Here is a 72089-nt window from a genome sequence, read left to right on the forward strand (position 1 = left end):
ACTTGGGTTTCTTGTCATCTCATACTTGTAAAAAGCTTTAAGATATTCACCTTTCAGCTGATTAGCCTCATCATCATAAACTAATTTTGGCTTAGAACTGTGTTTAAATCTGATTCTTTTCTTTGGGCATGCATAATCTAAAGTTCTTGTCACAGCCGTTAAAAATTCGTTGTAAGCTTCTTCAGCATCGTTAGCCTTGAGTACACAACTCCAGTCCTCATTTACAAGCTCACTTTTGAAACAGTCAAGGTTTTCTGTATTAAATTTTCGGTTAAAAGAACTATGGTTTCTTCTGGTATTTTCTAGTGTAGTTGGAAGGCTGCATATTTGACCTGTGTGGTCCGATATTCCGGCTTCAACTATTGTATAGTCCATATTGCCGTGTTGAATGTCTGTACAAATGCAGTCAATAGAGGTCTTTGATGTTGCCGTTATTCGAGTAGCTGGGAGGGGAAGTCTTGTTATTCCATAAGAAAGTAATTCTTCTTCAAAGATCTTGTTGTCGGAGTTTAATTTTAATCTGTCGATATTGACATCTCCCATTATTACCAATGATTTGTTTTCTGCATGCGTTGTAGTGAGAATTTCTGATAGAATATCCATGGCTTGATTAACTGATCCGCTTGGTGGTCGATAGATTCCTATTATGTAGATTGATTGGTTTACTACATTTAGTTTGACCAATGCAGATTCGCATTCGCCTTCCAAGCAATGGTCAGATTTATCAATCTCTTCTGCAGTGATAGTTGAAGTGTCTGCCAAGTATATAGCTACCCCCCCTAGCTCATGATTGCCTCTACTGAAGTGTGCTAACAGTGAGTAACCTGCAATGTTTGTAAGTTTAAGGTTGTTAGAGTTGAGACCATGTTCCGTTAAAATTAGCATTGTAGGTTCAGCGGAGCTTAAGAAGTGATTTAGTCATTCCACCTTTTTTTTAGCCCTTAATAAACATTAACAATGCCCAGCACATTACAGTGTGGCGAAGGAGTGCCACTGTGATCAAGTCGGTCAGCATAAAGGATATCGTTGGCAAAGCTTTGGCCAAGGAACAAGACCATTTGCCGGTGGACTGATTGTTTGGAGTGCAGACAGTAAGTGAGTCAGTCAGTGGCAGGATGTGTATACTCTCAGAGTCTAGTGATAGAGCGGGTATTCCGTGAGTTGTAATTATTGTAAATTGCTACCTAGGGTTAGACGGATTACTGGGTAACTAGGAAGTATGTATGAGTGTTATGCATTGTTGTTTATCTTACAATATATATTATTAAGTAAGTTTTATTTCAGATGTTTATTTAGTTTATTAGTCAAAGCTTGCCTAGAGAGTGTACTGAAATAGATGTTGATTTGGGGGGAGGGAGATCATGATAGATCTCTTTTGTCGGAAGAATTTAATTTGAATTCACAATTGATGCTAAAACACCCAATTGCCTGAATTTTAATACACTCCTATGTAATTGTAATTTACTGATTTTCCTTTTTTAGTTTTATTTTTATTTGCCTAATCTAATCCCTCTTTTTTCGGTATAAATATTAAATATAACAAAATATGTTGCAAACCTATAAACGATTATGTATACAGCTATATTAGATGCTGTTACATTAAAAATTCAAAACAAGTTTTCTTTTTTTTTACTCTAAATTGATTTAACTTAATAAAACATGGTGGTCCGACAGGGCTGTCAATATATACACTTTTTTAAAGCAAAATGCAAGCCTAGAAATACTGTAACTGTAAACTGGCCAGAGCGCTTGTGCTAGATGGTTGAACTATATTTTTGCTTTGTTTGGACTAAAACTTATGTCAATAAAAATGTATAGATGTAAAGTTTTACATTATGACAAAACATAATATAGTTATATTTCCCATAAAAAGTTGGTGGACTTAGACACTTCCAATTATGATTTTTGTGTGTCATTTTCTAACACAAAGATTACAGTATACTTTTCATGTTGTACACAATTGTGATGTTGTTATTGAAAAAAGTGTATTTTTCTTTTGGAATCATTGCCTCACAAGCCAGAAAGCAAATACACAGTTAAACAATAGATGTTTTGTAAAACCTCAAAATGTTTAATGCTTCAAAATGAATACAATTTCCGTTAAGAGTATTTACTACCTACATATTTAGATACTGTTTTAATTAAGCAATACTGGCATTTTTCTATGCCTATCACCTGTTTCACCTAACTTTTTTGTTTAAAAAATAATGGAGGTAATTACAGTGTTGAACATTTTTGTAAACTCCAATATATTTACTTGACAAATAAATAATGCTTGTTTGAAAGATTTTCCTACAAAGTTTTGCCCTTTATTTTGCAGAATAGACTTTTGTATGAAAAACTAAAATTTTGTGTCTTAGGAAAAACATATTACATAAAACCATCTTTAGTTACCATATTATTATTCTAAATTTATTTAGCTTTTAGAAAAAATAAAAAATTAATTAAATGAAAATTAAACTGTAACGATTTCATTAAAAAAAACATGTGGAAATGCTTGTGGTTTTTTGTAGATGAATTATTAAAAATGACCAACAAATTTTTACTCAAAATTTTGTGATATTTTGTACAAATTTACATTACCTGGAAATGTGCTACACATCGGGGAAAACTTATTCTTTACTATTTTTTTAAGTTTAAATTAAAATTTTCAATATTTAAATTTTTGCACTTTTTGGCCGTCTTGATATAAGCTAAGAAAACGAGTTATTTTATTGTCTTTGTGAGGCAATTTTATTTTTTACACAATATCACAATCACGATTTCATGCTGAAACCCCCATGAATGCATGTATACTTTGAGCAAAAAACATATCTCAAAGTAGTTTGATAAAACCTTTGGAAATCATCCAAAATAGACCTGCCAGCATGAAAAAAATACATGATCAATTCTGCACAGTGATGAGAGACAGAAAATGATTCGACAGTCACCCTGAAGGTTGTGGCAGATCGTATTGTAATTGTTGTTGATTTTATGTTCATAAAATTCAACACAAATATTGCTGGAAGTTTGACTCTTTGTACAGCTGTGATTCTTGGTTGCAATAATTTCAACACCTATTTAAGTTTTAAAACCAGTGATGACACATGTCCCTTTAATTTTTTAATAATGTAATATCGTAGATTGAACCTTGTAGCATGTTACAACCTTCCATTAACCACCAGTTTTGCATTAGTACCTAACACCATATTTACAAATATACTTTTATATATTGTATCTGCTATTACCACATTGGAATACCCCAAAATTTTTAAACATTAATATAGTAGTTAATATAAAATTGTCCACTACATTTTAAATACATACATTATGCATTGTGAATTTAAAACTAAGAAGTTAACCATGAGTTTACATGTGGACTCTATTCAAAAATTAAAGAATTAATAGCATTAGATTTTTAACAGCTGTGACTCAATAGAAAGTATGTTTTAGTACACCTCTATTACTTCTGAGATGCAAAACAAATTATCAAGAGTTCTAGAGCATGTGAAAGAGAGTGAAAATGGCAGTGATTCAAGGTGAAAACCAGGGGAAATTATTTTGTTATACCTTTTTTAGTAACTTTATTGATAATAGAGGTAGTTTCAATGATTTTGGAGAAAAAATATTGACTTAAAAATTTTTATATATTGAGGTTTAATACATTAAATCTGTCTGGAAATTAAATTGTTGTGAACAATTTTGAAGAGTAGAAAAATTGTGGGATACATATGGAAATAAAAGAATATGAACACTATAAGGGTTTAAAAGCACACTTTATTTGTTACATTTCATTTGGTTAATAAATCACAAAATCCTCCCTAAACATTGTAATTTTTATGAATAAACTACATATTACATGTGTATACTTAACTATTAAACCGTTTTGTTCTGAATTGCACATTTGCCGACCTTTATAAGAATTCACTACCAAATAATTGAAATAGAAACTTAAATAAACGGACATTAAAACTTTAAAAATTTAAGGAATTTATTATATACAGTAATATTGTTTGATGCAAATTTGCTAACTTGAGGTCAATGACTATTGAGGTATGTGACATTGAATGCTATAAGAAAATTAATGAAAACAATAATTTTACTTAAGACCAGTTAAAAGAAAATCACAAAACTGTGTGTCAAACCATTTGCAACATAAATTTAATAATTACATTATATCCTCATAGTTGTGGGAAACAATGAGTATAATTATTTGTTCTAGTTATCATTATGAATAATCATATTTAAAATATTTTAACAATAATCCAAACTATTTAACGTTGGTTATTATATCTATAATTCAATTATTGATTAACTAAGCATGCTATATAAGGATTCAGTTGAATACAAATGTGTATTTTTACTATAGACAGAGTGTATTGTTTTATACATTTTGATGACATTTCAAATTTGTAGTTGTTATTTAGGTTATATTTTATTCTCTATTAATAAATAATAGGCAGTATAATTTCTATTTTGATTATCACAGTAAAGTTGCATCTAAAACATATTATCCAACAAACTTTACATTACAAAGTGTAAATCCATTAGTATTTTCGTAACAGATGCTTTTGATCTTTTTTCCTGAGAATAAGCAACAGAAATATAATTTCCAGGTTGACCGCATCAGATGTGATGTAATAACATCATAATATAACCTTTACATTGAAGGGCTGATTAATAAAAATTAAAAATGATTACATTTATCAATTTTAATTAATAAGAAAAAATTATGGTATAAGTCATCCAAAATCTCATGTATTACATGATTGACATGACAAAATTTAAGATGACTTTAAAACCAAAGCATAATTTTTTTAAATACATATGAACCTATTAATATACAAAATAGATACTAAAACCTTTTGAAACACCCCTTTTTTATATTATAGACACGTTTCAGCATCAAGCCATCTTCAATTTACAATTTAATAACCTTCTGTACTTCTTGCCAGATCCATTCTGATGATGGATCTAACAAAAAAAATAATGTGATGTCTTAATGTCCAAACATGTGTCTACTATATAAATAGTTTAAAAAGAGCTTTAGTTAACCATGGCCTTTTTGCTTTTAGATTTAAAATCACTATCATATGTCTTAATTTTACTTTCACTCTTTTTAAACTTTAAAACTCGATGTTTATTGAGGAATCTTAGAAAGTAACAAGTATAAAATGTTATACATATATTAAGCTACTAGAACCTGTTTTACTCCTATTTTTATTAAGCATCTGACCTAATTACAAAACTTAAAAACTAAAAAATAAATTACGGTAAAAACCTAACAGTGTATATACAGATAACACAGACTGATCACCCAACCCTCTTGCCCTCCAGCACAGATAAAAAACCTGTACCTCCAGCCTCAAGATTCAGCTTTTAAAATAATACAGTCCTAATTTTTGTAACACTTCATCCTTGAACAGCTGATCCATAGTTTGATTTGTACATTAAATAACCAAGAGGGGACTTTTACTGAGATCTGAGCCATACACAGAACTGAGGATGAATTATAGTTTTAATATTGTGACTTGATAAAGAAAACCGAGCTAATTTATTATACAATAAAACTGTAAATTCAACTGTTTTAGTAATTGGAAAATTAGAAGCAGAAATCACAGAAACCATCCACAAGGCTCTGTTTTTGGAGCAGTAATGTTCCTATTTTATGATATAATATGCTTTTATTTATGACATGTTTTGAATTCCAGTCTGGAAATAAAATATCAATTCCACTTATTGGACCCTACAAAGATATTGTACTTCAAAAATGATATGATTCTTAACTTATCCAGATTGCAAATCAAAGACCCAAAACTTTTTTTATAGTGAATTGTAAATTTAATATTGGCTATTTGTTAATATTGGTTTGCTGTGATACATTTAGATATATAAACATCAGATCTCAGAAAAATACCAGTACCTTAGTTAGTTTTGATGGCAGAACAAAAATACGATAGACACTCGGTGAGATGGTTTAGAAGAGGTCGCATTGTTAGAACCGTCTTACTTAGTTATGTTTTCATTATAGGCCCTACTTTCAACGAAGGGGTACAAAATATATAATGAAAATATCCTTTTTGTTTATCCCGATTATTAATTTATTGCTGCATGTTGTTTTTGATGTTGTAACGTATACCTAACTATGAAAATGTTCAATATATCTTTTCCTTACGGCTTGAAGAGAATTCCTTAGCTATTGAGGCGTAGTTATAGATCTTTGCAGAAATTGAGCCTTATGGACGATTTTATCGGTTATTGATACTTTTTGATTTACCAAGACAGAGTAGAGTATTCTCAACTGCACAGTCTTCCAGGTCGTCCAGTATCGTCGTTCTGCCACCATCCCAGTGTTTACTGTAGTATGGATCTCCCAGTGTATGTCATGGTCTCGGAACCGAACGAGTGCTTGCGAGAATGTTCACGCACCATCGCGTCTATCGACAGACTGTGACCTGCCGCGGCAAGCGCTGACTGAAGCCGAGACGCCAGGTAACACATGAGGAAGGCTGACACGAAGAGGAGACAACCGAGGGCGCCAGAGATCACCAGGAATGTGCTGCAAGAGTTCTCCATCGCCACTGTGTGGTGGTACAGATCTGGTACATCACAAACATGTCAGATCAAGTGTTACTCAATACATGTGATCCGAGGGCGCCAGAGATCACCAGGAATGTGCTGCAAGAGTTCTCCACAGATCTGGTACATCACAAACATGTCAGATCAAGTGTTACTGAATACATATGATCCGAGGGCGCTAGAGGTCACCAGGAATGTGCTGCAAGAGTTCTTCATCGCCTCCGTGTGGTGGTACAGATCTGGTACATTACAAACATGTCAGATCAAGTCTTACTGAATACATATGATCCCAGGGCGCCAGAGGTCACCAGGAATGTGCTGCAAGAGTTCTTCATCGCCTCCGTGTGGTGGTACAGATCTGGTACATTACAAACATGTCAGATCAAGTGTTACTCAATACATATGATCCGAGGGCGCCAGAGATCACCAGGAATGTGCTGCAAGAGTTCTTCATCGCCACCGTGTGGTGGTACAGATCTGGTACATTACAAACATGTCAGATCAAGTGTTACTCAATACATATGATCCAAGGGCGCCAGAGATCACCAGGAATGCGCTGCAGGAGTACTCCATCGCTACTGTGTGGTGGTACAGATCTGGTACATTACAAACATGTCTGATCACAGATCGTGTTATTCAATACACGTTCTAAAATATGATGCTTAATTTCAAACCTAACCTTGCCTATCGAATTTTTTGTATATCTATATACACCAAACAAAGTTTGGTTAATGACAGTATTTATAATTCAAGAACGGCTGTACCGATGATCTATAAATTGTTGGATTCGTCTCCGTCTTGAGTAGGCTTGATAGTAACAATTATAGTCTTGGGTAAGCTTGATAGTAACAATATTATAGTCTTGGGTAAGCTTGATAGTAACAACACTTCGTATTTCTACTTTTTCTGCAATCACTGTTGAGCACAACGTTAGACATCTACAATGCAAGCTCAACATTGGCGTTGGGAATGCAGTTCACTCGAACCAGAAGTGGTAATACAAGTGCGAAGCCTACGAAATTGTGTGCGTATTAACGAATTGAAATAAAACAAGTTTCAGCGTCACAGCGTTTCGTTTCCTTACTTGGTTTATCTAATCGAATCTTGAGACCCAAATAAGACATATTTTGAATTTTAAGTAACGGAGAGAATATACACTATGCGTAATTGCGTGTGACACACTTCGCTTCGTTAACTTCACAGTTTAGATCCAATTATTAATATTTCCAAAAGATGTGAAATAAAATGAGTGCGTGGGTACAGGACAAAATTCAATCTGCTGAGTAGTTGACCCACAGGCTCATTACGACCAAATTTTCAAGATAGGGCATTAAATGATTAATTTGGGAACAACTGTTGCAATAATTTACTTATAAACAATAAATTATAATGTAGCCTATATAGTCCAGTCGTATTACCTGATTGAAAAAATAAATGTTTTCTTACAGCAAACTAATGGCACAATTTAGTCAAATACATCATAAATAAATAAAAAAAAACCATTCCGAACCAAAATCGTCTATTAGGGGGTATAGGAGGAGTGGTTTTTAGGGGTTAAAATGGTTTTTTTGCAATTTGTGAGTAAACAATGCATCTTATTGAAAAAAGTTAAATGTAAAAGTTGTTGGAAATAAAAAAATCTACAACTTTTGTAGTAATCATTTTTGCCCTAACCTCAAAAATTTACCCAAAAAATTCAAAAAACAGTTTTTTTTGTTTTTAATTTTTTTCTTTTACAAAAATGGTTTGATTGAGCTGAAAGTTTGATGAAATATACTTTGTGCTATTCTAAAAATACTGTATTTTTTTCATTAAGAAATATTCAGCCGTTATAATAAAATTTCACTTTAAAAAAAATATTTTGATAATTTTCAATCACCATTTTGAAACATTTTTTTTAATCAAAAAAGGTTCTCTGACGGCTCATTATTTTAGTTTTTTTGTCTATTTTGAAGAAATAAAATAAAAAAATATGTAGTTTAATTGAAAAAAACTGCAGAAAAATTGAAAATAAACAAAATATTGACATTTTTCATTATACATTGTATTATTTACGTGGAAAAATTGTTATTATTTATTTAAATTATAATTTTTTTTAATGTTGAAGAATTCTCGAATATTTTGAAAAAGTATTTAGAAACATTGTTGAATGTGAAAGTTGGATTACAGGTATATAATAGTGTCCTTGAAGTAAAAGGGCGGGGTCAATCCTATTCTTCTATTATACGGGTCTCAGTATGTTTCTAAGCATTCAATAAACAGCTGCTTTGTCGTCAGTCAAGTTATATTGGAGTAGTGTCGTGAAATAAGCCTCGTGATTAGCAATTTGCAAGATTTTTGTCCATATAAAATACAAATCGTAAGTAAAACTTTTGCAAAACAAAATGTTATACAAATTATTCAATAAAAATTATTAAAAATAATACAGATCATAAATCTTTGTCTCTGTGCATACAATTTTACGCATGCTATTTATCTAGTAATTTTTACGTATTTTCAGTATACTAATTTTATCGTGCTTTCTGCATTTTATAGACTCATGTAAATGGTGGAAAAGGTACCTTCTTGTATCATTTGTAAAAGCCGCGATGGAGATTTGGTGAAAATAAAAAGTCGAGGGATAGATACTCTTATTTCGTCAAGTAAACAAAGCAAAGATCAGCGGTACAAAACATTTCAGAAATTGACTGAAGCACACATTCATGATGGTTGTCGACCAGCATACAATAGACCTCGATCAAAATCTATTGGGAAGAAGATTATGAAAGAAGCATGTGATTTTAATTTTGAGCATCATTGTGTTTTTTGTGAAGAACCTTGTAACCAAAATAGAGCATTTCGCGGCATGCAGAAGGCTGAGACTAATGAAAAATTTTATCGACTTTAAAGGGAAGAGATGTTTCAGAATCATTTAATAAAAGTCTGTTAGTTAGACTGAATTTTCTCAAAGAATCAGATGAAGTTCAAGCTTATTATCATAATAGGTGCATGTCATCTTTTTATGATGGGACAAGCTCAACATCTTGTAGACATACAGCGAGTGTAGATTCTAAAGATTTCATAAGTTACTGCGTGTATTACTTTAAAAAAATTCATCCGAGTGCCAATTTTCCCTTAACGAAATTAAAGAAGATTTTGATGGTGATATCCCAACATTAAATACATTAAAAAAAATTGAGTGATAGTTTTGATAACGATCTTGTGTTTCCTTCAATGAAAGAAGATACAATCATTACATTTAAAAAAAGCAGGGAAAAAATTGAGTAGAATATGGTATGAATCACGATCAGATGACGTAGAATATGAAAAAAATATATTTATATTTTTAAGTTCACTGAAAAAAAAACATAAATATTCAAAAAAAACTTTTGGAAAGAAATAATGGTTTCTTGATTAATTTCAATAAGAATTGTAAAAAATATTTTAAAGAAATAAAAAATATATGATGGAAAATACAAATTAAAAAAAAATTACTAAGACTCGAATCCTGTTTTTTGATTTATTTAAAAATTTCCACTTAGTTGTTAAATATGCATAATTTATTATTATTTTGCCTAATGCTTACAAATAGCACTGGTATAAAAAAAATTATAATTTAAATAAATAATAACAATTTTTCCACGTAAATAATACAATGTATAATGAAAAATGTCAATATTTTGTTTATTTTCAATTTTTCTGCAGTTTTTTCAATTAAACTACATATTTTTTATTTTATTTCTTCAAAATAGACAAAAAAACTAAAATAATGAGCCGTCAGAGAACCTGTTTTGATTAAAAAAAATGTTTCAAAATGGTGATTGAAAATTATCAAAATATTTTTTTTAAGTGAAATTTTATTATAACGGCTAAATATTTCTTAATGAAAAAAATACAGTATTTTTAGAATAGCACAAAGTATATTTCATCAAACTTTCAGCTCAATCGAACCATTTTTGTAAAAGAAAAAAATTAAAAACCAAAAAAAACGGTTTTTTTGAATTTTTTGGGGGAATTTTTGAGGTTAGGGCAAAAATGATTACTACAAAAGTTGTAGATTTTTTTATTTCCAACAACTTTTACATTTAACTTTTTTCAATAAGATGCATTGTTTACTCACAAATTGCAAAAAAAAAACCATTTTCACCCCTAAAAACCACCCCTCCTATACCCCCTAATAGACGATTTTGGTTCGGAATGGTTTTTTTTATTTATTTATGATGTATTTGACTAAATTGTGCCATTAGTTTGTTGTAAGAAAACATTTATTTATTTGACCATTTTTAACTGCTATTTCTCCTGGACTAATAACCTATAGTAGGCCTATGTGCGCCCTTACTTTTCGCTTGAGTTGTGGTACAGTAGAACCTCGGTTAACCGAGGTAATTGGGACCGAGGGTACCCTCGGATACGGCGAACCTCGGATAACACGGAACGTAACCTAAAAATCGTTACCGGGGCTAAAAATAGCTCAAGATATACTAAAACATGAACAAAAGTTATTAACTGAACTGTTGTTTAGTTTATTAGTACAAGAAATGTTATTAGTACGCAATAAAACGTGAGAGGAAACGGTAACACTCACAATACTAAACACTGTTTTAATATAACACTCAATTTATTGCACAACTGAATACGTATGATATAGGCTACACAATGTACAGAAGTTTAGTTACAGTACAGTATTCCTGTTTACAAAATTAAATCAAAGAAATGAAAATTAATTTACTGTACATTGTACAAAAATAAACAAAGTAAGCTAATCTTTTTTCCCAAAGAAATCAGTTATTGTTTTTTGACTTAGATTAGAGGATCTTAGGCTAGCCGCCCTGTTGCGCCAGCGTCGCAGCCAAACTAAATCGTTTGTTGTTGCGGTTTCTTGTTGTTCAATGTATGCCAGTGCTCCCTCGATCGTTCTTAGACCTTCTGTATGTGATATTTTCTCAGTCGCCCCATCAGGTTCATCGCTGTAAAAAAAACTTTTGTTTTACGTAACCGTAACGCAATCAAAAGGCAGCAGTTGGAATTGGTATGAAATTAGTTTTTGGATTGATGAATGGGCAACATTTAACTAAAGTGTAACAAATATACTGTAGTTGTGTTAAAAAATTGATGTTGGATTATGTTTTTATGTTAAAATTTTGCATAAATAAAAAATCAAAAACTTACTTGTCATCATCTTCTGGTTGGTTGAGGCATCTGGATAATCACGTCATCAGTTAGGGCCTGATCCTCATCTCCATTGATCCATTCACTGATGTCCTCTCTGCACTGATGGGCTCAGCCACTGGAAGGTGGTTACAAAGATTCACAAGCTCTTCATTTTCAGGAGGACATGCTCTTGGCTGGTTTTTCAGGAGCAGCTGTCTCTTGGCGGCTTGCCTTTTCAATTCCGAAAAGTTTTTGCGCCATGACCTTCTTATAGTGTCCTCCCTAACGTTATCCCAAGCTTCTGACACCCAGTAGACAACATCTTTCATTGTGATTAACTTGAGAGCATCAGTGACACCCAGCCCGTCCTCTAGCTTCTCCAGTAGATTTCTAAGCAGCCTCTTTTTGTAGTTTCGCTTAAAAGTTTCTAGAACTCCCTGGTCTAGAGGCTGGATGAGGGCAGTAACGTTTGGAGGCAAAAATAAGGCTCTAATGCCATCGCTGACTAGCTCATCAGCATCTGGATGGGACGAAGCGTTGTCAAGAATAAGAAGGGCCTTGCGAGGGAGTTTTTTGTTCTCCAAGAAAGCTTCAACGACTGGAACGAATTCCTCAAAAAACCATTGTTTTGAAAATCCGCGAGTCCATCCATGCGTTTTTCTGGTTTGTGTATGTGCTGGGAAATGTGTCCACATTAGTATTTTTAAAAGCACGTGGCTTTTTATACTTGCCTATTACAACTGGTTTGAGTTTCAAACTTCCTTGCAGCATTGGCACATCCTAAAACTGTAAACTCGATCTTTAGATTTCTTATACCAGGAGCTGATGTTTCCTGCTGACTGGCTAAAGTTTTTGAGGGCAACATTCTGAAGTTAAGGCCTGTCTCATCACAGTTGAATATTTGATCGGATGTAAGACCCTCACTCAAAATCAATTTTCTTTATTTTTTTCTTCAAAAACTGTCACATCAGTTTCATTACCTGAAAGTTTTTCCCCAGATATATTAAGTTGCCGCACTCCATAAACGGTTCTTCCATCGCATTAACCACCCGGAACTAGCGGTAAAAGGTTCATCGCCATCGCCAAAAGATTTATGGAAATCTAGCGCTTTTGCCTGCAAAATAGGCCCACTTATTGGACTTCCCCTTGCTCTCATTTCCGAAAACCATAAGAATAAAGCCTCGGAAGTTTTTTCATACTCACACTTTTTTAAACGTTTTTCTCTCTGAATTGCAATTGGAATTTAAGCTCTGAGCACCCCATTTTTCTAACTCAGCCCTCTTCCTCCTCCAATCTCCGACGGTAACCTCACCAACACCCAAGTCTTTAGCGACTGTTCTTATTGACTCACCATTGTCCAGACGACGAATCGCATTTAGTTTTAGTCTCTAAGGACACAACGACACACGTTTGCGTTTAGCACTCATTTACACCTACTGTAACTGCACTTAAACACACAATAAAAAAACAGTGATAGACACTTGACTTGTAAAAGTAAACAAAGGACTGCCACTGAGACGAAATGGCGTCTTCGGGCCAGACCGATGATGCACGAACACATCCGAGCTGAAGCTGTACACCAGGACAGCCCACTAGATGCGCAATAAGCTACGGAGTCGAATCGGGGTGGTGGGGAGAGCGAGTGGCTCAGTCCGCGTCTCGGCATTGAAACAGTTCGCATTGGTCCGGCGGCGAGCGGTGTCGGGTTACAACACCTGCAGCTGCTCTGGCGAGCGGTGTCGGGTGACAGTGCGTATGCATTCGGCAAAGATAAGCGCTAAGCTACGCAAATATTTGGCCGAGGAAACACAACAGTTGCCAACAATTTACTGTACAGTAGTTTTAACGCATTGCAGGCTAGCGTGCGTATTGCGATAAAAGGAGCACCCAAACGCTCATTACTGTACGTAGTTTGTGCGTGTTTCTTTTGCTTTTTAAATAAAAAAAAATCGTCCGAGGACGGCCTCGGTTAACCCGGGAGTCTCGGTTAAGCGAGGCTCGGTTAACCGAGGTTCTACTGTATAACGCAGCGGGCTTGCTACTCGTTAGGAACATGACTGCTCCAAAACAGAGCCTTATTGATGGTTTATGTGATTTCTGCTTCTAATTTTCCAATTAGCAAAACAACTGAATTTACAATTTTACTATATAATAATTTAGCCTTGCCATACATATTCGCATTTACAGCTACACTTTTTGCTCATAGTTATAAATCTCAAAAATATTTTAGTTCAAACAAGTAATGGTTCTGAAAAATAGTGTACTGTATTTGATAACATAGATTCTTTATTTTAATGTTATAAAAACATAATTCAAAATTATGGGGTTTACACGATTTTAACATATTGACTAGAAAATAAGCGATCCTAATAGTTTTATGTTAATAAAAATTGAGAACTGTCTTAAGAGCACAAAATTATAATTGAAGATTTTGAAAGAGATTCTTAAGACATGCGATTGAGAAATGGATCATTGAGCTGCAGTGTTGCCAATACCAACCTCACTCTAAATGACAGATGTCCAAAATGAAAAGTGGACGCACGCATTATAAAATGTACTAGAAGTTACTTGAGGCTTCGCGCGCAATTTCGTTGGGTTTGCACCTTTAGGAGCACTTCTAGTTCAAATGAATTGTACTTCCAACGCCAATGCTGAGTTTGCCTTCTTCCCACGATCAATAAAATATGTTTAAACGTGTATATTTATGGTTATTATAATTTAAGATGTTAGTATTTTTTGTTACATAGCTAATTTTGTGTCTCTCCTGATCAAAAAAGTACACATATGCAGCTCTGAGAAGCCTACTTTATATATATATATATCTTATATATATATAAAAATCTTGAGTCACGATGTATGTTGCCAATAAACTCCAAAACGACTGAACCAATTTCAATCAAATTTCACATGTATCCGTAATTTAGTCTAACTTAGAAGATAGGATAGTTATTATCTGAATTATTCGCTTATGTCGTGAATATAAACGAATAAAATGAAGAAAAGTTTTCAAAGCGCCTGCACATTATAACCTGCAATTACGAGATAGATACGTATATTAAACAGTGAAACACTATTTGAAGGCGCTAAGTTATGATGTATAATTGTCTAAACTAAATTTTTGGTTGAACTTAAAGGTTGAGTGGTAGACCACTTTGTAATAAAATACATTATGCATGTACAATACATTTTTGACATATTTTCTTGATCGTGACATCAAGGTAAAATCTACATCGGGGTTGGAAATATAATTTACTTCAACCAGAAATGCTCATACGCGGGCAAAACTTACGAAAAGCGTGCGAAGCCGCGGGAAACAGCTAGTATATATATATATATATATATATATATATATATATATATATATATATATATATATACTTGAGTCACGATGTATGTTGCCAATAAACTCCAAAACGACTGAACCAATTTCAATCAAATTTCACATGTATCCGTAATTTAGTCTAACTTAGAAGATAGGATAGTTATTATCTGAATTATTCGCTTATGTCGTGAATATAAACGAATAAAATGAAGAAAAGTTTTCAAAGCGCCTGCACATTATAACCTGCAATTACGAGATAGATACGTATATTAAACAGTGAAACACTATTTGAAGGCGCTAAGTTATGATGTATAATTGTCTAAACTAAATTTTTGGTTGAACTTAAAGGTTGAGTGGTAGACCACTTTGTAATAAAATACATTATGCATGTACAATACATTTTTGACATATTTTCTTGATCGTGACATCAAGGTAAAATCTACATCGGGGTTGGAAATATAATTTACTTCAACCAGAAATGCTCATACGCGGGCAAAACTTACGAAAAGCGTGCGAAGCCGCGGGAAACAGCTAGTATATATATATATATATATATATATATATATATATATATATATATATATATATATATATATATACACTTTGACTTAACATTTAAGGACTGTCATGAAACGTAAATTAGTTGTCTTTTGACAAACTCTGAGCTAGCTCTGAGAAGCCTACTTTTGTCAAAAGACAACTAATTTACGTTTCATGACAGTTGTTAAAAGTATATATATATATATATATACGTTTACTTAACATTTAACGACTGTCATGAAACGTAAATTAGTTGTCTTTTGACAAAAGTAGGCTTCTCAGAGCTGCGTATGTGTACTTTTATATATATATATATATATATATATATATATATATATATATATATATATGATTTATAACGTGTACAGTTAAAAGTACATTATCAATTAAACTACGTGTTTGTTTCTTTATAAACTGTAAAATATTGTTAATACCTTAGAACATTTAGAACTGGACTTGACATTGAAAGGTCAAAAGCACAGTCCAGCGAACTCATCTTTCATAATTTTTCCGACTGCTTCAAATTCGGTGTCAATTTCTGGCCATCTTATGTTTTAGGGCATTTTGTAAAGTAAATGAGTTCTTACCTAATCGCTGAAATCTAAATCGGCGATAAAAATATTCATTATTCTTTAGAAAATGTACTCACTATAAATGTAAACAAATGGAAAATAAACAATGTTTACATAAAACAGTTGATTATATTGACATGCTCTTATAATTAGTATTTCACAACTTTAGAGACCAAGATGTCATTTTTTGCTACTTTAAAGACCAGTGAAGCGTAGTCCGGAGGTATTTTCGAAATAAGAATAGGCCTCTATTCATCTCAGGGATAGTGAGAATGTCCATGTAAAATTTCAGTGCAATCGTTTGAATAGTTTGTGCGTGAAAGCAAAGCAAAGGCACTTTCGCATTCATAATATTATTGTATTGAGTTTGGTGGAATTATGCTTTTACGGAAATGTGTTAAAATTTGTAAAAACGAAATTCCTTAAAAGAAATATTATAAACATCAATTATACTTTGTATTAAAATGCGTGTGTAATATAAATATAATGTTGGTTTGAAAAATAGTACGATTTATTGCCTAAAATAATTTGTAAATTAATTCCATTCATAAGTTTATTAACCTAGACATACATATTGAAGGTTCCTTGGTTCTTGGTTGTATCGACCTTGTAGTACTGAATTTGAATTTGTTATAGTCATTCATTTTCTACAAATATAATTTCTCAAATATTTCCAAACTCATAGACAAAACCGACATAATGTTGTCAAACTAGTTTACTTAAATATAATCACACTAGATTACTTGATTATGGGCTACTACCAGCCTAGACCTACATCGCAATATGACATTACTAATTTATGTTAATTATATGTTAAATGATCGATACAATTTCTTAGGCGGTTTTTACTATTGTAGCTAACCGATTAAAATTAAAAATAAGGAGGTGTACGACAGTTATTTATTCTTTTTATGCATATCAGTTACATTTTCTTTTACTTTCACAAATTAAATTTCACACACACACACACACACACACACACACACACACACACACACACACACACACACACACACACACACACACACACACAAGGCGTCTGTACTGTGTGTGTGCACGCACGCGCGCGTTTTTTTTTATTGTTCACACATATTCTCCGATTCAAACAATATTCTACCATTTTAAATACAAAATGCTCAATACATTCCTATATATTAGTCTTTGTCCATCTGATTATAAAAATAAAGATAAGGTAACATCTTTGATGTGGTTGTCCAAATTTAGTTTTGTAATATACGAGGGGTTTCTGTTGCAGGTACTAATTAATTCCTCTGTAAATTCAATGACAAACTAGGTTGTACCTTTAACATACTTCACGAATCAGCTCTCGACCCCCAATGCAAGATTCTTAAATGAAGGGTCAAGTCCGATTTATGTTCTCATATTCTTCAAACTCTAAAGCTAAAGAAAATCCGAACGTAGACGTCACACTGACGTAAGTAACTAGAGCCAGTGAAGATAACTAGTTAGTGCTTCGCTAGGGCTCGTCAATAGGAATACCCGGGAATGTGGAATTTTCAGTGCAATGCATTATGCAGGGCAGTGCTAAGCACAGATTGCTTAATTTCAGTGAAACCTGTATATTTTTAATTTTCTGTGCAAACAATCTTGTGGGGGGGGGGTCTTACTATAAGAAAAAATAAAGTACGTGCTAAATTTGAATCATTCAACTCAAAACTATCTTAGAGGTGTCACAGAGAAAGACAGGCTGCGGTTACAATTTTTCCGTTCACCTTCGTTATGGCTTCGCTAACGCTCAGCAGATCAGTATAACAGTAAATTTCGTTAAAAAAACTAATGAATAGTGCTACATTCTCGAAAAATTTTTATCCAGAGCTCAACCAAAGACTAAAATTGTGTAATTTCAAACTACGTAAAAATAAGGATAGAAACATTTCAGGGTAGATTTCCTTTTTCTAAGGCCAAGAACGATTTAAAACAAAAGCACATATTATACCATCTTACCGCCAGGCATGAGTACTGTGTACTCGATATTCTCCTGGAACTTGGTGTACTGGGTGTTGTTCCGGAGATGGGAGGAAGGGATGCCGCTGGGCATGTTCACGTCCACAGCTCTCCTCTTGCGTCCTTGACCCGAAGGCTCGAACAAGTCGAGACAGTACTCCTGTAAAAAAGAGAAGATAAGCCGACTACAAGAAATAAACAAGAAGGAATAAACCAGATATAGAAAATTACTGGGAAACTATAAGAAAGTTGGGAGGGAGGTCAAGACGAAATTGGGGGCCTCCAATTTTGTAAACTTTGAAATTTAAGAAGCAAAATTTTGCTCAAAGTTTTCATGTCTTTAAATTGGTTTTATTAACGATTGATACTCATAATAATTGTGGAGGCACTGCTGTGCAGGATTAATAATTGAAATTGATTAGACTTATGTAGTAATATATTACAAAAAAGATGCTGTTGTTGTCTGCAAAACACATTACATAGTTTAAAAATGGACAGTGAGAAATGATAATATGTAAAAGATGTTTTATAAAATTAAAACTTTTCTTGACTTCTGGGCCATGATATCTAGTACTTGCTCTGGAGAATCTGATATTTTCCAGTAGTGAACAGAAAGTAAGGTAAGTGCAGTCAACCACTCATTTCCCATTTCCCCCTTAAAAAGCTCTTGACCCGTTTAAGTGTTGAGAACGATCTTTCACCAGTACATTTTGGCAGAGGGAGTGTTCCTAACACTTTCAACAAACGAAAATATGTGGGAAAAGCTGATTATCACACTTGTCTAGACACTCGGCAAATAGAGCTCGTAAAGACAGTCGTCTTAATAAACAAAAGTCAGACTTTAAGCGGCTGCATATTAAATTGAGTTGAAACTGATTTGGTAATAAATTTAAAGTAAGAGCGATTATAGTAATACTGAATGTAAAGTTAAAGTAAGAGTCATTATAGTAATACTGCATGATTTAAATAATAATAATAGTTTGCTAAAAGATTAATATTGAAAACAAATTCAAAATTTGTGGGGGGAAGAGGGTCCGGACCCCTTGGACCCAAACTTGGGATATGAACTAATACAATAAAAAGTGATGGAGTTGTGTCGGCTCTAAATCCAACTCAATGAATTGCCAGTTGTTTCAGAATGTTCATCCCGATTTAGTAGATGGAGATAAGCCTCACGTATTACTAAATCAATGTTGAGGAGGGCTTGCAATAGTACAAACTATCCTTTTGTTTGAAACTAAATACACGACATTACTTTCAAACTTTGAAAAGGTTTTAAGTGGAAATGTGGACCTAAGTCCCATTGTTTAAATATCAATGTTCTAAATTCATATAAATTTAAAAGACAAGTCTTTTCTTTACATGATATACGGAATAATGGATTTTGCCCCATCAATCTCAAATCCTGAATGTATCACTCAGGATAAGATACCACTTAAGGATACCACTCAGGATAAGATACCACTTAAGGATACCACTCAGGATAAGATACCACTTAAGGATACCACTCAGGATAAGATACCACTTAAGGATACCACTCAGGATAAGATACCACTTAAGGATACCACTCAGGATAAGATACCACTTAAGGATACCACTCAGGATAAGATACCACTATAAATAAATTCAGTGATAGTGTTACGTACCGGCTGACAATCCGAGGCGTCCATGCAGGCCTTTATCTGGGAGTGTATCCAGAGTGTGGATCGCTCCTTCATCGTGCTCAGTAGAAAGGCTTCGAAGTCTAGAAACACCTCGTTATGACGGTCCCTGTATCGAGCCGGCTGGTGAGGGATGATGGCTATGAAATCACGGTTTCTGCAACTGTCAAACGACGGTAACGATATAACGTAATAATCTGTATCATCTATCGAATTCCACGTAAACATACTCAACACTTCAAAGCATAATAGCAAAAATGTAACTTCGGATGATGGGGTGCAACACAATAGCTAATTACTAATAAAATGTAAAAAATATTGAACATATCAGAATTGAGATGTTAAGAAGGACCAATGATGAAAAAAAGAGGAAATAGTCAGAAGTATTATAGGAATATAAGGTAAAACACAAACAAAATGATACAAAAATATCTTGATTTGATAAAAAAAAATACGATTAAACCATTCGACAATAAAAAAGAAATAAAAGAGGGAATGAACAAAAAGAGGTAGAAACATTAAGAAGTCTGGGGATAAATGTGGAATGATTAGGGCAGTGGATAAAAATAAAGGAGGAACTCGGTTGATGAAATTAAATATTTTACGTGGAAAAATTTGTCAAGGAAGAAGTTGAACTTACCCTCCTTTGACAAGAGCGACACTACCCATGACATGGGGGTTGTCAGGGTCTGGAGATACCGTCACCTCCATTAGCTTTACGTGCTTCCAGGCTAAAACAATACACACACTTACAATAACTGCAAGATGTAAATCTGAAAATCATCTGAGAGATATATCACATCAATATTTTAACGATCCTTTATTTCAGTTATTAAACTACATATGTCTTGCTCTTCCAAATAAACACAATAGTACTCTGTTGTTTTAGTTTTGTAATGAAAAACGTCTCCTCATTTTGGAGATGGACGTCAAATGTAACAAATGCAAAGGATTTTATAAATTCGAGAGAAGTGTGGATGAATACGAGATGTATTCATAAAGTATACGGTTTGGTGTTTTTAAGTAAAGGGTTTGACCTACTATTCTGCAACTTACTATCCTTCAAAGTAATTTTCTCTTGAAGACACAAACTTCGCCCAGCGCCAATTCCAATCCTCGTAATAAGTTTTGAAGCCCCTTTTTGGAACTTCGAAAAAATTCTGCTTTCCATTTTGAACTATCTTTCCTACATCTTGATAACAATGTTATTTCAGTTGATATTTGATTTAGAGAAACAAAATAATTAATTAATTAATTAGCACTATTTCTTTTTCTAGATGAATGGAAATTCAGGAAAAACTTTGAAAAACTCTTTTCAAATCCAAAGCATCGTGCAAAATGTGTATTTTGGAACTAACACCGATTCATTAATTTGTACTGATTTATTATATAGTAAATCATTCATCTTCCGTCACCAATTCCTACACCTTTTCAATGCTGTCATCACTTTCACTCGTCGCGTCGTGGGCCTTCCAACAATACTGCTCTATTCAATGCTTCCAGACTGCTCGTCACTTTTGACACTTATGTGGCCTTCTTAACGTTTAAACCACTTAATGAAAGTACGTATGACTCATACAGTCGTCACTGAAGACACGTAATACTTTTTCGTAAGTATGTTTACACTATCTCCAAGCATTCGAGTGTTTGACAAGTCTGGATTCAAGTACTCTGATTGTGTTTCCCGAGATACCAGTATGCGATGAAGACCACGAAACGCATACACAGCTGTGGAAACGAACTGATATTGCCACTGAGACAATATCGCAGATTCATCAAGCTTTGTAAATACGTCAGTTAGAGTACAAAGTTCTTTTTTGCCAAGTTTCACTGTCCTGTAATGTTCATCAGCTGAGGTACCAATCCGAACACTTTTCGAATGGCTCTCGTTTGTTCATTTACTTCTGCAAGGATCAATAAAAATTACTTTGAAATTAATGTTATGTTACACAAAATTAGAGATATTTTTAGAAAGAGATGAGTAGTGTTTATTCTACACAAGCTCAACTATTCAAGTAATAAGCTATACTCCCTATTTAAGTTCTTTAACAAGTTCTGTAGAGTTAGAATGGTCTTGTAGTTTAATACGCGTATGTTCATTGCTGCTGGAGAAACCGAACCACAATCACGATTCTCATACTGTAAATACAGGGTAACCACAAAAGGGTGTCACAAACTACTGTGGCCAATACTGCCCTGCTAAGGAAGAAAAGGGTATCTGACATCTGGCCTATTTTGAGCTAGGCTGACTTTACTCTTTTGCTCATTGCCAAGCAGTAGATTTAAATATTAAGTTCTGGTTTTTTGAGGCAATTTGTAATATTGTATCCAGAATCTAAAAATATAGTTTATTAAGTAAAAAAATTCATTTATCATTTAAATACTTGTAGTTACATAAGTGTACCTTAAGCGATTCTAAGCCAAAAAGCGTATCTGCCACATACGGTTTTTTGGCTTCTTGTTCTATGCGATTTCAACAGCATGATTGTAGGGCTAAAACACAGTAACAAGTCACATAATATTTATCTAGTGTTAGTTTTAATGATAAAATGAGACTTCTAATTACTATGATGACAAAGTTACACACATTTTTTAGAAATTTACATGAATATGTCTATACAACTCAGTCAATGTCATGTTCTGTGATTAGATCAGGCTCCTCACTCACTGCTAGATCAACCCAAAAGCCATGTCTGTTGGGAGGCATCAAAGGCACAAGTTTTTTTATAATGTCTTGTTTCTTTTCTTTGTTCACACACCTCTGGGGCTGGTTCTTGTATTTGGTTTTGGAACTTCTCTCTTCTTCGTAAATCCTGCTTTTAAAAAGGACAATTGAAAGACTTCCCCACTGAATGATTTTCTGTTAGAACATGTCAAAAAGATCCTCTTTGGAAAAGAACATGTACCATTTCACTAAGATATGGACGAGGAACTTTATGCATAATTTTATACTGTGAAGAATTAGTTAAATTCTGTGAAAAAGTCCTGATGCTCCATGCTCTTTACAGTAACCTTTCCAGAGTTACTAGCTTTGACAGCATCTTTGAAGTCTTCAAAATCATACATTTTTTCCTTTTGACTTTTATCTGAAACAATACAAAAATTTAAAATTGAATAACTTAAGGAAAAAGAAACAAATAAAAAGCTGCGCCGAAAGTGGAAACGTAAAAGATTACTTAATTTTATAACATTTACATTATAAAAGTAGAGGTACTTGTAATATAATAGGTTTCTAAATTCAAATTTATCATTGGCTTACCTGTTTATTAACTTGGTGATGGAAATGGTCTGCAGACATAAATGTATGTCCTGTCTCTAGATAGTTTAAAACAATCTCATTAGCTTCAATATCATTTGAATTTACCAATCCTGTCAGGTAGGAAAACAAAGCCCAATTTTTGTTCTGGGCTGCACAATTGTCCATCCAAATGTGTATTTTTTTTGCATCTCTTTTGTGCATGATAAAAGAATTTAATGCACTCGCAATGTCCTCCTTTTTCCTACCGGAAATTCCCTCATGCCAGATGCATGCAAAAGGATCCATGGTTGGTTTTTTTCCAACAGGCACAAATGATTCATTGAAAAGGACAATTCTAACGAGTAAACACTGCTTCTTTGAACTGTTCAATGTGAGGCAACATTATTACTTTTCTGCAAGTCCATTGTTGTAGACAACTGTACAGAAGGCCTATAACTATCTAAATTGTCTTTATCAATTGATTTTTCATATGCTTCTCGGGCTTCAGTATATTTCTTTTTTATGATCTTTCCATTCATTGCATTCCGGACACAAAAGTTCATCGATTTTGGCCATGATCTTGTTTGTGTAGATTGTACTTTTCACATCTTTTCGCATTCTCGTGGCCCAATTTTGCAAAGGAAATGTTCATTTCTGATATTACATTTCGATACAAGTCGTCAATGAACAATGAAAGTTTTCTTCTGCTTCGTGATCTTTCATTAATTCTTCGTGCATTTTTGCTATTGACAGTTCACAGGGCAAATATTTCCTGTTAGGAGCATGTTCTCTCCTATAATGTGATATACATGGATTGTATTTTAAAATATGATCCTTGATAATACTCCTATCCACAAGGTTATGTGGGGGGTGTCTTCCCCGTTGATCGCGTTTCGGTTAAAACGCCATCAGTTGATTTGTTCAAAACATTAGTAATGAACATGTCATTGTTTTTTTTTTGTAGCCGAGTGTGGATAAGAAAAAATGTTTTACAAACCATCTTTCTTGCTCCGTCACTGTCTGTAAGGAAGTAAAAGAATGTTTTTCCCCTCCTTGATTCTTCCTCTGGGTGTGTTTTCCTTTTAACTTTGCTTTTATCAATGTGCCCTAAAATAAAAAACTTTTCTCTCATTTTCCTCCATAGCCCAAAAGTGTTCGTTGGATTTTCATTCTTCTGTGTTCTGTAAGTTTGGTCGTGCATTTTCTTTTACATGTATTATTACATGGGGGCTGAAGTGCATGTTTATCTTTATTTTTTTCACGTTTTGATTTAATGTCTTCTTTACACCTCGGCGCAGCTCTTTTTCCTCGGTTCCCATTTTTGGTGTGAACCCTTTAGGAGCTTCATCTGTTTCCTCGAGCAAAGCAGCTGTATTATTATGTTCTAAGTTCGACTCTGCTGTCTCCATCTGCTGGTGTTCCTCTGTTGGCGCTACTTCTATTGGGTTGACTTGTTCAACTACAATGGCAACATTTTCTACCAAATCTGGAGCTATGTCAAACAGCACGTCGACATTCTGTAGCTGTTGTTCTTCTGCCGCTTCAGGCAATAAATCAAAACAAATCTTCAATAAAATCACTGGCATTGTCTTCATTTGATTCATAGCTCTGCAAAAAGTGAAATAAATGAGTTTTTCATTAAGGCTATATTTTATATATTTTTTCATGTAGGCTATATTTTCATCCTATGCAATTTTACATATTTGGTAATTCAATGAGTTATGACAGTAGTAAGATATAAATCAAACATAAAAGTTGCCTTATAGACAACATTGCATTAACCCTACAAAAGCTAACAAAATATGAGGCGTTGGTAGGCCTACATTCAAACTAGTTCGCTTATTTATTTTATTTACTGAATTAAAATAAATATATATTACCGATATATTTTAGGCTATCAGTTTGATAGGGCATAGTAGATTAAGCAAATTACCTTTTTTATTATCTGTAGTTGTCGTAGACTCTTCATGTCTGATATCAAACTTCTGTTAAATTAGCATAAGGCCCTACTACGTGTTTTTCCTAATTGTTCAAGTGGACGACCATAAAAAGTGATCCGTTTTGAAGAACTGTAGGAGCGCTTGGCTGAAAAAAATAATAATTTTGTAAATAATTTTTGCAGGGACCAGCAAACAAAAAGCATTTAGGCTACAGTGGCTTAATCTAGACTAATTCTGCATATTGATAAATTAAGTTTGTTTTAAAAGCTCTATTTCTAGGCCTAGGATTAAAACTATATTATGGTAGGCCTAATCAATATTGTACGTACATCTGCATTACTAGAAGTAGATGGCAGAGACTGTTCTACTTGCTCAAAACGATGTTGATGTACTAGGCCTAGGCCTAACTGGCAAAACTTCCTTAGGGGCAGGATTGCATTTGCTGTCAGAGTTATGAACTAAAAATGCGCATCTAGAAAATGATTTCTTTACACACATTACATGTATAACCCATTTTAAACCATCTGAATCAAACACTTCTTCTCAAGGTTTCAAACTCACAGTCCAATCACAAATTCAGAGCTTATAAAGAAATTCACTTCAAACCTAAACAATTTGTTTTGAGGTTATATTACGGCTTAATCAGCTGAGGTATAATAGTTATTAGTTATTCATTTTGCGTTTTTTTGATGTCATTTTACACTGTAATGTTACACTATTAACAAAGTCAAGCTTAATTGCACACGTCTCAAAAGTTAATCCAAATGGGTAACTACATGTGACGTAATAGATATTCTAAGCAAGAAAACAGTATCTGCACGAGACTAAGCAAAACAACCGTATCTGCACCGCACATACGTTTATTTTGCTTAGACATAGTAGATTACGGTGTTTTGGCTTAGAAATTCAGAATTGAAGTGTAGTTACGGTATATTTCATATTGATTATCTCAAAAAACTGTTGTAGATACGGTCTTTTTAGCTTATTTTTTTGGATTCCTCGTTGTCAATAACATAATAAATTCACCTCTAACCTCAAATTCCTTAATTTTGTCAGTTACGGTCTTTTCGCTTAGCAGGGCAGAATAGTACCCTTCATTTAAAACAAAAAATATGACACATAAACATAGGTCGAGAAATGTCTCGTTTAGCCACTTGCCGCCATTTTGTCTTTTCATAGCCATCAGCTGTTTTATAAAGGTTATATTACTTTTAAAATTTACCAAATATTTTGCAATTTCGATAACGATTCCAACAGTACTTTTTTTAAATGAAATCTTCAATGCATAAGCGAGCACGACCATTTAAAAATACGCTTGTACAAGCCAGGAATAACAAACAACTGATCAATCTCAACTGTGACATGTTAGCACTCTCGGCCAACACACACACACTCATACTTGATGAAAGATTCCTTTCTTTAAAATTTAATACAGTCTTAATTCGTGATAAACTGACAACAAATAATAGCTTCCAGTATCAAGTCAAGTTTCAACTCCACGTTGACTTCTAACCTTGACATTTAACACATTCAAAGGCAATAATCACTTGGAAGATCTTATTATTATAACTCCATTATCTACACGAATTAACTTTTAATATTCTACAAGTTATGAAAGTAGATTCTTTTCGCTGCAAAACTTCTTATGATTTCAGACAAGGGAACTAAATTCAGACAATTTATTAAGGGTTAAAAGCCTTAAGTACTAACCTGACTGAGGGTTTATCCTTGCCCGGAGCTGAAGCTTGGTACCGATCGGCACTGCCTGGTCAACCGGCAGTTCACTGCTGGAGTTGGCTTTCCGTGCTGGAGCCTCTTTATAGAGCGCCACTTCATATTCCAGTCTGCCTGGAGTCTCTTCCACAACTCCAGATACTCTTGCTCCGTGTGGACTGAAACAAGATGGACCTTATCTGAACACTACAGGACTTTTGAGTGTTTCAATTTTACGTCACCCTTTGCAGTGCAGAAGCTAGATACTCTTGCTTCATGTGGACTGAAACTTATCTGAACACTTCAGGACTCTTGAGTGATCCAATTTTGTGTCACCGTTTGCAGTACAGAAACTAGATGTACATAAACTACTCTTGCTTCACGTGGGCTGAAACAAGAGGGATGTTATCTGAACACTTCAGGACTCTTGAGCGATTCAATTTTGTTTCACTCTTTGCACCTTTTCCTGGCACTTTGTTGCTTGAAAGGATTATCTAGCTGTTTGAAGAATTATCTTAAAAAATAAATTTTAGTTTATAAGTGGAAATTGTATGAATTGAACTTTAAAATTCCCAAATTTGAGATTTTATATTTTTGTTTTTTTTCACTTTGAAACTGTTAGATAAAAACTCAAATTTTAAGTTCCTCAGAGTATCATAATTTGAGGTTTAATAACTCTCACTCTCTTCCAAGTGTGTAGTCGTAGCGTGAGAGGAATCTTAAGCTCTATCCAAAGAAATATAATCTTGTTTCTAAAACGAGAAAAAGCTCAACACCGTCGAGAAGAAATGGTTCAATAACGCAAATAAAAGTAGCAATAGAATCACACTTGAGCTATATAATTGATCCAAGAGGTTGTTGCAAAACCTGCTCCAAAATTGGGTATTTGTAAATATTTGTTCTCTATGCTAACTCACAAGCTCCCGGCGAAGCCTGCCGCCTTATTCTCGATGATAGTGGGCTCCGGCGGCTTGCACATGATGATCAGCTCCTGGTCTGACATCATCACCACACCGGGGAATTGTGGGAACCAAACCCTCACATGGACAAATCCCTGGAACACAACACAAACTACAATGAACACCACACACGATAGACGCTTTTATTCCGGGAAATGATCATTTAAGCCTTAAAACATCTTGTCTTCCCACACGAAAAACCTTAATCAGGAAATATGAAAATTTGAGCAAATCATATAAAAAAACTTAGTTGGTTTGATCACATTTCTCTGAAATCTTATGGGCAGAAAACTAATCTTGGTTAAAGAGATTGATTAAGACTGATAAAATTTAGCCATATCATTAGTCATTACTATTTGTATGAATATTATATAACAATTATGATAAAAAACAATGTTGTCTCAGCATTTGAAGACAAAGTTTTATGTAGTGCCAAAATTTCACCTTTCTTGGTCTTCCAATCTCTTTTTGTTGGAATATGCATTGATATGATTGTGAGTATGTAGTCTAATAACTGGATTGCTGGTCAAGCTTGAATGGCACACTTCAAAGTATGTTTCTATTGTTAGGTTTATGTCGACCAAGGCCAACAGACAGTCATTTGGTAACGTCAAATACAATTATCTTGAATGTTATTAATAATTAAAATACGCTGAGAAACTATTATACTGAGCTGGCGATTGCTTTGAAGGGTTTTAACTGAGTTTTACCTCAGGTGGCAATGCATATTTAAAATTGTATAGTGAGAGAAGATCCGTTGTATGTGGAAGTTTAACTGTTAGAGATACGCTTGGGTGGCGGAGCCTGTCTTTGGCTAACGGAAGGTTATGCAGCGTCGACACACCAGGCTAGTCGCTTATTTATGGTTGTACGAAGTGTGTGGTTTAAACTTCCACACAAAGCAAGCAAATGACAGTTGTCACATTTATACGTGTTACTTGCTGTACAATGTTTGGAGAAACCGTTATCAAGATTTGGTGAAAAGTTTGAGAGATGTAGAACTACTGTTTCTAGTTTAAAGTTCTAGATTTCTAAATTTTTGTAACTTTACATTTAACTTTTTTCATGAAATCCAAGCTGAATCGTGTTTCATAATATGTAGCAAGGAGTATATCTTTGGAAACTTTTGAAATGGCTCAAAATCCTCTGGAAAAAACAATATTCAATAAAATAAAACTCACGTTCCTCTTTAGAACCCCACAGCGACCAAAGTTGGTCACCAGAAGAGTGTAGGCTAGCCCCGTCAAGTCCTCAGGGTCGGGCTTGATCTGGCACTCCGCATCCAGCAGTGGATCTATCCCGCGGTCGTCGGCAAACAGCGGAGACCCTTTGAACCCCTCAGGTTTCCGTAGCTTAGCAGTGATGGAGTCCCTAACCTGGAGCAGCTTGCCCTGGCGGCGAGCCTCCTCCCCACTGAAGGTGCACTGGATCTCCGAAACTGCAAAAGTAGAGAATATGTGACAAACAATGACCAAAAATAGTTACGTCTGTTGGGTTTGTTTAGTGGTTGGCGAATAGGTCAGAGGGTCGTTAATACTACGGTGTGACGCTGGACCAACACGCGTGTACTTCCGCTTGACTAATGGACCTCTCACTTGTTAATGTTGTTTGGACAGGTGAGATGAACTTGACAATGTAACTGATATTGAAACTATGAATACTCTTTGTTGAGACTGCAAAACATTTTAACGAAGCTCTTGTACATCCAGTATTCCTAACAATATTTGTAAATGCGACCAAAGCACCCCTCCTCCCTTCGCTGTCTAAGATAGTTGCTTAGTCTAGAAATGAAACAGATTGAGATGCAGAGTCCAGACGTTCCTATATTCAAGAATTATCGTTTATAATCGGGCTTCCTTCAATTTTAATATAATGTCCTTGTCTGGAAATCCGGAACATTTGTGATTCATTGCCAATAAAATGTCATATGCCACACATAAAATTACCTTTGTGCAGAAGCAAATAGTGAACCGAGCAATATTTTTTTGTAATAGTATTAAACGGGTCACCAAGCTGTTATATTTTCATTATTATTGGTTGTTTTTGTTGATGAATACATCAACCACAAATGGAAACATTTAAATGTTAACTATGAAAGTCGATTTACTGTAATAATAAACACATTTCTTAAGTCAACAAGCGCAAGAAAAGTATTGCTGAGGTTGCATTTCTATGTAATAACCTATAAAACGTTTTATTGCATACAAACACAGACATGCTATCGCAACCCTCAAAGTGAATTATGCAGAAAATATTTGCATTCATTCACTACATTTGAACCACACAATTTTTACATTCACCCCAATTCTCATTCATTCCGAATTTTCTCCCACTCTTGCTCCAATGTCAGTCAGCCAGTCACGTGGTCTTCCAAACGCGAGTTATAAACTTGTCTATGCTGTAGAATACTTTTGATATCAACTCTGTTTTGAGACGATTTTTTAAATACCTTGGGCATCGCAGCGTTTTTGATTGAATTGGGCAATAGGTTGACAAACTGAACTCCTGCCAGAGAAGGTAAGCAAGCATTCATAAACTACCGTTCTGTGTTTCCGAGTTCGATAGTTATTCCTGCCTCTAGTTTGATAAGAGTGTATTCCGCTACCTTTTATAGGATTGCACTTTCTCTTAAAAAAAAGAAATGTCTAAAATATATAGGCAGGGTAAAATGTCAACAGTTTCAGATTTTTTAACGCTGGTCTGCAAGACCAGGTATCTTTCAAACAACTTTCAATTTATATCTGAAATAAGTGAACGAAGTACAAGGAGGGGTACATCCTTATTATCTATCCGTCTACATTTAGTAAGTAGTTTACAGTTTCTGCCTGTCGATTGTGGAATGCTTTACCTGTAAACATCAGAGCCATCGATAAGCGCACTCGCTTCGGGGCGGAGGTCAGGGCCTTGATGCTGGCGGCTCAGGGGGTATAGCGATTGGCGGCTTTGGAGTGTGGTACTTGGGGCAATGAAATGTAAGTTCAATGGATGCGAGATTGTCTTGTAATAGTATTGTAAATATGTATAAAGTTACATTAATTATTGATGCTTGTTATTTAAGCTAATGTTAATTTAATATATAAATTAAATAAATTGATTTAGATTTATTTATAAATGGATATGTGTTAGTTTAATTTGCTATGAGGTTAAGTGGTAGAGAGGACTTTATAGTCCCAACTCCGCCTCTAATAAAGACATTTTTCATTTCATTTCACGACTCTCTACGTTACAGTTTTGCCATTATTCTGATGTTTTTTTTTTTAGAATAAAATTGTAGAAAAGTATATGTTTGTACAACCTCCCCACAAAGCTACGCCATAGATGTGAGTAGATTAGTCAATAATACGCACTCATCAGCACCTGAGTTGGGAAACATTGGGATAGTTGACTCAGTAATGGTTTAGATTAGAGGCAGCAAATGAATAGGAAAGGAATCAAATGAATTTGTAGCACGGTGTTGTGGGTAAAATCATTGGCGTATATTAGCTACGAAAGGACGGAGGTAGTTAGAAGATGAAACCGACAGGCTGCACGAGTATATCTCGAGTGTGACAGTTCCGCGTTGTAGACTACAGTCGGCTGCTGTGATGAGTCACCTGCAACTCTACACGGATCACTTCATTGAAGGATAATGCCCTTTCCGGGCCAGTATACTTTCTCATGATGCACATTTCCGGTTGTCTAGAGATGTTTAATGGCGTCCTTCCTCTATAATAGCGTAGATTTCAATGTGCACTTAATTTCGCCATGGAGTTGTAAGTACCTTTCGAACGGTTTCGGAATAGATAGTGCGCTAATTTCCATATCGCACCATCGTAGTAATACATAGCTTGGGTGGAGGGGATGAGTAAACTAGTATGATTCTTTAAGTGGTAGTAGACGTAAAAATACACAAACAAATGTAAATGGTAAAGAGCGATTATAAAATATAAGGGACAGGTGGTGAATTTGGATCAGAGGCATTGAAATAGGGTCTTGTAGGGTTATTTTTGTATCTCGGACCACCCTGCCTCAAACAGCTTACATAGTTTACCCCGTATGTAACATCCATTAAATAGTTTTAAATTAAGGAGAATTCGCCCCATAAAATATAATTTACTACTTAAAAAACAAAATGGTGGATGGCAATCCCTTCTAGACCTAATTTTGTCTTCTGATTCGTTTACTGGTGATGAGTTTTGGTGCTTTATTAGTTTAGGCATAACCAATTTGAAACTCAAAATTATTAAATTACATAATCGCACAAAAGCGCTATTTTAATTATGTATTCTAATACACTAATTCATTTTATTAAATTGAACACAAATGGGTTATTGTTGAATGCAACTCTTAAAAACACAATCTTCAAACTAAGTAATTCTGACATTGCATATGTAACAGAGGAATTTATAAACCCCAAAAACTATTTGTACACCAAACGTAACTGATCGACACCATGCTGAATACTGTTACCAATGTCTAGAATTTCTGTTCAATTTTTCAGAATGCTTTGTTAATGCTTTCTTTGCACAAGTTAATTCTTTTCTTTGAAAATTCTCAAAATTAGTATTAGTGTTATATGCACTATACGATACTAACTTAACCAGTACCTTGTTTCTCTAGTGAAACAAAAACGTGGTGTAAAAATGTAAGTAACCTGTTTCAACACTTCGTCATTACAGTCAATAAGTACATGTTTGGCACAACAAGTGAGCAAAAAGTATCTAATACCCGCCATGCCACTAATAATTATGAACCTCTAGTGCAGTTTGTTTGTTATATTGACAAAATAGCGTTTGAGTCTTTCTAAATTAATTAAAATGTCTATTACCAAATTACATGAATCAGGCATTCGTGTACATAACGTTACTTTTGGTGGTATCTCTACAAATATAACTGTAGTTAAAAACTTATAAACCATTTTATTTATTTGAAAGTAAAACGTTTAAATTTAAAAGTCTTTGTCATTCTCGCGCTTGTCACGTGCTTAAATTGAATCGTAAAAAGTGTACCATAAAGTCAGTAAATGGTATTGCTGTTTTAACGACTAAATACCATGCAGAGAAAACAAGGGTTGAAGCTTGCCAACAAACTTATCGACAATCACATTTTTCTATCACAATAACAAAATGAATGTGAAGCTGTGAATGTGATAAAAACCCTAGGCGCCGGTGCTGCTGGTGCTTTCCAGTTTATAATATCCACTCAGAACCAGACATTTATTGAGCATAACCGACTGTTGAATTTATTAGTCATATATAGGTTGTTTGACTTCTTCAATGGTAGAGATCTGTATGGACATACCTAAAACAACGTATAAGAAAAAGAATAACGAAATGTTAGAACAAGATTTAATGGGCTAAGGTTCTGCTACACCCCAGAAAAACCTTTGCGCTCGGTTTTATGACAAATGTATGCTTAATAAAGATCTGAAAAAAAGGTATTGATGATTTATACAGCTACAATATTTTAACGTATAAGATTTCTAATGACCATTTGAAACTGTTGTTTTAATGCATAAGATCTCGGGGAAGGCATAATAAAAACCCAAACGTAAAACAGTTTCAACGGGCCTTGAAAGATCTTATGTTCAAGAACAGTGTACATTCTTCGAAAAAGCAATTTCTTAACTTTGACTCTACGAAATGCAATTCTGGGTTTTTCTGAAATAGAAGAATGTACAATCCAAATGCATGGAAAAGATATGAGGGGAGAGTACTAGTTGTAAGCAACATGCACATGTACAAATATGGTGGTTCTTTACTACATATGTGGTTTCATTGTAAATAAAATCACTCCAACTTTGAAGTGATAATTATGTAGGATAATAGGATGTTGTAAAGCGGCAGGATAATGTTATTGCATGGGGCCGCCCGGGCTTGTTACTCGTACTGTGGTAGAGTGAAGCAGCATTGCGTCGAACCGCGGTGCTCTGATAGTGCTAGCAATTCATATTGTTTATAACAATGGGCCACACACATCGGCTGGCTTTCAAGAGATCATTGATATATCTTACAGCATGTTACACTGTCCACAGATTTCCCTAAGCAAATAATGGGTTTTCTTTAAAATTATAAGGTTTCCCCTCAACAATTTTTAGGAATAGACTAGAGCCTGTCTCTGCATTTAGTCCTGAAAGGACCTTTATACCTCCCCTACTTAAGTTTTGGATACTCAGAATCAGAGACTTTTACAGAAACCTATAACAATTGAGGGTTCCTGTTCTCTGATGTCCTTTTGTCTCAGGAGATAAGCTCTTAAGGATTTTGTTCTGGTTTTGCAAGTGGCGGGACTGTTTAGCTATATGTGTTCCACTGATTCTTCTGCCCCCTCTTCCTTCATTACTTGTTTCCTTAGAGGGCCATGCCCTGTCAGCATCCCAAGTACTAGTCGTATATCCTCCTTGCTTCGATCTAGGCGTCTTAACCATCCTTTTGCAGTTGGAGATAAACATTTTTGTTTGTGAAAACGTATTACATTGGCTTTCATTTCATAGATTTATTTTACAGTCATCTTGACTGATGATCTTTACAGTCATCTTGGTACATATAGTACCAATATAACGCGTGAAAGCCAAAAATGTTTCACATCATCGATACTAAATTTACAAATTGTAGAAAAGAAAGTTTCCAAAATGCAATAGAGAGAGCATAAATGAATTAAAGCTTCGATTGTATTTGTTACATCGGAGATAAATCATCCATAAGGACGAGAGGTCTTATGGTCCGGGGGATTAGTTCAACTAGTTCTGAGAGACCTCGACCACCATGCGCATGACCAGTCTCCTTCCATGATATTATCAAGCTTTCAAGAAAAACGACCATCTCTTGTTTTATATACAAGATTTATAATGCTTATTTTGGAGAGAGAACAAAACAATATGAATTCCTATCTGAAGTATGTCGTAAAATTTTAATTAAACTAATAAAGTAAAGAAACAGAGGAAAATGTCGGACTTCAAATGTAAATATCAATAAAACAATTAAATCAAACAAAAATCAAACTATGTTACTTGTATTTCAAATAAGAAAAGGATGCTTTTGCAAGCACAAGCACAGCAGGAAATCCATGAGCTGTTTGTGCTTGTGCCTACAACGGTAACCTCCATGCTCTCTTGTTTACCTCTATTCTTCTCGCTCTTGCCCTGTCTTCAGAGCCAATGTCATCTGTAGCCAGACTCCCAGTTGGCGGCACTGTTTCCTGCCATGGCCCGTTACCGCTTTGTCCAGGCACCATTAGTTAGCATGCTCCAAGTAATTGTCTTCTTTGTGCAGGGTCGGCTCGCTCCGGCGATTCTCCAAGAGTAAATATATTTGTGCGATTTCGTTGACCACTTAATATATTGAATGATTCATCTACCGAATAAATTAACTCTGAATCCTTTAGCAATACAAAATTATAAAAATATTCCAGTTTTTACAAGAAAATATAATACTTCACGTATCTGAGTAAAACCGGATAAATCGACAGGAAACAAAGTGTGCGCAAACAAAACCTCTACATATGCACCATTCATTAAATAAGAAATGGTTTATTTAGGGTTTGTATACATTTAATCCCCATCCAGCTGAATATGTCGTAATATAATTAATATAGAATGATCCGCTCTATACGTTCGTTAGGCTAGGATGATGATCAGCTGAAGCCATCAACCGCTACAGCGTTATAATAGTGAGTATACGAGTACTTTAGTCTATTTTAATACTTCCCCTACTTTCTTAATTTCTTGATTTAAGTTCTTTATATCATATTGGTGGACTGGACTCGTGTTAGTGATACTGATTTCTCCTTGTTATATTTATTTATTTATTTTTAATAAAGGAGAAACCGATCCCCTTTTAAGCTTTATTCTAACCGTCCTCATGGACCACTGGCCTGTGCGAGGATCTTATCAAACATAATAAGGGGGAGAGTCGATACAGTACAAGGTGGATGGTACCGATAAAAAGTGCAAGGGTCACAGGCAGGATTCGAACCTGAACTATCCCTAAAGCAGATTCTAAAGTCCAACGTCTTAAACCGTTCGGCCATCGGCACTCCCAGATATGTTATACTCATATCGATTCAGGAGGAGTAAATTTCTAGATTTTCTCGTCACTATGAAGTTTTTGGTGTAATACGATAGGTTGTGGTATGAATCGTGAAGAGTTTCATTAACAACGTCAGAAATATTTAATCGTTCGTTTAAAGTTTGATAAAGGTTTAAAATGATTACAGGATTTCGGACATTGCCATCGTCACATGTTACAAAAGGTATAACATAACGATTCGAGGATTGGAATCTATCCTCTTCATCAGGTGAATGAGGTATTAATACATAAAAAATAAAGAACATAATGAAGAAAGGAAGGCAAAGAAAAGGGTTCATACGTATCCAAAAGCCGCAATTGAGTCCAGCCCAGGAGTTGTCACTGCACAAGTCCCGAGCACAAATCACAAGTACAAGAATCATAGTCACACATCATACCAACACAGGCTGCAGTGGAGTACTAACGTTAGTACCCTCTTTTGTTTTAGTGAGTTTTGTTTGGTACAACTACTTAACGTCTTACACCATACCCCAAGTGTGGGCGAATTCAGCCAAACTATGCATTTATGAGGAACTATACTTCTGAGGAACAATATCTGGCAAGATAGCGTAAGACAAAGACACCCCTAGCAACTCTTGAACAACCCCTTTCTATGTGTTAATTACAGGCCAAGCCTCGATAAATTTGCTTGCTTCAGAATGTAATGAAATGTTATTCACCTATGACTTAATTATCCACCATGATAGCAGGTTGATTTATATTTCCTTTTTCTATCAGACACAAATTTATGACACTTGAATTTGAACGCGTTGTCTTTAAATTAATTTCTGAAAATACTTGAAAGCAAAAAGCTGAAGAATTTGACGCCACTTAGAGTGGTGTCATCCGCGTACTGGATCGTTTTCCCATGCGGGAGCGATGAATTAAGTTGTTTACGCAAATAAGAAACAAATATGGCCCAAGAAAGGGCCCCTGAGAGACTCCATAGGCATAGTTTTTCTTTGACTGATGCGACATTTGAGTTTTTGAGATCTGCCTTTAGGATATGACGAAATACATTTATGCATCAGACCCCGAATACCATATCTCTCTATTTATAACTGGTGCATCAGCGTTTCAAAGTGAACACAGTCAAGTACATGGACATGTGGAGAAAAAAGCTGAGCACCTCCTCACACCTCTCCAGTCTACCGACAATGGTGTCCACAATATCTGTAACAGCATCAAAATTGTGGACTTATGTTTTCTACATCACAATTGTTATGGATCTAGTATACGAAATTATATTATTTTGAACTCTATATAAAAAGTATTTTTAAAGATTGTGGTAAACAGACGCAACATTGAAACAGGTCCATAATTCATTGCAATGGAAGGATATTTTTTATGAAGACAGGCTTGACTTTAGAAGATTTCAGAACAGATACTCGTAGAATAATGGATACCCTATTGATGCCAGATGATGTTTTTAGTTAAGTCTCTGAACAAAGCGCGCCAACTCACTTTCACTGACAGGGTCAAGACCATAGATGACGCCCAGCTCTATGTAATTGACGAGTTGCAAACGGGTATTCATCAACAAATGATAGACCGCTGCCACGGAAGAAAATAATTATTGAGTGATGTTGCTATAGTGAGTGAATCATTAAATATTTTATCACCAATTTTAATTTTAATTTTATTTGAGAACGTTGGTGATTTCTTTCTTTTCATTTTTGTTGAGGCTTTAATAATATTCCAGATAGATTTAGAAAAGGTGTTCACATTGTTTTACTGTTTTGAGCTTACGTTGCTCTAATGACCCTTCCTGTATAACCTTTTGTATTTAAAAATAAATAAATAAGACACATTCTTCATTCAATGTGACAGTCAATACGGAGTGTGTCTTCAAAAATATTCCTGAAGAATAAAATTATACTTCGGAGTTACGAAATATAAACGGTAAGTACGAAATGACGTGATAAGATCATTAACGCGTTTCAATGAGAACAGCAACAGTGGGGATGCCGATAATTCCACGGATTCGTTCATTAGCGAATCGTTCTCTAAACCGTTATAACGGACTTGGTGATGGGAAGCAATTCACAGTTCGGTCACCGGCTTTATCCTTAGATTTGAGGCCTCGAATACAATTAACTCTCGGTTATGTAAATAATAATACTCATGTTTCCTGAAAACGAAAGTAAATCGAATTATTTAGTACAGTGATAACATTTAGTGAAGGAGTTGTTCGCATTTGGTCCTCACCAGAACTGTTGGGTGGTACTAATAAGAGTAGTACATTATAGCCAGTGAGGTATGTAGTTATATTTTCTTGTTAAATAGTCGTTTCTTTTGGTATCCATTAATTCCTTAAAGAAGGAAGATATATTTTGACAGCCAAATGTTACTACAATCTACAATCTCCTGTCATGCGTCAATAGCAAACTAGATATTAGAAAAATTATTTTTATTTTTGAAGCCTCGGAAATCCAGAAATGGCGTCCGACTCTAATGATAGGCCTACCTGCTTGAGCTTTATCAGGAATCCTAACTCTGAGTAATCTACAGAGGCTGATGTTGACAAATATGTTAAACATTTTAGGATGAATGTTCGTTGGATGTAGAGCTTGAAACATTTTAACTGTAATCTACGTATTCCTGTTCGTCCGTATAGAAACATTGCTAAACCAATACAAATCGCAACATATCTAAGCTTTACCGTGGAAAGTCATTCAGTCGACATATATTAAACCAAAATATGACAGAGAGACCCTAGAGTTTTAATTATGTGAACATGTTTCGACACGGTGTTGACCGAAAAACATAGTTAAGATACTGGTCGCGTAAACTTTTAAGAACTGAGATTGAAAAAGTCTTCTTGAATTTTAATAGACTTACATGAATGTCATCTAGGTTCCAAATTGTCGTTGTTATTAAACAAGAAACGCAAAATAGTACATCTTTAATATTACAGAATGTTGTAAGAACTTCTCAGATTGATCAGAGGCTTCTGTGGCTTTGAGCCTATTCCTGAAAACATACGAACTTGACCTTTGCTGGTCTGTGAAACGCAGTATGTGTTCGTTATGTTAAGAAATTAATTATTTATCTCTACAGCAAATAATCCTCTTCAATTAAAGCTGCCTTTAATTTTAAACCATAAAATAATATTACACCTCAAACACTTTTCCGCCCTCATATTTTATTGTAGCATTATGGGAGACGCCTCCCTTCAAAGCAATAAGTAATACGTGGCCGAACGTTTTCGTTTTCCTTCTTAAGTATACCTATTTTTTAAGTATTTTTAAACAGAAAAGTTGAATTTAATTTCTGAAGACCTTTAAAATATCTAAAAACTACAATACTGATGGATGTATTGTGATTATATATATTTATAATGAGGCATCTTCCTTGATTCTACGCCCAAATAGGGACGTAAACGTGAGGTTTATCCTTGTCCTTATGCGGCTATAATAAAGATAACCGCCAGTACAGCCGGCTCGTGGCCCAACCTTCAGGACATGGAGCTTACTATTTTGTTTATTCAAATTTAAATACAATTTAAATTTTCTCAAACACTATCTACCATGTTAGTGTTTTCTCAAACACTATCTACTGGCCAGTGGCGCAGTGTAGTGGGTACGGCGGTTATCGCAAGATAACCAGATCAAGCAACGCCGAGCGTGGCTGCTGCTTGGACAGGTGACCGCTGAGCGATCCTGTCCTTGCAAGTGGCCCGCCTGCCCGGCCATTGGTGGTGGTTCGGAAGTCACCTTTAAGCCGTTGGTCCCCAGGTTAAGTGTTAGAGAGGGCTTCTTAGCCCTAACTTCGCCTGGTAAAATAAGACATTCTTTACTTTACTTTACTTTTACTTACTTAATACATAGTAAGCAGTTTGTTTTCGGTAAGGAAAAAGTATAATACATGCCAAAAAAGTCGTAGGCAGGAAGCAACACCAAAATATATGGCAATAATGTATACAGACATCATACTGCAAGTTGATTGGTGACACTAATTTTGTTCACATTCCTCTCAGTGCAGCGTCTGGAATATGACACTGCCACAAACAACCGCGCCACAATATATAAAAGAAAAGTTTTCCATGTCTCCTAAAAACAATGTATTATAGGAATTAGTCGCTAGGGTAAGATGATCACAAATATTTGTAAATATTCGAGACGTTACTTGGATTCAGCAATTTCGTGTGGCATTTCACGCGATCATGTTGTGCACCTATTACGTATTATAAAACGATGCTGTTATAATATTGTAAAAATTAGATAAGTGGTTTGCGAATTTTGCCCTGTGTAACTAAATGTCGAAAAAATGTTAAAGTGTTTGGATATATTATATTCATGTTATTTTTAAAATGATACATATACCATAATATTACGAATAATTAAGGTCATTAAGGTAGATTTGTTCACTTTATAGCCACCATAATACAATCGTTAGTTCTAGTCTTAGCCACTAAGAGCGCTGCAAAATTGATTCTGTTCTTTGCTGCCTGACATCGTGTTGAGATAGTGTTGTCTGCAACTTCTACGTTGAGCTGTTGTAGTTATATTTTCTTTTGTATTAAATAATTATTTTTGGTTTAAATAATTATTAATGGAGATAAAGTTGAAAAATTTATAGACATATATTTTAACTGTACATTTAAAAAGAACCGTGTCGTATCGCAGCTCATGAACATACAGAAACTTGCTATTCAGTCTATAACCAACATAACGCAACCGTTAGTTCTAGTCTTGGCAATTTGAATTAAATTTAAATTTAATTTAAAAGCTGTTACTCATTTCCTATTACCTAAGAAATGACGGTCAGCTATAAAGTAATCATACTTAGTTTAAGTACAATGTGCTCTGGACAATATTATTAAAGTAGGAAGAATATCAGACGACTATTAATTGAAGAAAACATTGATTATTGATTCACAATATAGAATCATCGTATATAATATGCAAGAAAACCGAATCATATTTCTGTAATCACAATCGAGGTATACAGAAAGATTGACAGTCATTATACCAAATTCACACGCAAATTAACAATAAACGAAAAGGTGTGATGTTTATACGTATACATGTTTATATATTGCCAACTTAATTTCTAAAAGAAAAAATATTCATTTCTAACTCCCCTTCGATATTCAAAGAAAGTCGGCCACAGTCGAGGAACCGAAGATAGGTGCCACGTGACCAAAATGTAATTTTAAATTGATATTTATCTATTTATTTACCGTACTTAAAAACGATTGTATTAGTTGGGTGCCTAAATAACTAATTACTTAGGTACATAAGTATAAACTACAAACAATATTTTTAAAGTTTTGTATGTTGACAAATTGTTTTACTATACGTGACATCTCGAATTACTTGATTCGTATTATGATTCAACTACCAGCCCGTGTTTAGAAGAATATACTATTTCTAAATAAAAAATTTATTTACCATAGAAAGCACTTAATCCTGTTTACAGCATGTATCCATTTAGATAGATAACACTGACTGTGTTTAACCTTAGTAGTGTGACACACACTCGCTTTATACGGCCAAGTAGAGAGTTAAGGTCTTAAAAGATCTGTAAAACATTCTTCCGAAGGAACCAGATAGCATTGCCTTAAGCGGAAAGAAATCCTAAATTAATTCCTTCAAATCAGCTTACAAATTTAAGAAATAGCTCATAATTACACCATTCTAGAAAGAGATTAACAAAATAAGTAACTCGCTTAAAACAGTTGCTTTTAGTTTCATATCCATGGTGAAGCATTGTTGAGTATGACAATGCTTCGACGTTTACATATATAGTGTATGTGTCGTTCGACGTTTACGTATAAACGACACATACACGTTTATACAGTTTAGAAGTCAATACTCATACAATCCTAAAAAAAGAAATAATCAAGTGTAATGCCCATGTTGTATAGACATAGCTTAACAGTTTCATGAGAGCAATGACGAAAAGAGTTTGAAGGAAACATTAGAAAGTTAAACATTACATTAAATCGATGAATGTTTATCCAGTCTTGGGTTCGTCATCTGTGGTCTTTCCATATCGGGATAAGACATTTCCTGGTCGGCTCCTGGCAGAGAATATGTATCAAATTCTTAATTTCCAGGCTGTCAAATTGTTGGCTAAAGGAAAAAAACTTCTTTATTATAAAGGTTCTATGGAGGGTACATTTGTTGGGTGTTATTGCGAGGCGACCGTAATAACCCATTTCCCTGTGAAAACTCTCTAATGGTAAGACATAACCGGGCCCCTAAGGACGTTACAGGTTATAAGTCCTGGGAATGTCGACTACCTGTCCTGAGTGTTTGATGATCCATGGATGGATGGCAAGCGAGGATAACGACTCCGGCTGCTCGGCAGGAGAGGAGCCGGTCTATCCGTATCCTGGAGGATCGTCGGCATCAAGACACCAGGATGTCCAGGTAACGGAAGGTAAGTGACAACAGATACTTCCTTCCCGTGATGTGCCACAACGGATTACCAAATTCGAGTTGTCTTCCGTTTGAATCAAAAGTAATAATAAAATACTACTTGCACTGCAATTAATTTGGAGCCCTTATGAATGTGCCCATTTACAACTTTATTTGTCAACACACAATTTTACAGAACGTATTTGCTGAATACAAGTGTTACAAGTTATAAAGTCTGAAAGTATAGACTGGCATGTCATTAATCATAATCATTTAATTAACTTAAATTATTGTTGAAGAAATTGAGAAGAAATATGTTGTTGCTGCCCTAAAGAGCAATTAATTATTTTATCAGTAGGGATTATTCTAAAAACGTGTTTCATTGAATTCGTGGATGGAGTGGTCGATTGCTACAGATGGAAACTCGTCAATCCAATGTTTTAAAAAACCTCAGTTTGATTTGAAAATGCCAATCAATAGAAGAATTGAAGCATTAACCGCGTTTATATAATATCGAAGTGTCAGTTACCAAACAGTTTATATAATTTTGTATTTTAACATTAAAAATCCAAAAAGAATATTTAACAAACAAGTATGCTTAGGAAATTTGCTTGGGTAGCCTACTTCACATTTCTGAGTTTCCATAACTCTTGATTAATCACTTGGTCTCTGGATCAATGTGAAATTATGTGCCAAAGTTTGGTATTGGATCATCTTCTTTAACTTTAACGATATATTTTTCTCAAAATACCGAGCTTTTTGATTAATCGGTGTGTTCATTGCTCAATCCTTCTTTTTAACTGAATTCCCGTAAGCTGTTAATCCTACAGCTAAGAATCATTAACCCCAAACTCAAAACTTTCTTTGAACTATGGTTTGTCGTACGTTTGGTATAAGACGTCACATCTTGTGATTCTGTTTACCTACACTTGGGAGCTTTCACTGAAATATAAGTTAATAGAATAGAAAGTTCTCTTTTATTTAGATATCTATTTCATTGAGAGTATTTTGGACCTACGCAATCAAACATAGGTAAAATTAAATTAAAGGCTGCTTCTAAGAATTTGATCAATATGAAATAATTAATACTGGGCGCATTTTTACTCATATATGTATCTTACTCGCCTATGGCATCGACGGCAATGTTACTCATGCAAACATAGACTATAGCATTCTTCTTATTTCTGATGTTGTGGTCTGAACACTGAACCAGAAGGTTTGTCTTCTACTCCGTTGTTGCAAGATGCCAGATCCTGCAGACTCACCGGAAGTAAGTAAACTGCACAGATCGTTCCACCGGAAGCGGGCGTTGTTATAACGGGCCATTCTCGTTCATTGCTATTCTTGTACAATGCCTTTTCCATTCATAAATATCAGCACTGGAATGAAATCGATTTAACTCGTCTGCTGAAAGCCTAATTGAGGGCCAACAAATTACACGCAGTCAACGATTCGGTTTTAAATTCTTACAAAAAGGATGCATTCTCTTCTTTCTGCCCTAGAGCCTTTCTAATCTTGCTTCTGTATTTCAATATTTGAAATTAATTTTACAGTATATTACATAACTACTCTTAATCATCATGACATAGTTGTAGAATTGGTCTTCGGGACGGTTCATTCAAAAATAGTATTGTGACTGCTTAGCCTAGACCAATAGTGGAACACATTTTAAACTATGCTAAAATATTGGTCAACCATACTCATAAGGAATTAATGAAATTTAAATTCAATCGGCTCTTCCCTAATGCAGAATTTTCAAGTTTAAAACTTACATTAATTTTCTGGTAGAATGCGTCTTTTAATCGTGAAGAAAGCTTGGGCTCGAAGTCGTGATTTAGTAGGTTAACTTTTTCCTTTTTTTATAAGAATAATAGGCTCAACTGCCATTGAATTAAAACATCACCTCTTTTCAACTTCCAACCAAATGCACACAAATATGATTTAGTAAAATAATGTAATAATATTATTGCATTATATTATACATTTATTTATACATTATTATTATTTATTTATACCCTTTTTTAATAACATGTATCCGAATATTTCAACTATACCCTAAGTTAAAACGGGGTTTATTTATTAAACTACGGAAATTCATATCCAAAAGCAAGTGATATCCATTACATCAAATACAATGCATTAACTACAGTATCTTCAATTTCTAAACACTATATTTGCAATAGTGCACTTTACCTGGAGGCGATGTACTTTATTTTTGAGAAAGAAAGAGATTGTATTAAAATTTCAAGTTCTATAAATTCATTATCCACTGTTAAAATAAAACTATTTTCATGAATGGATCAAAGACAGTCAAGACTTTAACAGCTATTAGACTGTAAACATCTATGAGATCGCCAAGAAGAAGGGGTAGAAGAAGAAATGTATTTTAATACGCACCATGGCTGAGCATTATATAAAAGAAGTTAAACAACACAAATTAATTTACTCTATAGTAGATATAGATCTAATTTTACTTCAAACTGTTCATAATTTAATAGTCCTTTCTTCAGCTCTTTTTCAATAGTAGTATTAACTGGACCGCTAATTTAATTAATACTTGACGTTAACGGATACAAAGTACATAGTAGATTAATTACAAAACTTCGTATTTTCCATTCAATATATGGCAACAGCAAACCCGTCTCAAACATCCGGCTTTTAAAATAATTGGCCCAGGAGTTGATTTAACATGTTTTACTTTAAATCCGCTCAAATAATATATGCTTGTATATGGTTTTCTCTTGAAAAACGCAGCGTTAAAAAAGAGTAATATGCTGAATTTAAAAGCTTAAGTTAGCATAGGTTACTTTGTAAATTTTTAAATACATCCACATATTTCTTTACACCCCGAGTATTTTGGTTGAATAGTACGGAATCATGTTTAGTTTTAATATGTGTAGAAATCTTTGTTTATGGTATTTAGGTCCACTGTAAAGGAATTGAAAAAAACCACAATTTAAAATCATGCTCGATTTCGAGTGTTAAAATTAAACCCTCGATAACAGTTCAAATTCGTAAGTTATACTCGTATATCTACTACAACTTGTTAAAAAGACGACGTAACCTCAATTTTTGTTTTGTTTCTGATTATATTAAATTTATTATTTGTCATACAACTTTACTCATTTTAGTTTGTTACTGATTGAGCCATATAAGTGTAAATGTAAAAGCTGTATTCATGAAACATATTGTAATTATTTGTTATTTCGTCACAATGTATATATTGCATAAACTTAACACCATTATGATCCACAATGTGCATTACAAATATCTGAGGCTTAAAAATATGACACTCCGATATTTAAATCACAATTCTAAAATTGTCATTCAAATATCTAATTTAAAAAGTTATAATATTCTTTGAATCAATTTTCTGCACAACTTTACTCCACTCGACTACTAGTCATTTGGGGCTGGCAGTGTGTTAACCCTGTATAGTTAAAAATTAATCTAATATTAATTAAATAAACTATACATTTTACTTATAATCGAGGCAGAGTGCATTTCTAAATCACCATTACATACATGTCTTTGAGAAAGATTTCTAAAAGAGTAGATCTTTTAGGACTTACCATCATAGTCCTGGGAAGATACTAAGACTATCTGAAACATAGAAGAGAATAATTTATTTGCTATCCACACAGGTTTAAAATACTATGGCTAGTTAAAGGCAAAAGTGATAGTTGTAAATTTTTGAACTTAAAACTTACAGAAACTAAAAAATCATAGTCATCTCGTGCAGTAAAGCGTCTTGCTACACTAGTGGAATTCTCGCCCTCAACACAGATTTTCTCCCACACTAGAGGAAATTCTCATCCTCCGCACTAAATTCTCCCTCACTAGAGGGAATTCTCATCTTCCGCACCGAATTCGCCCACAATAGAGGGAATTCTCTCATCTTCCGCACTAAATTCTCCCTCACTAGAGGGAATTCTCATCCTCCGCACCGAATTCGCCCACAATAGAGGGAATTCTCGCCCTCCGCTCCGATATTCTCTGTCAAGGTATCAGGTGATCATTTCTTCTAACGGTAAAATAAGAAAATAAAAGTTTAATTCGCGTGAGTTATGGAACAATGAATAATTAATAGCAATAACGCCTTCGTATCATAGCTCTAATAATAAATAACAATAAAGTTAATCACGTGAACGTTGAGTTTAGCTCCAGTTCACCTTCCTCTTAGTGCAGTGTCTGGTATCTGCCTTTGTCACAGACTTAAAGGACGAAGAAGGATAAACCCTTCCCATCATAGTTACATTACGTGTAGGAAACTCGGTTGCTCCACCGTGGTTAGAGATAGTGTCTAAAACATTGTAGTGCACCCAATTGTGCACCTGATGAGACAATGAGAATACCTCTTCACCCAAATTACATTATAATATGTTGTAGCCTTGGTGTCTCTGATGTCGAAACAATGTAGAGAGTTCACTTTTAGCTTCGTCGTCGGCGACTTTTTCTGGATCTCTTCAGATTCAGTAATGTTCGGACGATCATTACTCCAGATTCCAGGAGTTAAGACCGTGACAGCGTCAAATTCCAGACCCTGCACTAAGAGAAAGGTGTGCTGGAGCTAATTTAACGTTCACATTGAACAAACTCTTCCCAACATAGCTACGTCATGTGTATAAGTTAATTACATTTCTAAGAATTAATTCTTTTTGTCGTTAAAGCTATACAACAGTGACCAAAATTCTCCCACACAGGACACGACAATAGTATAACAATATTGCTTTTATATTACTAAACTAAAAAATGATATATAACCAAACATACATGTTTTGTTAATGTTGATTGTACATATGCCCTTATTTAAATATTCCCTTAAGATTCTTTATGCTCTATCCGTGTTAGTGTTGTGTTTAATTCGTATAATAGATTCGCTGGTGTCAACCCACACTGGGTATAGAAATAGCCAGGTGATGTATCATTTACATCTGGACAAACCAATGGAGCAAATGTCGAGATGTTGAGCTAAAGGATCTATAGGTTTTGTTAAATGTGGATGATGACTATTGGAGTGGATGAGTATGCCTACATCTTAAGGTTTTTTTAATCTAGACGTGAGGGTGAACGCTTCTGCCAACGCGATTGCGATAGAGTCCACCATCCCTCCTCGTGATGGGTATGATCTCAACCTCGGCAAAACGTCGTACCTATACCAATCCGTATTTGATGTGTGTATATAACGATATTTATAGGAGCAAGTGCAATTTGAGATTTCCTAAATTACTTGCCTTGAGAGTAAAAAAAATAAAACGGAAAATAATATACAAGTAATTTCTAAAATCAATAAAATAAGCATTTGTAACAATATAAATTGATTACAACATTTAGCCACGAAGTTAGTTACAACACGTGTTAATTTAGTTCAATTATTGGTTTTTTTAAATTCTTCACCATAGTACCTGAAGATGAATTCTCTGAATTTGAAACGTAAATAGTACGAATAAAAAATAATAAAAATGCTGCAGGTGGTTTATACTTCTTAAAAGTATTTTTATTTTACATTAAATTATGATGTCAAATTTAACTACCCGGCTTTTCAAAATAAAAATTATGAAACTTTACACACAATTAACGCAATTTATTTACTCTGATCTTTATGAATAAAAGAACAAAAAATTGATTTTGCTATTTTTAGGACGATGAAGAATGCTGTTCAGGACAGAGAAGAGGCAGAGAAACCACAAATAAGCAGGTCACATTAGGCAGCGGCCTCTGTAAACAGGAAGACTAAAACACAAGCTCTGTGCCTGAAATAACAACACGGTATTACAGCCTATTACAGTTACGTATAACAACTGGCAGGAGCCAGAAGTTGGCCCGCTTGTCACGAAGAGCGCGCAAGTTGAGTCGAGCTGTGACCCAGTTGTTTGTCTGCTGTCTGTTGTCTGTTGTGTTGTCTGCGTGTTTGTGTATCTCTTGTCCGTGACAAATCTGCAGCGGGATCGGGTTTGTCCATCGGTCTCGCACTCGCCGACAATTGGCATTCCGACCTCGGTGGCCTACTGGGGCGGGGACGTCACTATGGACTTCCTCAGGGAACATCCTTAAGCACTTACTTGTTAAAATATTCGCGGAAACGATAAAATTTTACTGACAGTCCTAAACTACACCCTGTCCGCAATGACTTTGGTCTGGGAGGATGTCCCAATTTCAGGAGGATGGGAAGGTACTGGGCTGCTTGACCATTAAACAAAGTTAAATGTTAATGTATCTGAATCACAATAGCAGGCATCAACCAAGTAGCAGAAGAAAAAACACATATTGCAAATGTGCAGGATTAACGTGAACTTGGTTATTATTTTCGTAATAGCTGTAGTGTAATTACTGAGGTACCGTTTAAGCTTCACAAAATGCGATTGCCTATTGCATTAGTATGTAGCCTCAAGAGAAGGCGATATTTAGATATATCTTCCCATCAGAGGATGTCTTAACATTACCCCTCCCTCCCCATTACAGCTTGAGTTCACTCAAATTTATATAAGTTTCAAAACCATAACCACAAACAATACGAGAAACAAATAGAAACTAACAGCACCTCTTATTAATTTATTATTCAGGCAAAATTTAATTTGCTCAGCGCAATTATTTATAAAATTTAACACATAAAAGTGCAGACTTAAATTATGTAAAGTGTTACTTTCCTTTGGAGATCTCTTTCTATATTCCATCCATCTGTGTGAGTTACAATATAAACTTTGAGGTTTCGAATTATCGTGTTAGATTGCATCACTGTAAAAAGAATGACTGAATAAAGAGTTCAATGCCGAACACAGAAGAAAATTAATTAAAAGAAGTTTTGAAATACAAATTGACCATGGAAACAGTAAATCTCACTTTTTGAACAGTATTCGTCATTGCTCTTATTGCCATGAACCATTGTCTTGACATTTTTTTCAAATTTGAGATCGGTTGAATTGATAACAGTGACGAGATTATACAAACTGCATACACAAAATTATACAAACCAACTATACAAAAAACATTTACTATAAGATAGTAAGGATGTTATGAAACAGTTAAGGGAAAACATATATTTTCTTCGGAAAAAAATCCCCAACTACGCTCATGCGAAAATTATAAATTAGACCCATTTGAATTTCAGTTAAGGTAGTATCTAGACCATTGTCTCATATAAGTTGGAATCACAAAGAATAATTATTTTTAATTCGAATTGCCTAGAAAACTCACTCTTCAAGAACTCAAAACGTTAACAACAATTAGTTTAATTTAAACTGAGGTATTGAAACTAAGTTCCTTACTATCCAATTATGACATCCCAAAACAATCCCAAACCATCTAAATATAAATTCGGTATAAATTTAAAAGGCGTTGTAACTGCACATGCGTGGTCCGGTTGCGTAGTAGCGCCACAGCGCGGCGCGGTGGTATTAAATCTCCGCGCACGCGCAACATCACGTTTGTTGTAAACGATGTGGATTGGCGGATACCAGTTTATTAACAATAATGGCAGGCACCGTTCTAGCGACCCACTGCCTCGCCGTTTACACCATCCGGATACGGAAATTAAAATCGTGTGACACGCCATAGTCGGTAACGCCCCTGTCGGTGGCAGGAGGAACTGCGTAGCCGTGGGAAACAGCGGGACTCTACGAACTCGAGACGATGCTTTATTGCAGTTTTATGATGACATTTGGCAACTGTAAAGAAGACGGAATGAGCTGAGAAGTCCTAAAACTAGTGACGAGTTCTCGCAAAGATAATTTGTTCGTGAATTACACGGTTATTTTGTTTAGGCTTCTAGTAAACGCTTAGATCCATTTCACTTTATGGTAATAGTGTTGCGTGATGACATAATCTTATCGTAACTTCATGTTAACGCTACATAATTTTCAATCTGAATCAATTACGTGACTTATTTCATATACAATGGTTCCTACAAATGTTATTTATGTTATTTCTTGAAGTGGAATTTGAATTTCATTAGGGTTATGATATTACTTACTAAAATTAACACAATGACTGTTACATTGATCTATAATGTTACAATGGGAGTTGTATTGTTGATGAACGTTTCACATATTTTATGTAATTAATGATTATTGTATTTATTTGTATATTTGAGTTGGGCAAGTTCAAATTCGATCGTAGTTTTTGGAGTTCACAGTGTTGTTGGTTTCAGGACCACGTGCTCGATGATATTTTAAAATATTTCTTTTCATATTACCTACTAAAAATAACTCAATAAATCACAAACAAGTATGTAGACTTCAAGATATCAATATACTCTCAAATAATTTCAACAATACATACAAATGCTCGAAATGCAAATAGTCCAATATTCATTTTATTTTAATATCTCGTCAGTCATTTAGGGAAATCGTTACTGAAAATATTTACGCTTACCCTGTTAATGGATAAGTGGTTGTGAGATCAAAATACAGACGAAGTTTAGACAACTTATAATCACATTAACTATAGATAAGACTCGAATTCAGTCATATTTTGTCTTGCCTTATTCATGGTTTTTAAATTTTTTCCATCTCGAATCAAATAGTAATACGTATTTCACAGTTAAAAAAATGATGTATTGTCCTATTATGCTGACAGAACTCAATGAGTAAGGGCAAACAAATTTATGGAGATTAAAGTTTGCTAGGGTGTGAAGGATCACTATCTTTATCGTCAATAATTTTGAACGTAGTACTTTAACTTTAAAATGTAAATTATAAACCAGAAGAAGAAGAAGAAGAAGAATTCCAATGTATTTGATCCCATTATATTTTATGTATTACCTATCATAACTTTAACTTTTTGTTATTGCATTACGTTTTGCGCATATTGCACTATTCATTTTGTATTATACTTCTTTTCTTCCAAACTGATGTATCAAAATTCTAGTATTTAAAAATGTTAAATGTACAGAAACTGAACGAAGTAAAGATAGAAGTTCATTAGGCCTACATTAAATGAATGAACAAATCCTTTGAACATTATTTTTTATATATGAGTGCTTAATTAGTAATGCAATATAATTATATCCCATATGATACAAATTAATGGTGTAATGCCTGGGGACCATGACAAAATTGTTCTTTTTTCAAAGTCATTAAAAGTTTTTGCTATCAAGATGTAATTTGTTTAAGCGAAAGAAGACTTTGATTAAATTAGCAATTTGCAATATCTACAAGTAATTCACAATTTGAGCTATATAAAAGTTTAACTTTAAATTCTTTTACTAAAATATGTCTAACTAAATTGTCTATTGACATTTGAGTATAATATTTCGATAAATACTAACATTTGTCATAATATGAATTAAATAATAAGTTTGTGTGCTATTTAATTTCCCATATTGTTTCTATAGCAAGAAAACTAAAAATATTTTGATGGTAGGAAGATATTTTTTAAAATCCCTTTAATGAACAATAAATAAGTAATCAAATTGAATTGGATAACACATTTTAAATTTAAAAATAATGGATTATTTTCCTTTTCAAACGATATCTTTACAAAACACAATGTAACAGTTGTAACCATAATCATCACGCTTGTCTATTTCTGTTTCGTGGTAGAAGAAACTCAAAGATACTTAAACGAAGTTTCCAAGTCCACATAATTGACTGTAAAATCTGCTTATTAACAAAAAACTTACTCAATACTTAATAATGGATTATGTTAAGAATAATATATTGTAGAAACAACGTATATGACTAAACGATGAAAGTATGAGCTTGCATAAGCAAGATTAGTCAACATCCAACAAATTACTAAAGCCATATTTTTTATTAAAAAGAAACTTTTGAGTCACGTAACTTGTTAAGATTTGTTCTTGAGTGCGGTAATTTCATGTTCGGAGTTCCTACTGCTGTTTATATTACTCTAACTTAATTAATATTTCGGTAAAACATAACATAATTCTGTACTAATATTACAAACTATAATTGACAAAATCAATTGATGTCGTAGCTGTACGATAAATAACTATCATATGAAATGTGAAGGCTATGCATCGATAGTTTCGGATGAAACTATGCAACTCGAAACTTCACTAATAGATCATACAAGACTTTTTTTGACTATCCATCAGCTTGCGTGACGTCATATCTTTAATGAGCGATGACATAACATTACGGTAGCAATCGGTAATATTAACTTGTTACAGTAATATCTTCAGCATAACGCCAAATCCTGTTCCCATAGTCGTAATGTGAAGCGTGAAAAAAATCGACAGTGACAGCACCGAATTCCGTTGGTGACAGAGCGGGAAATGTACCGCTTAACTGTGGTACATAACCTAAAAGTAGAGAAAACCGCAGCTTTCTAGGAGGTGATGCGGGTCACGTGACACACTTGCGGGAGGAATCAGCTGATTAGTAATTAGTTTACTCGTGTAATGGTTTGCGCGGGAAATTAACAACACTGTTTTCTGTATGCTCAGTTCAGATCCGTGTTTTGATATTGTTCCTGGTGTAACAATTTTTTTGGAGGCTCGTCTAAGGGTTACATATAGTTTATTTTATAAATGTGCGATGTATTAGATTGAGATCCCTAATGCAATCAAAAATCTTTTACTTTATTCTTTAACCAAATATTTCAAAACTTTTTATTCATATGTTGACAAGCACCTATGAAAGTGCGGCTTTGTGCCTATAGCAAATACCATCCAATTGTTCATATAATGGTTCACCTGAAATTTGTCTCATAATCGGCGTGTTTTTCAGTAAAAGCTCATATCAATTTGAATTTTCATAAACTGTCCCGTTTGAAATTTCATGCAATGACTGTTACTGTTTACATACAAGATGTAATCAATCATTAAAAGAATACAGTACGACGTTTTGAGGATTGAAATTTATCCTCTTCATCAAGTTGGGAGAGAAATTAATACATAACAGAAGAAAGAAAGAAAGAAGAAAAAAAGGATGGACTTCAATGATCGAAACGTTGTATTATATATTTTGTAACATATAACGATGAAATGTCCGAAATCCCATTATACTTTCAAACCTTCCATCGTCAATAACAAACTTGAAACAAGTAATCATTAAAATTGTGTAGCTGAAGTTTATAAATTATTGACTTGTTAGTTAAAGTGTTTTTGTATATATTTATTTATTGTTTTTTTTATTAATGTACAAGATACTTGCATACAATAACATTAAGTTCTACACTAAGATCTCTGTCACCCCAATGCGCTCTTAACTTCCTCGCAGTGAAAGACACATCCTTCACAGATATTCGCTAAGTGCCAATACCCAAGGGCAATTTTAACACCTTTCTTGTGTTCAAAGAAGAAAAGATATGACCGGAAATTGCGTGGTTTTCTATTTTCAGATAAGTCATATAGGTATTATCATAAAGACTGCAGTTTTAATAAGAGCTATTTTTCTTCGTAGTACTGTCTGAGTCAGCGATATCAGTTAAGAAAAAGGAATTGGTAAATCTGTATAAATGCACTCTCACTTTCACCTGTACCGGTAGGGAAGGTATATAAACCCATGGTAGATACCGTACAGGACTGGGCATTAAATTCAATAGTGTCTGTTTCCGGGAAAACCGCATGGGTAGCTCCTGTTAGACGGTCATGGTCATAGTCATGGTCCGCGGCGAGAGTGGGAATGTGGGTGTAACTGTGACGTCAAAGCTGCACTGTTAATTAGAGTGTCTTCTTAGGCACCCATCATTTCGTCAACTGTCAGGATATTGAATAATTATAATTGTTAAATATCAACACAAGTTGGACTTACTACATTAAGTAGTACTTAAATACGGTACCTAAGCAAAGTAATTATTTTACTTTGTATTTCAGTTACTGCAATACCACTTTGATTATAATAGTTACACAAATAACATAATCAAAGCTGTAAAACAAATGCACTATAATTTACTAACATAAGAACAGAATATTCTGGCAGCCAACTTGATTGTTATCTAACAAGTTTCAATGTTGAACCTCATGCATTTTACGACCTTAATTTCAGTCGTAGAATAATTGGAGTTGTTAGTGGAATTATATCTTTAAAATGAGAATGTCCCATAACGCAGCGATAAAAATATGGGCGTGAGGTTCAACATTGTCCTTATAAGGAAAGACTCGATGTCGTTTTACTAAAGCCGGCTCTTAAGTGAACTCCTGCTTTACAGGATTTGAAGGATTTCCCTATAAAATAACTAAACATTAACATTTTTAATTCATACTTATAATGATATCTATAGTGTTAGTTTTTCCGAAGAATAACAAAATAAAATGACGTATACAAGTCACATATAAATAAAAAATTGAAATAACTTGGAAAGTGCTACTTGGAGTAAAATAGTCTTAGCGAAAACGATCCACATGTATGGATCTACTTAAATCACCAATATTCAAAATTTTAAATAGCTCAAGTGTAAAGTGAAGCATTGTGTAGTCACTTTGTAATGAGCGCAAAACAATAATGCTTGTACGGAAAAATACAAGAAATGGTGGGAGGGACATAGAGAGATATAACTAAAACACGAATAACAACTCCCGAAAAAATTTGTGATTGTTAATAGCACAGCTAAAATAACGGATATTCTTAACATGAATATCAATAACAAAATAATAATTATGCAACCGGCGGAGTTTCACACAATTTGCACCGATTGTACTCTGTAATAGTCCAACTGTGTTAATTTGGTCGATTTAATAAGCTTCCAGTTGTACGAGTATGTGATATATTGGGCTAATTTATTTTAAGTAAGTTGTTAAATCAGTCCGTTTCTTATTTGGTTGTTGTAGATAGATATAAATGAAGGGGGCACAAACATCGTGAGATTCCAGAGTGGATTTTAATTTTTTGTTAAGTTCCTTGGGTCTTTGCTCCAGTCAATCCACCGATAGTTCGTCTTGCTCCAGGAGTCTCCTCGCTCCAGTGCAGACACTCCAGCCGGGCGGCACGGCGCGGCGCTTTGACTCCAGTGTGTTTTTCCGAGAAGAGTAAGCCTGAAGAAAATAGTTCCCGATAACGCTGGACATTCTCATTAGGCCATTCTTAACAGTTTTTGTACATCCTCACTAAATAATCGCGAAGTACACGAGCGGTGAAGGAAACGGACACGAGAGAATAGGAAGGAAAATTGGTAGGAAAGTATTGTTAAGAAGTTCCCATAACATTTGCCCCTTTGAGTTAATCAGACTCCCCGAGTGGGATTTATGGACTACTATACAATTCTGTGAGCCATTATCCTGCTCAAAGTATTACATTTCGTTTAGTTGCTTTAAAGAACCACCTTATTGAGTGACCGCTGAGCGATCCTGTTCTTGCATGCAGGCTGCCTGCCCAACCATTGGTATTGGTGGTGGTTCGGAAGTCAACATTAAGCCGTTGGTCTCCAGGTTGTGTTAGAGAGGACTTCTTACTCCTAACTTCGCCTGCTAAAATGAGACGTCTTTACTTTACTTTACTTTAATTCTGAGATTTATCCAAATAAACTGTACACTCATCAAACATTTTAGGCAATGGTATGAGCATAATGAGAAGATGATGCAGTTCGCTTCGAAACTGCCATTTAGAGACAGAGCCTGCTACCATGAATATCGGTACTTGGTATTATCTCCTAGTTCTAAAAGGGAAGAGTCGATGATCGACCTTCAAATATTTGTAATGTTCTATCAGAATTTAAGGTGGTGGAATTGTTGATCGGTTGGGTTAAAATTTACATTTTTTGCACAGCCCTGGAACCTCACTAAAAAAATAAAATAAGTTAGTGTTGGTCATTTCTGAAAGAATTGTTGGGATTTAAATTAGTATTTAAAAAAATTGATTATTAAATTTATTAACTTTCATATTTTCAAAAACCTCATTTCCTTAAGTAATATTTTATAGTAAATTATGTCATTTCTTACATCATACCTTATTAAAATATCTAATTTTCCCAAGTTATAAAACGTTAAAAAACTTTATTTCCAGAAGTCGTAATTCATTTAAACTGTAAAAAAAGAATTTATTCTTATCTTATCTTCAGACATTTCTTCTTGGTCCTAATTACAAAAACCTTTCGAATTTCATACTTCATTTCAATCCTGATAAATGTTATTAGAGTGACCATCAATTTTGAAATAGTTTTTTTTTTAAAGAAAAATGTATGCAATGTAATATAATCAACACATCCAAAACATTAACTGCAAACTTAGTCGATGGTTTCCCCGATTATTATTTACCGTTCATAAGTTAGAGTTTCATTCACAATTAATTTTCAAAGATTGAGGAGGCTCCTCACATGTGAGATATGAAATGAAAAGGTTTGTAGAGAGTTACTCCTTTCGAAATTAACACCAACAATAAACAATTTGAAGTAATTCCTGTGCATCAGTGAAACTGCTGCTGTAAGTAATAGTGTTACATCCCAAGTTTCCATCTTGGCCGCTGCTCTTTTACTGTACGCCAATGTTATTGTAACATAAAGTATGTTTTAAAATAAACCTTTTATTAGCTGTGTTATTGTCTATGAGAGGCAAATTGCACTGTATAATCACACAAACTTGTTTTATCGATAGATGAGTTTTTCCTAGGACAGAAATTGTCAGTCGCACTAATTTTGGAGTAGGTTGAAATGGGAGGATATTAAAAGGGTTAACAATATGAAACGATCGTGTTTTCTAATTATATTGTTCCTAGATTGACACAATTAACCGACCATCAGACTCATAAATAATAAGTTCAGACAATAATTTCAGACAACTAGATAAAGTCATCACTCAATGGTCTGCGCATGTTTAGCTGATGTTGATAGTTTAAATGTTTCAAACTAAGAAAAATATGACCTGAGAAAAAAAATACTATTTTATGTTTTTAACCCTTTTGACATCCTCCCATTACAACCACCACAAAAACTGACGTGGTTGACGATCGATTTCTTCCAAGGAACATTAACTTCTCAATTACAAAAACCGGGTTGAATGCTTATACAGTACAAGGAAAATAGGGTCTTGTCTTCTATTAGCATGATTTATTCACATTACTAAATTTATTTTTATGTGATGTGTTATAAATCCCGTGTTTTCATCAACTTTTTTCCTGCACTATACGTTAAAAATTACTTAAAATATTATACCGTAGGACAGTGAACGGTAGTAGTGCAATAAATAATTATCATTTTGAGCGAAATGTCCACAAACGAAAGATATGAGAAAGTCCTATCATGTCCATAGGCTATTAAGAATTTGAGAATTTTCGAGTCATTGCTGTACAGTGTTACGCTTGAGCACCTACTTAGGAAGTAATCTACATAAATTGCAATCATGTGATGACCACATTGGTAATCGCTACTATCTGTAGTTTTGTAATTGCCAACGTCTCTACTCTTTTGAGCTCTCACTTGGAAATAAAGTAAGTAAACGGCTGTTTCAGAAACATATTTTAGTTTAGTTTATGTTAATAATTTACTATGTTTGACTTTGAGTTTGTAAAAAACTATAATAACCCTTAATACTAGAATCTAAAATTCTAATTTTGACTCTGTAATCTAAAACACTGTTTGTTATAAACAGTTAAACAACTCCTTTAGGTTACGATTAAAGCATTATAGATCTAAACCATTATTAATAAGGTATTACTGGCACTATATTTAAAGTGAATTTTAAAATGAGGTAAATACATAATTAATTAACTACTTGCCAAGTTTAAGTATTATTATTATTATTATCACTACAGTAATGTTTAAGTGATTAAAAAAAGTGTTAACGAAGGCTTCACATAAAGAAAATAAAACTAAAATTGAGTTGGGAGGAATAAAATATTGAACAAGCTCACATTAAATTTTATATTTTCAATTGTAACAAAATATTACTCACAAAATGTGGTTTTCTTTAATTTTTTACTTTGAAAACAATAAAGATGGAGCACTTCGTGAATGGTATTTTGTTATAATTGAAAATATAAAATTTAATATGAGCTTCATCAATATTTTATTCCTCCTAACTAAATTTAATTTTTTTAATTTCTTTGTTTATAGCCTTCTTTATTTAAAAAAAAATCACTTATACATGGTGATAATAATGATAATATTTAAACTTGGCACGTGGAACGCAAATCGCAACTCACCTGCAGCACGAAGACCAGAGCACGGACGAGCCTGGAGTACACTAGCATGTTGTCGGGCGGTGGACGCGGGTATACTGGCTGCACGATACGCCACGAGCTGAGGTCCTGTTATACCATGGTCGGCCGGCGATCCTAATGTGCCCGGTCGCTATGGGTTAGTAGGCCCACGGTCCCGGCCACACACGTTACCTATGGGTCGGTAGTAGTTAGCTACACTGATTTTGGGGTCGGTACTTGCCACGAGTTTTGGCTGACGTAAACGATCGGTACTTACCACGACTTTTGGCCGACTTTGGGATCGGGAATTACCCCGATTTTTGGCTGACGCAGACGGTCGGTATTTACCACGATTTTTGGCCAACTTTGGGGTCGTTACTTTACCACGATTTTTGGTCGACTTTGGGATTGGGACTTACCACGATTTTTGGCTGACGCAGACGGTCGGTACTTACCACGATTTTTGGCCAACTTTGAGGTCGGGACTTACCACGATTTTTGGCCGACGGTCGTTCTGAGTTGTGCTGGTAATAGCGTAACCAAATTTTGGCTTTCAAAGGGAGATAGCAACTCACCATTTCATATTTCATATTTGTGGAGCAAATAGTTCGATATTTTCCTTTTTTTTTTTTTAATATTATGCTGCTCTTAATATGTACAATCGATTTTGGGTGTGGAAAATATTTGTTATTGTTATATTAATTTAAAAAATATATATTTTAAGGTAACTTCCTTAAAAGCAGGAAAAGCAGGTGTTACGTGTACGTTATTTTAGATTTTAATTACCACCAGTTCAAACTATCTCATGTCGATGTGTGTGTGTGTGTGTGTGTGTGTGTGTGTGTGTGTGTGTGTGTGTGTGTGTGTGTGTGTGGGTGTGTGTGTGTGTGTGTGTGTGTGTAATGTCTTACTAGCCAATACCGAATAGGATGTTGAGAGGTGATAAGAATATGCACCTCCAATAGAAATAGAGGAAATGTATAAGGAAAGCGGTATTGAACTTCTTCCTTTAAGTACAATGATGAAGCAATACAGTCTATTTGTTGGCCAGCCATTACATCCTGTATTAGCTAGATTCCCTATGCCTCAAAGGCCTGTATATTCTTCCTCTGGGATGCGGTGACCTGTGAGGAGGTCCTGGTCGTAGATCTTCCTCTTTCTTCAGCACTTGGACGTGACGGCAATACTCCAAATTAGGGATTGCTAGCTGTTTAATTTGACCTCCTTCCTATGTTCTTTAGAGCCCTCCTTTTGGGATATTTTAAGGATTATTTATTATCTAAAGAATAGTTTGGTTATTAGAGTTGCTAACAACCTCAAAGAGTTTGTCTCTGTTCAGTCAGCCTATTTTTGAACATTGCATCAGCATCTCGTTAACTTAACATTGTCAACAGGCGTCGGACGTAGTCACTGCTTTGTCGCGATAATATTACAGTCCTAAGCGTTTTCTTCTTTAAAGCACAATCAGTAGGCCAGAGCACTTCCCAGTTTCGACAAATGGTTTTGAACTTAGGGAGTTCAAACCTACGGTAAATCTCCCACACACGATTACTTCGCCTCTAAATAAGAGGTGTTCTTGTATTTAAAAAAATGTTCATTTTGACTTCGTATAGCTCTCAATCAGATGTGAATTAGTTCTTGTATTTAAAGTAATGTTTTGGTTTTATGTGATCGAAGGCGCGCTTTGATACAAGAGGACACAGTTCACTTATTTAATGATTGAAGCTTCCCTAGGGATTAAATCCGCAGCAGCGCGAATAATAGTTTTGCATGTTAAAAGTCAGAAACACTTTTTCTAGTTGGCCACCTCACGATTTGACAGATGAGCAAAAAACTGAGCCTGTGAGGATCAGCCAGCAGACTTAACAACTGCTTAATAAAACGGTCCTCATTGGATTATTTATGAAACTGCCTCTGTTGATTAGACGTACATACCATTGTATGATGTTCAAACTCGAGGAGAGAGTCGTGTGTTTGAAGACAAGGCATTTATTTCCCCCAATGGTTAATATACAACAATCGGTAAAGTACGTAATGAATGCAGGAGTAATTCTTCAGGAGTACTGGCATGGCTAAGGCTGGAGGGATAAAGGACTCCGAACATAAGCTAGAAGTCTTTTTCAGGATTGAACCTAAAAAATTATACTATTAACGTTCAAACAATAAGGGTTAAAAGAATAACATAAGTACTTCGGTATTTTAAGATTATAAGTACAAAAGTGTATCAATTAGGTTTTGTTGAATAAAAAGTTGATTGGAATGTTTCAATGCTGATAACCAGGATGGCTGAGAGTCTATAAAATACTTATTTTCCTGAATTTTTACTTAATTTGGTTACTTAGTTTATGTTTTAAAAATTTCTTATCATCATAATATAGTTTGTCATTCTGGTAACTAAAATTTACAACACTTATAAAAATGTACTTCAGATGTACTGTAGAAGTAGTGTTGACTCAAAATTTGACTACAAAGATCAAATACAATTCCTATCATTTAAGGGGCTTTTTAATAAAAATAAATAATCATATTTTTATTGCTTTCAAACAATTTTACATCGTGTTTGCAAGCGTCAATAAATAAAACTAAAAAGCTTGCAGTTTACTATTCTAAGATTCATTTATTGCATGCATATTGACATTAAATTGAATTCTCTCTCTCATTCATACATGGCTTCAGTATCGGTACTAAGTTACGAGAATGAGTGGTCCCAGCGGCGTAACATGAACTCATCTGCAGAGTAAAACATTTCAGACACTAAAAGGTCCTTTAATCGAGCTTTATACAGGGTTGGGTTGTTGACATTTTTTATGCACTTAGGGAGATTATTAATTAATCTGACACCAGCTTGTGAAGGAAGTTGTTCAAATGCCAGTGTTCTATGATGTTGCACCCTGTAGCTGTTCCCACCTATATTATTATACCTGTGGACGTCTCTGCCCCGCACTAACTCATATCGGAATCGGCAATACAGAGCTACATCCAAGATATACCTGTAGAGGCAGGGTAAAGTCGGAAAACCACGCTCCCTGAAAGCATCGCGGCACGGCTCTTGGTTTCAATTTGCACATGATTCTAATGACTTTCTTCTGAAACCTGAAAACTCTGTTAAATCTGATTCTGGCACATCCACCCCAAAGACCTATGCCGTTGGTCAAATGGGGATATAAAAGGCCAAAGACATCCTTTTTTAATACGTCTAAAAAGGAAAAGGCAGGTATGTGAGAAATATATTTAATATACGGTAACTTTTAAAAGCATTGTCCATTCTGTATTTAAAACTGACCAAAGTACAATAAATGCATTTATTAAAAAATAAGATATATAATTCGGAATGAATACCCTCAAAAACCCTCAAAGTAAAAAACAAAACAAAACTGGAATATATACAAGCTGTGAGTTTAATGAGTGACCGCGGACAACTAGGAAATAACAATTAAGAAATTCATTTTTGTCTCATAAAACCAACGTTAAACTATTATAAATTTTCTTCCTTAGGTTTGGCCATATGGTTTTGCAATATGCTTAATTTTAAAGTCATGGCTTTATATACATCGAAATGCCTTTGGTTCTTGGATACAGTTGTTATATATTATATATGAATAATCTTCATAGGAAGAGTGTATTTGGAAAACTAAAATTAACCCTATCAGAGATACATACTGCTGTAGAAGTTTCGTTTGCAAGACGAGCCGTTGGTACTGTAAATCACGCGTTTCCAGGAATATTAATTGTATCAGAAAGTAATCTAATATTCACATACCTACTTTTACGAGTTCTTGTAAAATTTCACAAGTGCCAATTAAAAATAATAAGGACGTCATTAACTGTTACTTCCGTATCTTTCAATCCCTACTTTCATTACATTCATTCAGAATAAATTTAAATACGTTATATTAGAATTTAGCAGGAAAATTTAAATGTAGTCGAATTAACACTGTTTAATTACAAGTTCGCTACCGAAAGTTGTACACTACCAGTGTAATAGTGTGTCAGCCAACATTTAGACAATGCAGCGTTCTGAAGGCAAAATCTCACTTACTAATAAAAAAAACTGTTACAATGTTTTACAATTCCTCTACGTTTAGTTTCATGCCAGCCAGTTATTATATAGTATAATAAAAAGTAGAAAATGAGTAAATATTCATTATTGAAGTAATAGTTTTCATCATCCACGAACATTGCCCTAAATCTTCACAAACCCTCTAGGTTTGAAAATATCTATATAATTTGAATATTCATCACTTTTTAAAATTGAATAAATGGATAATAAAGACATATGTATTTCAATTTACTAGAAATTAATGTGATCATATAAAAATTTAAAAAAAAAAAATATAAGTATATATCACATTTTTTGAACGCAATAAAAAGTGTGTATAATGTAAAAATTAATTTTTCAGTTTTAGTACGTAGGGTATCAGTCTGAAATTTATTTATTTTGTTGACAACAACATGTTAAAAAGACATTTTTCATCGTAATTAAAACTGTTTGTACTAGTACATAAGTTTACAATAAATAGTTTTTGCAATTAATCGATCATCTAATGATCCATTACCAGGTTTGATTTAATAAACAATACACTCTAATATTTTAACTTAATCCATTACTTGTTTGATTGTCCTAGTTAGCAATTTCCTTGTTGAAATGATTTCTGTAACAATGCATTGCAATAGGACTTCATATACCGTTTACAATACTACAAATCGACTCTTGAAAGCATTCAAGTACCTAAAAATAACGTGAAAATCGGAATAAAATGGACAAACTTCATAAGTTTCCATGAGTTTTAATATGTAAAACAGCTAACAGATTATTTACAAGTGTTTCAGAACCACATGACAGTTCTGGAAGGCCCTTCGAATATACATGCGGCCCTTTTCTGTCTACTCCTGTTTCTTTTTCAACTCCACTGGAGAAGACGCTTGATGGCTGAGATCTAATTCCCCGTGGCCGTGCTGGCCTCTCCAGTGTAACTGGAAACTGTGTGCTTCGCCTTGAACTTCAGACGTCTCTTGTTTTAAGTTTCCGTGGCCATGGTGAATTGGAATTTGTGGTTCATGTTTAATGTCCGTATTCTCTTGGTTGTGATGGGCTTGAATATGGTGTGTCACTGGAAGTTCTGGCTTCAAGTCTCCAATCTCTTGGTTGTGATGAGGACTGACTTCATGCTTCAAATCCACACTGCCGTGAAACTGACCATGGAGTTGAGACTGCTGATCATGCCCGATTGGTGATTCGTGTTCCTTGTTTTCTTCCAAATGATATATAGGGACTTTCACTGGGTAAGGTACTGGCTTCTCTACTGTGTAAGGCACCTTTTTCTCGACGTACACCTGAAATATACAATATATCATTTATATTCTAATTCATCAGAAACAAATAAAAATTATATGTGAAATCAAATTCCCTTTATGTACAACGCTTATATCGTTTTTAGTGCGATTGATAATTACTTAAAGAATATTGATAAAATAATAAAGAACGATTTCATAATATCTCGGTATACTTTTATTATGTTTGTTGTACGAACTGGTAATATTGATTCCTGATTACATCATAGTTTAGTTTTGTAATTAATATATTACTAATGTTTTTGTAGATTAATGTATTATTTAATTAGACAAAGAGTTGAGGATTTTCTAAGTATTTTACAATGCAATTTAACTTTAATTTCTTTTGTTTTAATAGCTTTTATTAGGGGCAATGTGTACTGACAGCCATATTGGATTTTCCCCTTAAGAATGATGCAAAACCAGAAACATTTTAGCTTTAATTTTTGTCGTAGAATTGTGGGGGGTAGTTGTTTGATTTTAAAGGCATGAGTAAAACGTATTCAAAAGCTTTTACAATTTTCGCCATTTTATCAGATATTTAGAAAAAATACCCGAAGCATTTTCAATTTTATTGTTTAAATACTCGAAAATTATACATCTTACAAGAAAATATAATAATTGTTAAGACGTGTATTAGTTATATCTTTAAAATGTGCGATAGCTCCCGTAGTTTTAAAAAGGAAGAGCTTATGTGTTTGAGATTTAATATTGTTCCCACATGTAAAAACTCAAGCTTAAAACTCATCGTTTCGCTACAGCTGTTTCGTACTAATGTAGCCTATAACCGTTGTAAATAACAAATCTAAAACGGAAATTTAGAAAATTCTTCTTTTGCGCTTAAGGTTCAAGTCGAAAAAATGAAACTTATAGAGATGGACCAAAGAATAAAAATACTGAGTGGTAGTGATAAAAGTCGGTGCGAAATTTTTATTCTCGTAGTTTCAGTCATGTATTAAAACGTGCCAATTTAAACATATCAGTATTATAATTGTTCTACTAAAAATTAATTACTATTCCAATGATTTTTGTCTGTAGAAATTTCGCCCCAAATGGTAATTTTTATTGCACTATCGTTCATTCTCATCCTGTATACGTATTGTCAGTAAGATAAAAAGTTGCGTGCAGCGGTGAAGCAAAAAGGTTAAATGGCGGTTATTAAACATTGCATGAAACATAAATAATTGTGGCAAATGTGAATAAATTACACTAATAGTCCAGGAGTCGAGAGCCAATTTTCATTGCATAAGTATACAACCTGTTTTTCTAGAAATTGTTGGGAAAAAAACTTCCTTGGGAAAGAAATAGTTCGCCAGACGAGCGAGTTTTGGTGAGGGTCGAAATTGAAGGGTATTAAAAGGACTACAAACATAAAGTGATATTTAATTTTTCTTAACTTAAATAGTTAACCAAAGACCCTTAAAGTGGAAAATTTCAGTCTCTTTATCTATCTTATCATCATTATTGATAGTATCCCACTGTAGCCTACGCTAGTGTGATTGTTATCCTCGTACATGTGGGTTGTGCTCGCGACTTGCATTCTCTGCAGTGACAACGCCTGGACTGGACTCCAAGCAGCTTTTGAGTATGTTTGAGCACTTTTCTTTCCCTTATTTACGTCTTTCTGTTCGTTATTTTTGTATGTATTAATACCTCCCTCACCTGACGAAAAGTATAGATTCCAATCCTCGAAAAGTTGTTATACCTTTTATAACCTATAACGATGGCAAATGTTCGAAATCCTGTTATCCTTTCAAAACTTCCATCATCAATAACAAACTGTAAACAAAGAACTCTTTATCTAGTTGTCTGACGGTGATTTTATTATTATTTATTAATTTGTTTATATATATATATATATATATATATATATATATATATGTATAAAACTTACTGATGTATATAATGTGTGTATATATATATTTATTTGAAAAGTCGTTTAGTATTTTTATCTCTTTGGGTACCCTTCCATTTCGACGTCCACCAAAACTTATGCGGCTGACCAAAAATTCATCAACCGGTTTCAAGAAAAACCAGGATGTGGGCTTTACACTCCATGTTGGCTCTCGGCTAGGTTTATAATAATATCCAAAATTTAAATAATCATCAGTCGTATTACTTATTGTACACCCGATTCTTTAAAATTATTAGAAACAAAATATAAAATAATTAGAAGCAAACACCCTCAACCAATCAAAAGGAGGTTATTTACACTAGCCTAACTAGAGGCCATAACAAAAGACGAACAAATTAACCATTATATAGCACAGTTGCTGTTTGTGAGCTGGCCCAATTATATACTTTAATTTTCATATAAATTACATTTATTCAGAAAAAAGGCTCTAATATAAAACAATTTATTCAGCGTAAACATTTAAATGTAGTTTAAATCTTAATTACATACAGTTATCCAGTATTCGATGTCTAATTAGTTTCATACAGTACTAAAACATGATAATCTCATCAATACACGAATATAATGACCATATTTAATGTTTGATTTCGTTCTTGTCTTCACGCAAAACCGCTAATTAAATTTTTATTGATATAAACCCTAAAAATATTAGAAACTTAAGCATGATACTTTTGAATTCGGTCATAGTTGGTCCAAAGTGTTTTCAAAGAATAATTTTGGACAAGTTCACATTTGAATCAAGGAAACTTGGATAAATTCCAGAACTATTTCTAACTAGTAGAATATTTTAGAAAGTACTGAAATAACAGTATACTTGATTTTTTTATAGTTTTAAAACTCAAAAGAAAAGGGTGCTGAATGTATTTCTCAACATCATTAAATATTTTACGGAATGTTGATATTTTGTTGAGTAAATATATAGAACCAAAATTAAAATTGCTTCGTTAGAAGTTATAGGTGTCGTTGCATGTATTACGCTATCATTAGTATATACTAGTTTTGGTAATAAAACTCACAATAATAATTTATGCATAATAATGAACAAAATAGTAAAATAATTAACCCACCTTGTATGGTTTTGGAACTGACACCGGGTACGGTTTCTCCACGGGCACTCTCACAGGGTATGGCACCTTCTTCTCCACAGTGTAAGGGACGTGTTTGTAGAATGGTACATGCACAGGGTACGGTTTGTCTACGTATACTCTGACTGGGTACGGAACGTGCTTCTCCACGTGGTAAGGCACTTTCTTCTCCACGAACACGTGATACGGCTTGGGAACATGGACTGCATACGGCTTATCTACGTGTACTTTGACCGTATAAGGAACCTTCTTATACACGGTGAAAGGCTGAGGAACATATTCCCTCACTGTGTACGGAACTTTCTTCTCGATATAGACTGGATAAGGTTTCGGTACCTCAACTGGGTAAGGTTTGTCCACAGGAACTTCTATCTTGATAGGGACCTTCTTCTCAACTTCTACTGTGTATGGAACTGGCACTTTCTTCGTGACTGTTATCGTCTTCACTTCGTGATGGTGTTCTTCATCGAACTCGTGCTTGTGCTCTTCAATCTTAGGGTGTTGTAGGTTTTCAAACTCGTGGTGCTTTCCGGACTTGAAATTTTCGAATTGGCGATGATCTTCGAACTTGTGCTCACTTCCAAAATCGTGATGCTTGACGTCTTCAAAGCTATGGTGAACTTCAACAGGGTATTCGGAGTGTTGTTTTATATCTTGATGAACTTCGCCTCCAAAGTGTTGATGATCTTTTTGTTCAAGTTCAACATTGTGTATCACAGCAGGCTGTTCCTGGTGGATATTATGATGTACCGGATCTGAGCTCGGGATTCCTTTCCATTCTCCGGAGTCTCCACTATAATCCTTCTGACTAGGCTCAAAATCGTGACCTCCACTAACCTGTCCCACAATGTGATATCCATGTTCACCTTTTCCTTCTCCAAGTTCATGATGATTCTGTGTCACACTCTGATCTTGCTGTATCTTCAGACCGAATCCATGATGATCTTCCGTAACATCATGATATTCTCTCTTGATAGCACCTCCCAAGTGTTCTGCTTCCTGCTTCTTCACTCCTTCCAGCCTCGACTCCTGCAGGGAAGTCCTCCCGACGTCCCTCGACTCCACTCCTGCAGCTACTAACAGCAGACACACCACCGTTACTCTCATGACTGCCGCTGTTCAGAAGCGGGCCGATGCCTTTATACACTCTCGTTAACACATTCCCTGCAGGCGATGATGTGCTGAACCCAACCGAAACGCTTCCTCTTACCATTAAGCTAATGAATGCCTCTGTATATGATTGGTCCAATTATTCCACACATGGTTTATCGTCCTAAGCCTTTCTACTGCGTGGATCCAGCTTCTAGGGTAACCTATAATGTAAATAACATTTCATACAATTTATATATGTAAATGAACTCTTATGATTATAAAAATTCATAATTCGCCATAGAAACTCAGAATAGAAAAATTATCCTAGCTGAGGAAGTTTCGGGGTTTGTTCAGAGACGGCTGCAGTGGTGGTTTGGGTTTTTCATATTAATGTTTGTTCATAGTAACCTTTGACAATTTCAGAAATATTTTAAATAACTCACTAAAACTAACTGCACGCATTTTATGTCTAAATTACCATAATAACATAAAATAACACTTCTTTGCAAATACAAGTTATATGTAATCGACATTTTAACATGTTGTACATTAAACTAACGATCTATTCAACGATTCTTGTAAAAACTAAAGTTTCAAGTGAACGATTTTCTTCAATAATCCTGATTCCATTTCTTTCTTAAAAGCTTCTTAAGGAACATTTCCAAATAATTTGAGGAAATGTATAAAGCATAATAATAAAGGATAATAAAGGTTAATAAGGATATAAGGAATATTATATTTCTTATATATTATCGTTATATAATTATATAAGGAATATGAGGATAATAATAAAAGAAAAATAATAAGGAAATTTAATGGATTTATTAATATTAAGTAGGAGTACGCCCTGCCACGTGTCAGGTAGCATTGAGGTTGATGCAAAGTTTCAAGTTTGTACTTATATTTGATACTGTACTGATTGTTCTAAGTTTGTAAACGAATCTATTTATTCTTTGACTTCCCCCGTTGCCACCATGGTTATCCATAATACTAATGTAAAAATATTAATTAGTTAACAACACTCAACCAAAACCCATGTGGTGACATGCACAATCAACGAATTCAGAATTTTCTGTAAAGAAATGAAGGTGTATGCAAAAATTCAAATCTTTATGTTAGTTTGTTCTCGAGATATAGAGCAGATAGACGTGAAAAAAATGGAATTATCCAGCCCCTCGTATCGATAATTTTGATCCTCGATACCACTGCTCTTTTCACGTGATTGCAATACCAATATCTTCAAAATAATGTCATATAAACAAAATCAACAGAAATGCTTAAATTCATTTTAAAAGCGACGATAGTATATTTATATGGTTACATCGGTACTCATACATATTTAACGTTGTTCGTTGTAAAGCAAGATATATTTTACAGAGTTCCCGAAATTCCGAAACAAGAAATTATGTCATTTCGACTGTAATTCTAACAGCAAAAGCAATAATATTATGTAACTCTTGCTATTGATAACAATAATGACAATTGAAACAAATTTATTCTGTTATTGATATTAATTTTACATTGCTATGAATTCAATTAACGATTCAAAATTAATATGTATAACGTAACGTTCCCGATATTGGTTTGCTTCGTCATCGTACGACGGAATATTTGCAGTAGCTGAAAGAACTTGGGGGACAAGCAATAACTGAACTCAATGGAGCCATTCCCTCCATGACTATAATTTGATGAAACAAGGGAGCACAGTGAGTATGGTATGCTCTGACCATAGCAAATGGAAGCATAAAGCAACGCGTGAGACATAAAGTGCATTTTTGGCTTCAGAAAGCATGGAAGGAGAAGTAAGTCTGTTTTGTACTAATTATATTGATTTATTATTTATTATACAATTTGTATTGCTAGAAAACAGATAGAAACATCCAATTAAATTGTAGCACTAATCTTAAATTAACAATATGCTAGATAACAAGCAAGCATTGTAAATAAACATTTGACAACTGACAACAAGCAAATAATAAATATATATCAAAATAAATAGTACATATAAATAGCAATATACAAATAAATTAAACATTTAAATACCTTTACTATTCCCCAAAGTGCAAGTTATTTTTCCCACCCCCTAAACATAAATATCCTAAACTAGAGAGTATTTACTAAATACCAACAATCAGACTTATAAAAAATAATGTAAGACAATTGAGACAACTCAAAAAGCGCTTGAATAATAATAATAATAATAAACATGTATAAATTGAAACAACAACAAATAAATTAAAAGAACAAAACAGTAAAATAACATTATTCAACATGCAATGAAAACACAACATTAACAACAAATAAATATATTTGGCCTATTTATTGATTAATAATTTCACTGAGCTGTTGTTTGAAGAAGGCTGAGGACGACGACAGCAGATCCACATGTCGAGGAAGAGCATTGTGTAGCCTCATCATTACATCAACAGAAGAATTAGTACCTAGAGCTGAAATAGCATAGTAAGGACTAAACAATGCCCTAATTAGGTTTACAAAATTTGATATTATTCATAGACTGAACCTAGAAGAAAACAGGATAATATAGCGGACAGAGATTAGAGAGCAAAACCTCGTACTGTATTGTGTCAACTTTACTGTTGATACTTCCCAAGATTGAAAACTGAAGATACAATCTAGGATTGTTTCAAGCCCTCGCGCTGTGGAATATAAATTACATTACATTAGTGTATAAATACAAAACCACGGAAATCAATATAGATAGTATTTATTTTTTTATCTCAGCTAATACTTAGATATTAGAGTAAAACACTACTGACCAATCTATAACGAGGTATCTTGATTAGTGTTCCTTTTCGTGTAGGACAGGACCCAACGAGTGCCCTACCCGAATTAAAAGAAATTAACCATCGCGCGGTCACCATATGTGGTCTCAGATGCGTGTTTATTGAGCTCACTTCTGGTTTTTTTTTTTTTTTGTATTAATGATCTTTTTCTTAATTAAATTTAATAGCCACATACTCAAAGTTAACCTTTTTTATAATAGCGTTTGACTATTATCTGACAATTTTTATACAGTGACATTAGAACTAATATAGAAACATGCACTTTTTAAATCAATGCAAAACAGACATTGTTGATTTACAAATTAAACACAATATGACTCAGTTACATAATATTTTGTTCAGTGTACCACCTTAACCCAAAGATTGACAATGCAGCTGAGCTCGTTAAGCTATTGAGTGTTCATCTTGGTTGTGGTCTAAAGTAGGACGCACACATCAACATCACTCGTAAACAACTGAAGTAATCTTCATATACTTTGAGGTGTTTTCAGGCTCGGTTAGTAAGTATTAATTAAGGACACAATAATAAGTTGCTGGGCGCGCACGACGAACACAAAAATTAAAACTACGTTATAAGTAAAAACTCGTCAGAAATCCATAAATAAATTACTTTAGAAACTTATATTTTAGTGTCTCAATGCCAATAAATTGTTTAAAATGCGATTATATTTTAATATAATTAGTTTATAACTTGTATTTTTTTGTATGATTTGTATTGTTAACTTCAGTATGTATGACTGAAAATGTTATCTGTACCACTTCCTACTTTTACTCAGATAGTATCCATCAGCTTCAACAGCAAGAGAGACTTTGGCTGCTACCATGGAATCGAAAGTCGACAATACGTTTAATGATGGGATGGTGCATGATCGGAGGCGAGTACACATGTAAAAACACCTTCAGGAGTGCATGTATTAACCGTCATAATGATGTCTGCGCTATGGCTCCTGGTCCTGATCCAATATTGTTTGGGATAGTTCTATGATCCGGAGGCTTAATGAGCATTTAGAGGCTGCTTCAGGCGTCATTGTGCATGTATTAACCTGCATAATAATGTTTGCAACAATATGGATCTGATCTTGTACCAGTGATGTTTGGAAACAGTAGCAGTTGATCGACTCTGATGAGGCCGCCATAATCCTGATGTAAAGGAGGCAACCAAGAGATGAGCCTAAGGAGGAGATTGGTGTGCCTAAGTTGGGTACAAATTGCACATCAAAAAGTTGAATTTGTATCTTTTAGGCTGCTTCTTCTCAGAAGTACTTCGAAGGATTTAAGAATTTTGCATGTTAGCCATACTCGTAAACTTGTTACGGAATCTGATAGTGTAGGAGCGCTAAATTCTTCACATTGGAATTTATATTTCCCAAAAAACTCGAAATGATCTCTAAGCCACCCATCCATTGAACTTATTGATGAAACGAGATAATTAACAGAAGTAAGGATCGAACCTGCAGTACTTCAACTATCCCTAAAATATAGTAGTGTAAATTAAAAAAGCTAGTATATTTCGGATACCTTCAGTTGTCTTATTTCTTTCCTACTTCCATGTTTATCCCCGTCAGTTAATATTACTGGCAATGCAGAAATAAAAGCGAGTGTGAAAGGAAAATTACGGAGTCCGTAGGAACTTTATTTATGGGTGATTCTGCCATCAAAGGCGAAGGCGTCATTGTCAAGGATGTGGAGTAAGGACAATGGACACCATCTCGTTCCACTCCCTTGGGAAAGTGGATCGAAGGAAGACCCTGCCCAGAACCGGATAGTCACATTCACTGGTGTGCACGCGACTTGTGTTACGTCTTTGGTGTAACAACATC

General features: G+C 34.3%; 2 protein-coding genes across 2 annotated transcripts; both read right to left on the reverse strand.

The window, feature by feature from the left end:
• Positions 1–3743: 3743 nt before the first annotated feature.
• Positions 3744–58102, reverse strand: LOC124353753. Its single transcript, XM_046803742.1, has 9 exons — positions 58046–58102; positions 45584–45614; positions 28780–29036; positions 27557–27693; positions 26637–26818; positions 20389–20479; positions 19734–19911; positions 18088–18247; positions 3744–6578 (listed from the first exon to the last, which is right to left on the reverse strand). Exons 1-9 carry the CDS (start codon positions 58091–58093, stop codon positions 6334–6336), a joined length of 1329 nt encoding a protein of 442 aa, XP_046659698.1. The 5' UTR covers positions 58094–58102; the 3' UTR covers positions 3744–6333.
• Positions 58103–62827: 4725 nt separating this feature from the next.
• Positions 62828–67680, reverse strand: LOC124353754 (titin-like). Its single transcript, XM_046803743.1, has 2 exons — positions 66356–67680; positions 62828–63376 (listed from the first exon to the last, which is right to left on the reverse strand). The coding sequence occupies exons 1-2, from the start codon at positions 67478–67480 to the stop codon at positions 62927–62929; spliced, it is 1575 nt and encodes a 524-aa protein (XP_046659699.1). The 5' UTR covers positions 67481–67680; the 3' UTR covers positions 62828–62926.
• Between the last annotated feature and the right edge of the window lie 4409 nt (positions 67681–72089).

Source organism: Homalodisca vitripennis, chromosome 2, assembly GCF_021130785.1.
Source record: "Homalodisca vitripennis isolate AUS2020 chromosome 2, UT_GWSS_2.1, whole genome shotgun sequence".
NCBI lineage: Eukaryota > Metazoa > Arthropoda > Insecta > Hemiptera > Cicadellidae > Homalodisca > Homalodisca vitripennis.

Excerpts from the sequence above, each read along its gene's own strand:
- LOC124353754 (XM_046803743.1), bottom strand. The coding sequence starts at position 67,480 with ATGAGAGTAACGGTGGTGTGTCTGCTGTTAGTAGCTGCAGGAGTGGAG. Across the intron at positions 63,377-66,355 it reads CAGTTCCAAAACCATACAAG|GTGTACGTCGAGAAAAAGGT; the intron begins GTGGGTTAATTA and ends TGTATATTTCAG.
- LOC124353753 (XM_046803742.1), bottom strand. The coding sequence starts at position 58,093 with ATGCTAGTGTACTCCAGGCTCGTCCGTGCTCTGGTCTTCGTGCTGCAG. Across the intron at positions 27,694-28,779 it reads GTGGGGTTCTAAAGAGGAAC|GGATTTGTCCATGTGAGGGT; the intron begins GTGAGTTTTATT and ends GTTGTGTTCCAG. Across the intron at positions 6,579-18,087 it reads CACAGTACTCATGCCTGGCG|ATCTGTACCACCACACAGTG; the intron begins GTAAGATGGTAT and ends GTGATGTACCAG.